Source organism: Pristiophorus japonicus, chromosome 23, assembly GCF_044704955.1.
Source record: "Pristiophorus japonicus isolate sPriJap1 chromosome 23, sPriJap1.hap1, whole genome shotgun sequence".
Classification (NCBI taxonomy): Eukaryota; Metazoa; Chordata; class Chondrichthyes; family Pristiophoridae; genus Pristiophorus; species Pristiophorus japonicus.
Window position 1 is genome coordinate 24,732,780 of NC_091999.1, and position 72,089 is coordinate 24,804,868.

The 72,089-nt window shown below is 49.3% G+C and overlaps 1 protein-coding gene across 2 annotated transcripts; it reads right to left on the reverse strand.

The window, feature by feature from the left end:
- Nucleotides 1-14,101: 14,101 nt before the first annotated feature.
- Nucleotides 14,102-58,283, reverse strand: LOC139235325 (histone-lysine N-methyltransferase PRDM9-like). 2 transcript variants are annotated; one of them, XM_070866472.1, is made up of 3 exons: nucleotides 58,209-58,283; nucleotides 55,552-55,740; nucleotides 14,102-15,748 (listed from the first exon to the last, which is right to left on the reverse strand). In XM_070866472.1, exon 3 carries the CDS (start codon nucleotides 15,444-15,446, stop codon nucleotides 14,520-14,522), a length of 927 nt encoding a protein of 308 aa, XP_070722573.1. In that variant the 5' UTR covers nucleotides 15,447-15,748; nucleotides 55,552-55,740; nucleotides 58,209-58,283; the 3' UTR covers nucleotides 14,102-14,519. The 2 variants fall into 2 exon arrangements, with proteins under 2 accessions (XP_070722573.1, XP_070722572.1); XM_070866471.1 differs by lacking the exon at nucleotides 58,209-58,283 and adding an exon at nucleotides 58,028-58,153.
- Nucleotides 58,284-72,089: the final 13,806 nt, after the last annotated feature.

A 72,089-nucleotide genomic window follows, 5' to 3' on the forward strand; every position in this document is an offset into this window, starting at 1 on the left:
GATTAATCAGGATCACCTTATCATCAGCCTTTGTAAAAACACCAATCACAGCGGGGAGAACAGGACACATGTTGTGTGTGTGGATGTACCTGAAACAATCGTTCAGCCTGTGAGACTCGTGCGCCCACCTGACTCAACACTGCAAATGTGGGGACAGTGGGAATGGATGCTGTTGCACGTGGACAGTGATTCAGTCGCTCATCTCACCAATTGACATTCGAGGCATTAGATAACAGACTTTCTCCTGTGAATATAGAGCTAGGTTATTAGGCTGTGATGTGTTTACTTATTCATCTAGTTGATTCTAAACCTTTGCCAATTATTTGATGTGATTGGTTTAGAGAGAGATGCTGTGAGGTGTTTTGGAAAAATATTTCCGAGATTGTATAATATATAAAGAGAGGTTTATTAAATCGGAGACAAAGCTTTGGGAGAAGTGTTAGATACCCCTGTCTCTGAACCAGCTTCTCAATTTGATATCTCCAGTGAGGTTCTTTTATCTTACAAATTACGTCACTTTACATCACGTGCTTTAGCACTAGTCCTTAAGTCCAATCATCGCATTACAAGGTTTACAAAGCTTTTCATACAATTGCTGTCCAAGGCTGAGCTCTTGATATAAACCAGCCTCGCATTGTGACAGGAATTATATACATCCAAGAGGATTAGTTCCCCTTTTAGCAACAAAAAAACAAGTGGCAGGCTTTTTGGCACCGGTATAGACAAACATACCCCCACTTATCTCTCCAGTCGTTCATTATCTCACTTTCCGGTCAGCATATCTTGAAGTCTAACTGTGTGTTTTTGTATAAAGCATATTGCATCAGTATTGTCCCTTACAAAATTCATTCAAGGGGAAAATAAAAACAAATGTTTGGTCCCGTATACTAGTCAAGTATATGTCCAAAAATCCGCTCCAACAATATTCCCCCTTTTGGTCCTGGAGGATGTTCACAAAATCCAGATGATCACAATGATAGTAGCATGGTGTCATATATTCGTCCTTTGGGGTATGTTACTTCCCTGATGTTCCGTATGTCCACCTTGCCTGTAGCTCCAGGCTACCCTTCAAAGATAGTGGTCGGTGTCAACGTCGTATGTTTCTTCATCCTTGGTGTTTTCATGTATTTCCATCAGGTGTGCTGCTGTATCTTCGGCGATTAGACTGGCTACTGGATCAGTCGGGCCATCATAACTTTACAGCAGATATTAAAACACCCGATAATCAGACAGCAAGTAATTATTATTACAACCAGAATAATTACTCCATGCATAAGATAGGACCCCCAGGATTCCCCTAACAGCCAGTCAAACCAGCCAGATCCTCCTGCTGTCGTGGATAACTTCTTTACCTCCCTTCTTATGTGATCAGCGAGATTGGTTGTTTTCTGAATTATCGGGAATGTAAGTGCAACATTCAGCTCCAATTAAGGCACATGTGCCCCCACTTTGTGCTAGTATCTAGGGCCAAACGGTTCTGGAGTACCATTGTGCGTATGGCTACCATTTCAGCCGTTATGCCCTCCATTGCTTCAGCAGTGTCTTTAACTATCTCTTCCAGTACCCTATCTCGGTTACGTAATTCATGGTACGTCCTATCCTGAATGGGAGCATCATGACCCCAAGTAACCTCTCTACCGGGGTTAGAGCTCGTCTTATTCGACCTGGTGTCTGTACTTCTGCTAAAGTATGTACCCGTCTGACAAAGGGGACCACATATCCCAAATAACAGGACCCCCTCCAGTCCTGTGGCAACCAGGGATAGGCCTTGTGCTCGCACACAAAATAAGTGCCATTGTATGCTGTTAGATTCGATCCCAATCTCTCTCTCTCAGCTCCCGTCGCCACCTAATCTTAGGTCCCATACCTGGCTACTTGTCTGATTCTTCAAAACCTCCATTTCAAGGAACCCCTGGTTTATTGTTTCGCTGTCTGTTATGTTCCAACTGGTGAGGTTAAAGTATTGCGTACAATTGCTATATCCTGCTCAAAACCTGTTTCCTCATCAGTCAGGTTTCGAGTGAAACAAATGTCAGCGGTGGGTCTTCCAACTTCTGAGGTGTTGATCAAAACCAGGAACGGGGGTCGTACCGAACTATTGTATTCTGGCTGGTACCATCCGTCAATGTATCCAAAAGGTAACCCCCCCCCCCCATCTCCATGTTTCTTTATTACCCACTGCGCTACTTCCGAAATGTTAAGGGAGATTAACCTCAAAGGGATGCCTCCTTTGTTATGTATGGGGTTGTGCGAACATACCCAGCAAGTGGAAAAGTTCCCATTTTGCGCATAAACATAAGACATGTACAAAAAGGTATTCACATGTAACTCTCGTTTCGGTCTAGCTAGCAGGCCGGACCAAACACGAACTATGATAATCGCACCGATCGCAATATATAGTTTCATCTTATTACTCTATAATTAATAAATAGTCAAAATGGCCATATGGCTTGCTTGAAGAATCTTTTGCTGTCAATCTGTAAATAGACAAACAACAACAACTAATACGTGTGCTAAACGGCTGGTTCAAAAACCTTAAGCTGGGTCCAATGCTTCCATTGTCCGTTCCCTTTAACATCGATGCAGGCACAAGTGTCCCTGCTGATTGTAACCTCATATAGTCCTATCCATTTTGGGGCAAACCCCAGTTTTCCCAGGAGGACCCTTACCATAACGTGACTTCCCGCCAACGGGACTTCAGGGAGCTTTGTAAGCTCTGCTTCTGCGTCTCTTTCTTCCTGATTGTCCCTAACTAATTTATGCATCCCTTTTAATTGAGTACTTAGTTCCAAAACATACCGTTTTATTTTGTCTTTTAATGGGCCTACATCGGCCCCACCTGTTATGATGTTCTCTGGTAATTGCATCGCCCTTCCTGTCATTAGTTCATAAGGGGTTAATCCGGTTGTCCGGTTTGTCGTGGTTCTTAACTTCATCAAAATAATGGGTAATACTTCCGTCCACGTTTTACCTGACGTTTGCATGGCCTTTTCCAGGGCGTTCTTAAGGGTATGGTTCATGCGCTCTACCATCCCAGAACTCTGCGGGTGGTAGGGGATGTGGAATTTTTGTTTTATGCCCATCAGCTGGCATATTGTTTTTACAATCTTCCTGGTGAAGTGGGTGCCTTGGTCAGAATATCCTTACCACTGTTGAGGCAGTGCAATCACGTGTGGGGACAGCTTCCACCCACCGGGTAAGTTGATCTATAATCACTAGGCAATATCGTTTTTACATGGGATGGGGACAAAGGACCTGTGAAATCAATGTGTACATGTTCCCATGGCCCCCGTGGACGGGGCCGGTGTCCCATTTTAATTTTAATGGGCCGGCCTGGATAATATTGTGCGCACGTAATGCATCGATGGCAATGTTTGGTGATATCTCTCCCCATCCCTTTCCACCACCAATCTCTCACAAGACTCCCGGTCATGGCCTCTCATCCTGAATGAGACAGGCCATGATGCAACTCCAATAAGGTATTCTGTAAGCATTCAGGCGCCATTTCCTTGTCGTTTCGTCTACAAACGTTATCCTTCCCTTGCGTTGCGCTCTGCTTTGTCCACATACCTATTTCCTCTTCAGAAGTGTCCTGGTGTAGTTTCTCAATACTTATCTGTTCGTCTCGGGCCCCAGCAACACTGACTTAATTTTAATAATTTAAAATCATTATCAATGGAGAGTGTTTTTTACCTCTTCAAATAATTTTTTTTCCCCAATTAAACCAATATCTTTTTCACAGCTGATATCAACTGGTATTTAGTAAGTTATGTCTTTATCCATCGCAAACAACTTTATTTTTCCAGCACCTATTTAGTGCATTACGTCTTTTATTTTTAGATCACCTTTCTTCAAATTAGGTTTTGTATTTAAAATCATCAGACAATCGAAGACACTTGTTCTTTCCAATTGTTCAATTTGTTTATTTTCAAAGTTGCGTCTTTATCTTTTTCTTTTCTAAACTGCTAAAGTTTACTGTTTTAGTCTTTTGCAAAGTCCATTTTACACCTTCACAGATAGCTCACCACTCGCCCAGGAGTTTGACCTGATCCCTGAAGGTATTTCTAGATTGAAAACTTTTTTTTTTTTACTGATCTAGAAGCTTTTGTGTCAAGGGTTTACACAAAGGAAAATGCGAGCGTTTTAAAAGGCATTCTTTATCTCATTCCTCGACTAAATTTATGTCTTTCAACCCAATTGCATGTTTTCTTTCGACAAGTAAGTGAGCGTGACAAATAAATTCTTTATTTTTTTACTACCAGGACCATGAATTTTTATATTTTATTCAACAAACCTATCCTTTGTGCATTTCCTAGCTCTGTAACTTATTATCCGTATATATCCACACCTGCGTTTCTAACTTAAAATGTAATACCAGAAGGTTCACACTTTCTTAAACTTCCCACATACAGGACAACACTACGAAGAGTTAAATAAACTTTCACTCTGTTTGGAAAAAGTGGGTGGAGCTAAAACAGGCAGCCACTCCATACCTTACCAAACAGGCTTTTCATTCATTCCGCTGCCAAAATCACACAAGTATTCTCATTCAAAATAGGCATCACAAAAGTCTCTCTTCATTCAACAAAGCTTAAGTCTGGCCAGTTCTATTTTTGGATCCATATGTCACTTAAGATAGTCACTATCAGCTTTCTTATGGCATTATGTAATTATGCAAGTTACAATTAATGTTAGGAATTAATTAATGACTCGGGCAGCCCGCGTTTTACATTCCCTTCCTTACCTTCCATGTTCGTCAGTCTCGGACGTTTCCCTTTGTTTCTGTAATACTCGCGGCCACGACTACTCTGTGGAGACCCTTTGTCTTCGCAACAAAGCTAGCGTGCTTCCTTACCACCGGAGTTTCACCTCAAGGTTGGAGTGATCAGCTCCCTTCTGCACCGACCTTATTTACTAAAGGGACAACTCAAACTGGTTAGTCAGCCTCCTCCTGCTATCTACTTACTCGTATCTTATGCACTATCCCGTCGTGCTCATACACCTCTCTCTCAGTCTCTAACACCAGATTCCAGATACTGTCTTAAGTGATCACGTCTGATCGGACAGTATCCTGTTTGTGACGCCATTTTGTTGTGGAAAAATATTTCCGAGACTGTATAATATATAAAGAGAGGTTTATTAAATCGGAGACAAAGCTTTGGGAGAAGTGTTAGAGACCCCTGAACCAGCTTCTCAATTTGATATCTCCAGTGAGGTTTTTCATCTTACAAATTACGTCACTTTACATCACGTGCTTTAGCACTCGTCCTTAAGTCCATTCATCGCATTACAAGGTTTACAAAGCTTTTCATACAATTACTGTCCAAGACTGAGCTCTTGATATAAACCAGCATCGCATTGTGACAGGAATTATATACATCCAAGAGGATTAGTTCCCCTTTTATCAACAAAAAAAACAAGTGGCAGTCTTTTTGGCATCGGTAAAGACAAACATACCCCTGCTTATCTCTCCAGTCGTTCATTATCTCACTTTCCTATCTCCATAACTCAAGGCCAGCATACCTTGAAGTCTAACTGTGTTTTTTTGTATAAAGCACAATGCATCAGTATTGTCCCTTACAAAATACATTCAAGGGGAAAATAAAAACAAATGTTTGGTCCCGTATACTAGTCAAGTATATGTCCAAAAATCCGCTCCAACAGGGGCACACACTCAGTCCAGTATCTGAAAGTGATTAAGAGACTGGGTTTTGTGTTTAGTGATCCCAGGCATGTTTCTGACACCTTTGCTCGATACCAAGGCAAGGAGAGGTACTCTGGAAGGTAAGAGGAACTGGGACTTGTCCCTGAGAGTAACCAAAGATATGAGACTAAAATAATGTAGAATTAGAAAGTAGAAAATGCACAAAATGGTGCAGTCGGTAACAGGAAATAACTTAGTCCTCTCTTATCTTGGAGACATCAAATATCGACACACTCTGTTATTTAAAATATCAAATTATTAAAATCCAGCCCAGTTATAGGGATTATTCTCATCAGCAGAAACAAATTCCAACCAACACAAGAAACAAGATTCAGTCAGGAAGCCATTAACACCAGCAATAACAGCAGAATCTAACCCCTGCAGTCACTTGTGAACTCGCTGGTGTGTCAGCAGGTTGGATGACTGAGTGAATCACTTCCCACACTCAGAGCAGGTGAACGTCCTCTCCCCAATGTGACTGTGATGATGCATTTCCAGTTTACAACATTGGGTTCAGTTCTGCACCCGCTGTGCACAGAGTGAGAATAAAATCAATGAGCTGCTGATTCTCTCTGCTGGACACTGCATCTTTTGTGCTGGTCCAATAGGGTGAGCCCATGCTGCCCCAATAAGGTGAGCCCGGGCTGGCCAGCAGGCTGAGCCTGGGCTGGCCCAAAAGAGTGCAATTGAGTGGCCCAATAGGGTGAGCCCGTGCTTGCCCAATAGGGTCAGCCCATGCTTGCCCAATTGGATGAGCCCATGCTGGCCCAATAGTGAGATCCTGGGCTGGACCAATAGGGTGAGCCCAGGCTGGCCCAATGGCGTGAGTCCGGCTGGCCCAGAGTCACCAGGCAACAATCAGCACAAGAAGACTCCCTTTCAGGGGCCACTGACCTGGTCACAAACATGTGGTCCAATCAAACTGACAGACAACCTGAAGCCCCGCCCATCCATTGTCCCTGCTGAAAAAGTCACGCATGCGCCACGAGATCCGCCCAGACCAAGATGGCGGCCGCTCAGCACGATCTCCCACGCCCCACCCTGACCAAGATGGCGAACGCTGAGCCCGCTCCCGCCACCTGACCAGTATGGCGGCCGCTGAGCCTGCTCGCCCCGCCCTGACCAAGATGATGGCCGCTGAGCCCGCTCCCCCGGACGCTCATTGACCGTGTCTGTAACCGGTGGGTAAATACGGGGTCTGCAGGCTGTGATTCGGGGCCTGGGGACGAGCCCGGGTGTGGGTGAAGCGGATGGTGCGGAGTGTTGTCTCTCGGGCCTGGGCCCACACTTGGGCTGTGTGACCCCTCTCACTCCCCGGGTTTATTAACCCAGGGAACTATTGGTTCTGCACTTTGTGATTGACAAGCGGCAAGCCCCGCCCCCTCCTGGCCCGAATCATTCCATGCAGGTGGTGCAGGGAAATAGGACTTGGAGAAGGCACTTCGGCTAGGGGAGACATGTACTGGTACTGGGGGAGGGATACATTGGGACTGGGGTAAGGCACTTCAACTGGGGGAGGGATACAGTGGGACTGGAACAATGCACTTCAACTGGGCGAGGGATACACTTGGACTGGTGTAAGGCACTTCGGCTGGGGAGGGATACACTGGGACTGGAACAATGCACTTCAACTGGGGGAGGCATGCACTGGGACTGGGGGTAGGCACTTCAACTGGGCGAGGGATACACTTGGACTGGGGTAAGGCACTTCGGCTGGGGAGGGATACACTGGGACTGGGGTAAGGCACTTCAAATGTTGGAGGGATACATTGGGACAGGAACAAGTTACTTCAACTGGGGGAGGCATACACTGGGACTGGGGTAAGGCACTTCAACAGAGGGAGGGTTACAGTGGGACTGAGGTAAGGCACTACAGCTGGGGGAGGGATAAACTGGCACTGGGGTAAGGCACTTCAACTGGGGGAGGCATACATTGGGACTGGAGTAAGACACTTTGGCTGGGGAGCGATACACTGTAACTGAAGGAAAGGCACTTCAACTGTGGGAGGGATACACTGGGTCTGGAATAAGGCACTTCAACTGCGGGAGGCTTACACCGGGACTGGGCTAAGTCACTTCAGCTGGGGAGGGATACCCTGGGACTGCGGTAAGGCACTAAGGCTGGGGGCGCATATACTGGGACTGGGGTAAGGCACTTCAACTGGGGCAGGGATACACTGGACCAGGGTAAGGCACTTCAACTAAGGGAGGGTTACACTGGCACTGGGGTAAGGCACTTCAACTGGGGGAGGGATTCCCTGGGACTGGAGGAAAGGCACTTCAACTGTGGGAGGGCTACACTGGGTCTGGAATAAGATACTTCAAATGGGGGAGGCATAAACTGGGACTGGGCTAAGGCACTTCAACTGGGGGAGGCATGCACTGGGAATAGGGTAAGGCACTTCGGCTAGTGGAGAATATACTGGCACTGGGGTAGGGTACTTTGGTTGGGGGAGGTGTGCACTGGGACTGGGGTAAGGCACTTTGGCTGGTTTAAGGCACTTTGGTTGGTGGAGGAATATACTGGGACTGGGACAAGGCATTTTGGCTGCGAGAGGCAAGCACTGGCACGGGTGTAAGGGACTTCGACTGGCAGAGGTGTGCACTCGGACTGGAGTAAGGCACTTTAACTGGGGGAGGCATGCACTGGGACTGGGGGAAGGCACTTCAACTGGGGGAGGGATACACTTGGACTGGGGTAAGGCACTTCTGCTGGGGAGGGATACACTGGGACTGAGGTAAGGCACTTCAAATGTGGGAGGGATACATTGGGACAGAAACAAGGTACTTCAACTGGGGGAGGCACACACTCAGACTGGGGTAAGGCACTTCAACAGAGGGAGGGTTACACTACGACTGAGGTAAGGCACTACAGCTGGGGGAGGGATATACTGGGATTGGGGTAGGGCACTTTGGCTGAGGAGGAATGCACTGGGACTGGGGTTAGGCACTACGGCTGGGGGAGGCATATACTGGGACTGGGGTAAGGCACTTCGGCTGGGGGAGGGATACACTGGGATTAGGGTAACGCACTTCAACGGGGGGAGGGATACCTGGAACTTGTGTAAGGTACTTCAACTGGGGGAGGCATGCACTGGGACTGCGGTAAGGCACTTCAACTGGTGGAGGGATACACTGGGACTGGTTTAAGGCACTTTGGCTGGGGGAGGCATTCACTGGGACTGGGGTAGGGTACTTTGGTTGACGGAGGCATGCATTTGCACTGAAAAACGCTACTTCGGCTGGGGGAGGCATATATTGTGAATTGGGTAAGGCACTTCAACTGGGGAGGGATACAGTGGGACTGGGGTAAGGCACATCGGCTCGGGGAGGGATACATTGCGACAGGGGTAATGCACTTCAACGGGTGGAGGGATACACTGGGACTGTGGTAAGGCACTTCAACTGGGGGACGCTAACACTGGGACTGGGGTAAGGCACTTCAACTGGGGGAGGGATACACTGGGACTGTGATGAAGCACTACAACTGGGGGACGCTAACACTGGGACTGGGGTAAGGCACTTCAACTGGGGGAAGGAGATACTGGGACTGGGCTAAGGCACTTCACCTGGGGGAGGCATGCACTGGGACTGGGGTAAGGCACTTCAACTGAGGGAAGGATAAACTGGGACTGGGGTAAGATACGTCGGCTGGGGGAGGCATTCACTTGGACTGCATTAAGGCACTTCGGCTGGGGGAGGCATGCACTGTGACTGGGATCAGGCTCTTCGGCTGCGGGAGGCATATGTTGTGACTGGGGTAAGACACTTCGGCTGGGGGAGGCATGCACTCTAACTAGGGTAAGGCACTTCGGTTGGGGGACGCATGCAATGGGACTGGGGTAAGGCACTTTGGCTGGGGGAGGCACATACTGTGACTGGGGTAAGGCACCACAGCTGGGGGTGGCATGCACTTGAACTTTGGTAAGGCGCTTCGGCTGGGGGGGCGCTTGTGCTGGGACTGGGATAAGGTGCTTCAACTGGGGGATGCTAACACTGGGACTGGAGTAAGACACTTCAACTGGGGGAGGCATAAACTGTGACTGGGCTAAGGCACTTCAACTGGGGGAGGGATACACTGGGACTGGGATAAGGCACTTCAGCTGGGGGATGCATATACTGGGATTAGGGTGAGGCACTTCGGCTGGGCAAGGCATGCACTGCGACTGGGGTAAAATACTTTGGCTGGGGGAGGCATGCACTCACACTGTGGCAAGGCACTTCGGCTGGGGGAGGTGTGCACTGGGACTGGGGTAAGGCACTTAGGCTGAGATAGGCATAAACTGCGACTGGTTTAAGGCACTTCGGTTGGTGGAGGCATATACTGGTACTGGGACTGGGACAAGGTACTTTGGCTGGGAGAGGCATGCACTGGCACTGGTGTAAGGGACTTCGGCTGGCAGAGGTGTGCACTCGAACTGGAGTAAGGCACTTCAACTGGTGGAGGCATACACTGGGACTGCGGTTAGGCATTTCAACTGGGAGAGGCATGCACTGGGACTGGGGTAAAGCACTTCATCTGGGGAGGGACACAGTGGGATTGGGGTAAGGTACTTCAACTGAAGGAGGGATACCTGGGACTTGTGTAAGGTACTTCAACTGGGGGATGCTAACACTGGGACTGCGGTAAGGCACTTCAACTGAGGGAGGGATAAACTGGGACTGGGGTAAGGCACTTCAGCTGGGGGAGGCATATACTGGGACTGGGGTCAGACAATTCGGATGAGCGAGAAATGCAATGGGACTGGATTAAGCCACTTCGAGTTGGGGAGGCCTGCACTGGGACTGGGGTAAGGCACTTTGGCTGGGGGAGGCATATACTGTGACTGGGGTAAGGCACTTTGGCTGGGGGAGGCATATACTGGGACTGGGGTAAGGCACTTTGCCTGGGGGAGGCATATACTGGGACAGTGGTAAGACACTTCGGCAGGGAGAGAAATGCAATGGGACGAGGGTAGGGCACTTTGGCTGGGGGAGGCCTGCACTCGGACTTGGGCAAGGCACGTTGGCTGGGGGCAGGTGCACTAGGACTGGGCGAAGGCACTTCAGCTGGGGGAGGCATGCACTGGGACTGGGGTAAGGCACTTCAGCTGGGGGAGGGTTGCACTGGGACTGGGGGGAGGCATGCACTGGGACTGGGATAAGGCACTTCAGCTGGGGGAGGGTTGCACTGGGACTGGGGTAAGGCACTTCAGCTGGAGGAGGCATGCACTTGAACTTTGGTAAGGCCCTTCGGCTGGGGGAGGCAAATACTGGGACTGGGGTAAGACACTTTGGCTGGGGGAGGCATGCACTGTGACTGGGGTAAGGCACTTAGGCTGGGGAGGCATGCACTTGAACTTTGGTAAGGCACTTCAGCTGGGGGAGTGATACATTGTGACTGGGGTAAGGCACTTCAGCAGTGGGAGGCATATATTGGGATGGTGGTAAGACACTTCGGATGAGGGAGAAATGCAATAGGACTAGGGTAAGGCACTTTGGCTGGGGGAGGCCTGCACTGGGACTGGGGTAAGGTATTTTGGCTGGGGGAGGCATGCACTCTGACTGGGGTAAGGCACTTCGGCTGGGGGAGGCATGCACTTGAACTTTGGTAAGGCCCTTCGGCTGGGGGAGGCATATACTGGGACTGGGGTAAGGCACTTTGCCTGGGGGAGGCATTGACTAGGACTGGGGTAAGGCACTTCAACTGGGGGAGGCTTATACTGGTACTGGGGTAAGGCACTTTGGCTGTGGGAGGCATATACTTGGACGGTGGTAAGATACTTTGGCGGGAGGAGAAATGCAATGGGACTAGAGTCGGGCACTACTGCTGGGTGAGGCATGCACTGGTACTGGGGTAAGACATTCAGCTGGGGGAGGCATATCTTGGGACTGGGGTAAAGCCCTTCTGCTGGGGGAGGCATGTATTGGGACTGGGGTAAAGTACTTCGGCTGGGGGAGGCATGCACTGGGATGGCGGTAATGCATTTTGACTGGGGGCGCCATGCACTGGGACTGGGGTAATGTACTTCGGCTGGGGGAGGCATGTATTGGGACTGGGGTAAAGCTCTTCAGCTGGGGGAGACAGATCTTGGGACTGGAGTAATGTACTTCGGCTGGGGGAGGCATGCATTGGGATGGGGCAAGGTACTTTGGCTGGCCCTTGCTATCTTATGGGGAGCTCTGTCCTCTGTCACTTCAGGAATTCAAAGTGGATCAAGTTACAATTTGCAAAGTCAGTGAGACCTTGGGATGGGCGGTTCCACTTACACATTCCAGTGAAATCTCAGGGTGTGGCTTATCCTCCAAGGGACCAATCATAGACAAATAGTGCAGCGTGGCGGCCATTTTGGAAGTACAAATAAGCGCGTTCTTTATTAACCCGCTCCCTCCCTCCGCCCATCTCTCACCTGCTGACTCACCCACTGTGCATGCTCAGCTCACACTGCCTGGCTGATTGACAGCAGCTCCCGACCAATAGGGAGAGTGGGGGCGGGGCTGGAGGACCAGGCAGGCGGTTGATCCTCCAACCAATCACAGTGTACGAGAGGTGGGGCTTGCAGCCCCGCAGTGGGCGGGGCTGGGTCTGGATCTCGCTCATTGGCTGAAACTCTGCCCCATTGTTAAAGCTGATGTCCCTCAAACTCCAGGAGGAAATGGGACATTTCTGTCGTGGCTTTAAACAGATGGAACTCTGTGGGGTGGAGGAAACATTGCAGCATTTGGTAGTGACATGGATTCATTCAGGCCAGACAGCGGGGATTATTTCAGGAAGTAACACAGTGTAGTTGTTTCTGTTGAAACAGATGAAACCCTGTCGTTGTGGAGCAACCACACTTCTCGTGTCCTGGTCAATCACGTGTGCAACAAGTGTCGTCATGGAAGTAAAGGATGGTATCAAATTGGAAAAAATGGCAGATAATGTTGTGAAGGACAGTGGAAGGCCAGAGGATTGGGAATTTTTAGAAACCTGCAAAGGACAACTAAAAAATGAAAAAGACAGAGAAGATAGCAGATGAGAGCAAACTAGCAAGAAATATAAAAACAGACAGTAAGAGCTTCTACAGGGATATAAAAAGGAAACGAGTATCTAAAGTAAACATTGCTCGCTTAGAGGATGACATTGGAGAATTACCAATGGGAAACACGGAAATGGCAGAGATTTTGAACGAATATTTTGTATTAGGCTTCACGGTAGAGGACACTAAAAACATACCAACAGTTGCTAACCAAGGAGCTATTGCGGAGGGGGAGTTGGGGGGGATGACTTAAAACAATCACTATCACGACAGATAAAGTGCTAATCAAACTAATGTGACTAAAGGTGTACAAGTCCTCTGGACCTGATGGCATGCATCCTCGGGTCTTAAAATAATTAGCTGCAGAGATAGTGCATGCATTGGTTGTAATCCACCAAAATTCCCTGAATTCTGGAGAGGTCCCAGTGGACTGGAAAACTGCAAATGTAACACGCTTATTCAAGTAAGGAGGGAGACAGAGAGCAGGAAACTATACATCAGTTAGCTTACCATCTGTCAGTGGGAAATACTCGAGTTCATCATTAAGGAAGTACTAGCAGGACATTTAGAAAACCATACTGCAGTTAGGCAGAGTTAGCATGGTTTTATGAAAGGGAAATCATGTTTGACAAATTTGCTGTAGTTGTTTGAGGATGTAACTAGCAGAGAGGATAAGGGAGAACCACTTGATGTTGTATATTTTGATTTCCAGAAAGCATTCAATAAGGTGCCACACAAAATATTACTGCACATGCTAAGAGCTCACGGGGTTGGGGATAATATATCAGCATGGATAGAGGATTGTTGAACTAACAGAAAACAGAGAGTCCGGATAAATGGGTCATTTTCAGGTTGGCAAACAGTAACTTGTGGGGTGCCGCAGTGATAAGTACTGGGGTCTCAACTAATTACAATTTATATTAATGACTTGGATGAAGGGACCGAGTGTAACATAGCCAAATTTGCCGATGGTACAAAGATAGGTGGGAAAGCAAGTTGTGAGGAGGACGCAAAGAATCTACAAAGGGATATAGATAGGTTCAATGAGTGGGCAAAAATCTGGCAGATGGACTATAATGTGGTAAAATATCAGGTGATTTCATTTGGTAGGAAAAAAAAAGCAAATTATTATTTAGATGTGGACGATTATAAAATGCTGTTATACAGAGAGATCTGGGGATTCTTGTACATGAAACTCAAAATGTTTGCATGCAGGTACAGCTGGCCTTTATTGCAAAGGGAATGGAGTCTAAAAGTAAGGAAGTCCTGCTACAACTGTAAGACCACACCTGGGCTACTGCGCACAGTTTTGGTCTGGACTTGTCTCCATTCTCGTGCCGAGAGGATTGACACACCCAGATGGGAAGGACAACATTTGGGTACACTGATTCCCCACCAATTCCTATTCCCCTTCTTTCTGGTGGATATGGAGGGGCCACTGTGTGTAATGAGCAAGTCATTAAGAATTGTCAGCAAGCTCATTCCAATTGGAGATTTTATTCACTGGAAACTTTCACACACTATTCTAGATTTTGTACCAAAGATCAATTTAGGATTAAAGTAAAAGTTCATAATTTTATTGCAAACTAAATTTCTGTTGAGAATTGCTGAATTAAGGGGAAAGATAACCAACAGTGTTTCTTAAATGGACACTGCAGCCCCGAGAACACAATCAGCAATATATCCAGAATATTAAAGTCCAGCCCAGTTACAGGGTTATTAACATCAACAGAGACAAACCACAACTGTCAGAATGAACATGGTTCAGTCAGGATGTGATTAACAGCCTCAATAACAGCAGAATCCAACTCCTGCAGTCACTTGTGAACTCGCTGGTGTTTCAGCAGGGTGGATGACTGAGTGAATCCCTTCCCACACTCCGAGCAGGTGAACGGCCTCTCTCCAGTGTGTACTCGCTGGTGTGTCAGCATGTTGGATGACTGTGTGAATCCCTTCCCACATTCAGAGCATGTGAATGGCCTCTCCCCAGTGTGAACTCCCTGGTGTGTCAGCAGGTGGGATGAACAAGTGAATCCCTTCCCACACTCATAGCAGGTGAACGGCCTCTCCCCAGTGTGAACTCGCTGGTGTGCCAGCAGGTTGGATGAACAAGTGAATCCCTTCCCACACTCCGAGCAGGTGAACGGCCTCTCCTCAGTGTGCACTCGCTGGTGTGACTGCAGGTGGGATGACTGAGTGAATCCCTTCCCACACTCAGAGCAAGTGAACGGCCTCTCCCCAGTGTGAATTCGCTGGTGTGTCAGCAGGATGGATGGCTGAGTGAATCCCTTCCCACACTCCGAGCAGGTGAACGGCCTCACCCCAGTGTGAACTCGCTGGTGTGTCAGCAGGTTGGATGAACAAGTGAATCCCTTCCCACACTCTGAGCAGGTGAACGGCCTCTCCCCAGTGTGAACTCGCTGGTGTTTCAGCAGGTTGGATGAACAAGTGAATCCCTTCCCACACTCTGAGCAGGTGAACGGCCTCTCCCCAGTGTGAACTCGCTGGTGTTTCAGCAGGTCAGATGATGCAGTGAATCCCTTCCCACACTCCGAGCAGGTGAATGGCCTCTCCCCAGTGTGAACTCGCTGGTGTTTCAGCAGGTCGGATGACTGAGTGAATCGCTTCCCACACTCAGGGCAGGTGAACGGCCTCACCCCAGTGTGACTGTGTTGATGAATTTCCAGGACAGATGGTGATCTGAATCCCTTCCCACAGTCCACACATTTCCACGGTTTCTCCATGGTGCGGGTATCCTTGTGACTCTCCAGGTTGGACGATCAGTTGAAGCCTCGCCCACACACACAACACGTTTACAGTTTCTCCCCGCTGTGAATGGTGCGATGTTTCTTCAGGCTGTGTAACTGGTTAAAGCTCTTTCCACAGATATTTGAAATCTTTTCGCACAGACAGAACAGACAAACATTTCTCCTTCCACTTTCAAAGGCCGATGATATTCAGGTCCTGATGAATCGATTGACTCCATCAGATCTTGACACGATGTTTGATTTGTGTTTCCTGTCTGAAAATCTCCCCTTCTAATACGCTGTAAAAGGAGATAACAAAACTCATCATTGTCAGTACAAGACACAAATTCAGGATAGACACATCTAGTTTCCATTGAACATTCTTTCCTCTCTTGTTCTTCCAAAGCTGTAAATCCCTGTTCCACACATTGTCCCTCCTGCAGCGCTGAAATCCAAATAAACACACATTTCTAGCCTGTTTCTCCTCCACTCCCAGTTTTCACCACCAATTCTGGTTGGGTTCAGTTCTGTAGTCACTGGTTCCCGTCCCGCTCCTCCCCTGAATGTTCTGACTGTGGCTGGGTTCAGGTCGACACTCACTGGTTCCCCACTTCCCCTGAAGATGCTGAGTCTGGCTGTGCTCAGTTCCGCACTCACTGGTTCCCCTACATCTGCTCCCCTGATGGGGCGGTCTCTGGCTGGGGTCATTTCTATAATCACTGGGTCCTCTCCGTCCCTCCACCACTGAAGATGCTGACTCTGGCTGGGTTCAGTTCTACACTCACTGGTTCCTCTCCCTTGAAGGTACTGACTCTGGCTGGGTTTAGTTCTACATTCACTGGTTCCCCTCCCCTGAAGGTACTGACTCTGGCTGGGTTCAGTTCTACACTCACTCGTTCCCCTCCCCTGAAGGTACTGACTCTGGCTGAGTTCAGTTCCAGACACTGACATCATTAACTTTGTTCCTGCACCAAGATGGCCGCCGTTAGCCTGGGCCTGTGACCGGGAGAAAGCCCCAAAGCTGCAACGGCCGATATTCCGGTTATTATTCCGGGCTTGCGGCGAGCACCGATTGTTTATGAAGCCTCCCCAGCTCCCCGCTGGTCCATTACTCTGCTCCGTCCCACTGAAAAAGACACTTCTTTGGAGCCTGTACAAAACGTGTCTCCTCCGCCATTACATGCACCGTGCATGCTCCAAACACAGCCAGGACCCGCGCCTGCACACTGAGCTCCTGTAGTCTGGGTGCAGCACATTCTCCCCTGCGGGGCATGCTGGGTACATATGACCATGAGAAATAGGAGCAGGAGTGGGCCACCCAGACCCCCGAGCCTGCTCCCCATTCAATAAGCTCATGGCTGGTCTGATCATAGGCTCAGCTCCATTCCCTGCCCACTCCCCAGAACCCTTTACTCCCTTATCGCTCAAAAATCTGGCTATCTCCACCTTAAATATATACGATGATCCAGACTCCACTGCTCTCTGGTGCAGAGAATTCCAGAGATTTACAACCCTCTGAGAGAAGAAATTCCTCCTCATCTCAGTTTTAAATAGGTTGAGGAGAAAGATTGCATTTGTGACTAGAACACGATGTACTGTGATTGCATTGGGCACTGAACCATGTTCATTCTGGCAGCTCTTGTTTGTTTCTGGTTATCTTAATAACCTCTATACCTGAACATAAGAACATAAGAAATAGCAACAGGAGTAGGCCATACGGCCCCTCGAGCCTGCTCCGCCATTCAATAAGATCATGGCTGATCTGATCATGGACTCAGCTCCACTTCCCCGCCCGCTCCCCATGCCCCCATATTCCCATATCTTTTAAGAAACTGTCTATTTCTGTCTTAAATTTATTCAATGGCCCAACTTCCACAGCTCTCTGAGGCAGTGAAGTCCATAGATTTACAACCCTCTGAGAAGAAATTGCTCCTCATCTCTCTTTTAAATGGCGGCCCCTTATTCTAAGATCATGCAATCTAATTCTAGACTCCCCATTATTAGTGGAAACATCCTCTCTGCATCCACCTTATCAAGCCCCCTCATAATCTTATACGTTTTGATAAGATCACCTTTCATTCTTCTGAATTCCAGTCAGTAGAGGCCCAAACTACTTAATCGTTCCTCATAAGTCAAACCCCTCATGCCCAGAATCAACCGAGTGAACCTTCTCTGAGCTGCCTCCAAAGCAAGTATATCCTTTCATAAATATGGAAACCAAAACTACACGCAGTATTCCAGGTGTGGCCTCACATATAGCTGTAGCAAGATTTTCCTGCTTTTATACCCTATTCCTTTTGCAATAAAGGCCAAGATACCATTGGCCTTCCTGATCACTTGCTGTACCTGCATACTATCCTGTTGCATTTCATGCACAGGTATCCCCAGGTCCTGCTGTACTGCAGTACTTTGCAATCTTTCGCCATTTTTTTCTGCCAAAGTGCATGACCTCACACTTTCCCACATTAGAGTCCATCTGCCAAATTTTTGCTCACTCACTTAGCCTGTCTATGTCCTTTTTCAGATTTGTTCAGTCCTCCTCACACATTGCTTTTCCTTCGATCTTTGTATCATCAGCAAACTTGGCTATGTTACACTCAGTCCCTTTTTCCAAGTCGTTAATATAGATTGTAAAGCTGGAGATTAATACCCTCTATAAATGTTGAATAAATTATCTTTGTTTCAAATAGAGTTTGTTGAATATTTGATTCCTCCATGATCAGAGGAGATTAATTGATGTTCTGTTATGGACTGTTCCCTTTTAGGGCTTTTTCTTAATCTAACTTATATCACTTCTCACCTAGTTCGCTTTCTAGCATATCAAACCCCAAAACTTGTTCCATTTGCATACATGAGTTGTGGTTGTAGTAGACTTAACTGCAGTGTCTCACTTTAAACTCAGCTGAAATCTTTTGAACCACCCCTTTATTGAAATGTCTTGCATAAGATTTGAAATCCGTTAATTTCTAGATCAGTTAACCTGTTTTTGAAACCAATTGAATATTAAAAACTCATCCACACATTTTGCACGTGATAGCCTGTGAAATATTCTGATATTTGTAATCATCATTACCACAAGCTCCGTTCCCGAGTGACCGACTCCATCCCTCTCCCCAACTTCTGTCTGAGCCTGAACCAGACTGTTCGCAACCTTGGTGACATACTTAACCCTGAAATAAGTTTTTGACCACATATCCACAAAATAACTAAGAATGCCTATTTCCACCTCTGTAAAATCGCCCATCACCGCTCATGCCTCAACTCATCCACTGCTGAAGCCCTCATCCATGCCTTTTTTACTTCTGGACTTGACTATTCCAATGCACTCCTCCCACATTCTGACCTACATAAACTAGTGTTGATCCAAAACTCGGCTGCCCATGTCCTAACTCGCACCAAGTCCAGCTCACCCATCACCCCTGTGCTCGCTCACCTACATTGGCTTCCAGTGAAGCAACGCCTTGATTTCAAAATTCCCGCTCACACTGCCTCCACAACACGCCCACGCCCGCCGCTCCCGCCCTTGAGATATCAGTCTTACTGAGTATCCCTGATTATAATTGTTCAACCATTGGTGGCTTTTGTGGCTGTGCCTTCTGTTGCCCAGCCCTCAATTCTGGAACATCCAGCCTAAACATTTCTGTCTAACCCCTGCTGTACCTGCCCTGGCAGTTTTTGATGGGATAGTGTAGAGCACATTTTTCTCTGTATCTACTCTGTGCTGTATCTTCGCTCAGAGTGTTTGATGGGACAGTGTAGAGTGATTTTTACTCAATATGTAACCCGTGTTGTTCCTGCCCTGGGTGTGTTTGATGGGAAAGTGTAGAGGGAGATTTACTCTGTATCTAACCTGTGCTTTATCTACCCTGGGAATGGTTAATGGGACAATGTAGAGGGATATTTACTTTGCATTATAACCCTTTCTGCACCTGCCGTGGAGTGGCTGATAGGACAGTGTATAGGGAATTTTCTCTGTATCTATCATTTGTGTACTTGCCCTGGGAATGTTTTCTGGGACAGTGTAGAGGGAATGTTACTCTGTTTGTACCCAGTGCTGTACGTGCCCAAGGAGTGTTTGATGGACAGTGTAGAGGGAGTTTTACTCTGTATCTAACCCGTGCTGTACCTGTGATGGGAGTGTTTGATAGATCAGTGTAGAGGGAACTTTACTCTGTATCTAACCTGTGTTGTACCTGCCCTGGGAATGTCTGGTTGAACATTATAGAGGGAGATCTCCTCAATATCTAATAAATGCTGTATCTGCCCTGGAATGCCTGGGACGTTAGAGGGAGATGTACTCTGTGTCTAACCTGTACTGTACTTGCCCTGGGAACTGTATAGCGGAAGCTTTGGTCTGTATTTAATCCATGTTGTACCTGCCCTGAGAGAGTTTGATGGGACAGTGTATTGGGATCCTTACTATGTATCTACTCATATCCGTTATACCCCTTGGAGGACGAAATGTGCACTGTGACTCCGGGAGGAGCTCCTCAGCCGGAGTGACTGGAGTGCATCATCACCCCCAGCAACCAAATTTTAATTTGATTTAAGTTTACTGTCCAAAGTTTAATTGGTTTATTTTGTTGGTTATAGTGCCCCCCCACCCCCCCACCCTCCCACCCTCCCGCCCCAGCTTCAATCAGGGGGCACTTGATTTACAGATCAACAACAAAATAGTTGTGCTTTACCTGCCTTGGGATTTTTTTATTGGAACAGTGCAGAGGGAGTAATTATCCCGTGCTGTTCCTGCCTGGAGTGTTTGTGGGACATGTACTCCATATGTGCTGTACCAGCCCTCGTCTGTTTGTTGCGACAATGTTGAGGGAGCTTTATTCTGGATATAACCCATGCTGTACCTGCCCTGGGACTGTTTAATGGGACTGTGTAGAGAGATTTACTCTCTGTTTAAACCGTGCTGTACTTCACCTGAGAGTATTTAATGTGGCAAAGTAGAGTAGCCGGAGCTCTACACACTGTATCTAACCCATGTATCACATCATGGGCCACCCCAACCTGCGAGAGAACATCTCCACAGGTTGGGGCTATAAAAAGAGATCGACCAATGGGCTCTAGGATATCGTGGGCCACCTCAACCTGCGAGAGAACATCTCCACAGGTTGGGCTATAAAAAGAGATCGACCAATGGGCTCTAGGATATCGTGGGCCACCCCAACCTGCGAGAGAACATCTCCACAGGTTGGGGCTATAAAAAAGAGCAGGAGCGAGCCACTGCAGCTTCAGTGTGAGCAGACACAAATGTGTGACGGCTTCGAGGTAGACGACTGGGTGACATCATCAGGGCCCAGATTGCCACTTGGAGCGTGGGCAGGAGCATCGGCAGGGCCCTGGTACAGCAGAGGAACATGGAAGGTTGTGCTGGACTTGCGACGAGTGATCGGGGCAGAGAAGTGATGAGGGAGCATGCCTGAGATTTGGTGGGTGATCGTGATGGAGGTTCAGTGAATGTTTGGTGCAGAGATGGGGCAGGAGATCGTGGCGGAGGTGCGGCGAGTGTTTTTTTGGAGGGAGAGCGGAGAGGGATCGTGGCGGAGGTGCAGTGAATGTTTGTGGTGGAGGAGTGGCGAGAGATCGTGGCGGAGGTGCGGCGAATGAGGGTACCGGGTGCAAAAGAGGCGAGAGCCCAGGGGCAGCACGGACCAGCCCACACTGTTATATTTGTGCACACTAGCTCCGTACAGCAAAACAGGTCTCCAGTAATCCTGATTAACCTTTGCCACTGGACCAATCCTAGCTCTGTCATGCCCGTGTCGTGGCTGGTGTGCAACGGTCACCACACGTTAAAAACAATCCACCCATCGGCATCTTCCACCTCCTCAATTGGAGGTCAGGACTGGAACATTGGGTCCTTCATTGAAACATCTGTGAACTCATGTGGAAGCAAATCATCCTCGTTCGAGGGGCCAGCTATGATCATCTAACCCGTGCTTTACCTGCCCTGGGATTGTTCAGAACAGTGTAGAGCGAGCTTTATTCTGTATCTATCCCATGCTGTAGTTTCCTCTGGCACTGACTCTCTCTGGGGTACAGTTCCTTTGGCACAGATTTACTGTATATTTAATTCGTGCTGTACCTATCCTGGGAGTGTTTGATAGGATAGTGTAGAGTGAGCTTTATTCATTATCTAACCAATGCAGTATCCACTCTGGAAAGCATGGGACAGGTTGAGGGAGATATACTCCATATCTCCCCTTGGAATGTCTTGTGGGATAGTGTTGAGGAAGCTTTACTCTGTATCTAAGCAAGGCAAGGATATCCTTCCTGAGAGAAGGAGACCAAAACAGTGCACAGGACTCCAGGTGTGGTAAGGGAGTGAAGGGTTCTGGGGAGCGGGCAGGGAAGTGGAGCTGAGCCGATGATCAGACCAGCCAAGACCTTATTGAATGGGGAGCAGGCTCAGGGGTCTGGGTGGCCCACTCCTGCTCCTATTTCTCATGGTCTTATGTACCCAGCATGCCCCGCAGGGGAGAATGTGCCGCACCCAGACTACAGGAGCTCAGTGCGCAGGCGCGGGCCCAGGCTGTGTTTGGAGCATGCGTGGTGCGTGTAATGGTGGCGGCAACACGTTTTGTACAGGCTCCTCAGAAGTGTCCTTTTCAGTGGGAAAGAGCGGAGTAATGGACCAGCGGGGAGCCGGGGAGGCTTCATAAACAACCGGTGCCCGCTGCAAGCCTGGAATAATAACCGGAATATCGGTGGTTGCAGCTTCGAGGCGTTCTCCCGGTCACAGGCCCAGGCTAACGGCGGCCATCTTCGTGCAGGAAGGCAGGTTCAGCGCTCCGCTATTTTGATTCAGTGATTAGCAGAGCGCATGTGTGGCCATCTTGGTGCAGGAACAAAGTGAATGATGTCAATGTCTGGAACTGAACCCAGCCAGAGTCAGTACCTTCAGGGAAGGGGAACCAGTGAGTGTAGAACTGAACCCAGCCAGAGTCAGTACCTTCAGGGAAGGGGAACCAGTGAGTGTAGAACTGAACCCAGCCAGAGTCAGTACCTTCAGGGGAGGGGAACCAGTGAGTGTAGAACGTAACCCAGCCAGAGTCAGTACCTTCAGGGGAGGGGAACCAGTGAGTGTAGAACTGAACCCAGCCAGAGTCAGTACCTTCAGGGGAGGGGAACCAGTGAGTGCAGAACTGAACCCAGCCAGAATCAGTACCTTCAGGGGAGGGGAACCAGTGAGTGTAGAACTGAACCCAGCCAGAGTCAGTACCTTCAGGGGAGGGGAACCAGTGAGTGTAGAACTGAACCCAGCCAGAGTCAGTACCTTCAGGGGAGGGGAACCAGTGAGTGTAGAACTGAACCCAGCCAGAGTCAGTACCTTCAGGGGAGGGGAACCAGTGAGTGTAGAACTGAACCTAGCCAGAGTCAGTACCTTCAAGCGAGGAAAACCAGTGAGTGTAGAACTGAACCCAGCCAGAATCAGTACCTTCAGCGGGGACAGGACAGGGAGGGGATAATAGTTCATGGGGTTGGGGGTAATATATTAGCATGGATGGAGGATTGGCTGACTAACAGAAAACAGAGAGTCAGGATAAATGGTTGCTTCTCGGGTTGACAATCAGTAACTAGTGTAACGAAGCCAAGTTTGCTGATGATACAATGATGGAAGGAAAAGCAATGTGTGAGGCGGGGACACAAATTCTGCAAAAGGACATAGGCAGGCTGAGTGAGTGAGCATAAATTTGGCAGATGGAGTATAATGTTGGAAAGTGTGAGGTGATGAACTTCGGCAGAAAAAAAATTAAACAGCAAGTTATTATTTAAATGTTGAAAGGTTGCAAAGTGCTGCAGTACAGCGAGACCTGGAGGTACTTGTGCATGAAACATAAAAGGATAGTATGCAGGTACAGCAAGTGATCAGGAAGGCCAATGGAATCTTGGCCCTTATTGCAAAGGGGATGGAGTATAAAAGCAGGGAAGTCTTGCTACAGTTGTACAGGGTATTGGTGAGGCCACACCTGGAATATTGCGTGTAGTTTTGGTTTCCATATTTCCAAAAGGATATACTTGTTTTGGAGGCAGTTCAGAGAATTTTCACAAGGTTGATTCCAGGGATGAGGGGGTTGACTTATGAGAAAAGGTTGAGGTTGGGCCTCTACTCATTGGAATTCAGAAGAATGAGCGGTGGTCTTAACGAAATGTGTAAGATTATGAGGAGGGTTTGACAAGGTGAAGAAGAGAGGAATTTCCACTGATAATGGGGAGACTAGAACTACGGGGCATAATCTTAGAATAAGGGGCCGCCCAATTAAAAGAAGACATTTCTTCTCGCAGAGGGTTGTGGATCTGTGGAATTCACTGCCTGAGAGAGCTGTGCAAGCCGGGACATTGAATAAATTTAAGACAGAAACAAAGATTCATAAACGCTTAGGGAATAAATGGTTATGGGGAGCGGACAGGGGAGTGGACTCTAGTCCATGATCGGATCAGCCATGATCGTATTAAATAGAGGAGCAGGCTCGAGGAGCCGTATGGGCTATGCCTTCTCCTATTTCTTATGTTCTTATGTTAACTCGTGAGTGCAGAACAGAAACCAGACAGATTCAGCATCTGCATTGGATGAGAGGGGAGCCAGTGAGTTTGGAACAGATTCCAGCCAAAGTCAGCACCTTCAGGGGAGGGGACCAGTGATTGTAGAACTTGTTCCAGCCAGAGCTGACACCTTTAGGGGAGGAGAGGGAGGGGAACCAGTAAGTGTGGAACTGAACCCAGACAAAGTCAGTACCTACAGGGGAGGAACGAGTGAATGCAGAACTGAACCCAGCCAGAGTCAGTACCTACAGGGGAGGAGAGGGAGGGGAAGGAGTTTGTAGAACTGAACGCAGCCAGAGTCAGCACCTTCAGGGGAGGGGAACCAGTGAGTGTAGAACTGAACCCAGCCAGAGTCAGTACCTTCAGGGGAGGGGAACCAGTGAGTGTAGAACTCAACCCAGCCAGAGTAAGCACCTTCAGGTGAGGAGATGGATGGGAACCAGTGAGTTTCGAACTGAAGCCAGACAGAGTCAGCATCTTCAGGGGAGGGGAACCAGTGAGTGTAGAACTGAAGCCAGACAGAGTCAGTACCTTCAGGGGAGGAGAGGGATGGGAACCAGTGAGTTTAGAACTGAAGCCAGACAGAGTCAGCATCTTCAGTGGAGGAGAGAGGAGGCAGTTCAGAGAAGGTTCACAAGGTTCATTCTGTAAATGAGGGGGTTGACTTATGAGGAAATGTTGAGGAGGTTAGGGGCAATATATTAGCAGGTACAAAGGATTGGCCAACTAACAGAAAACAGAGTATTGGGATAAATGGTTAATTCTCAGGTTGGCAACCAGTAACTAGTGGGGTGCTGCAGGGATCAGTGCTGGGACCCCAACTATTTACAATCTATATTAACAACTTGGAAGAAGGGGCCGAGTGTAATGCAGCCAAGTTTGCTGATGATACAAAGATTGGAGGAAAAGCAATGTGTGAGGAGGACACAAAAAATCTGCAAAAGGGCATAGACAGGATAAGTGAGTGGGCAAAAATTTGGCAGATGGTATATAATGTTGGAAAGTGTGAGGTCATGCACTTTGGCAGAAAAAATGAAAGAGCAAGTTATTATTTAATGGAAAAAAATTGCAAACTGCTGCAGTACACGGGACCTGGGGGAACTTGTGCCTGACACGCTAAATGTTAGGTAAAGCAAGTGATCAGGAAGGCCAATGGACTCTTGGCCTTTATTACAAAGGGGATGGAGTATAAAAGCAGGAAAGTCTTGCTACAGTTATACAGGGTATTGGTGAGGCCACACCTGGAATACTGCATGCAGTTTTGGGTTCCATATTTACGAAAGGATATACTTGCTTTGGAGGCAGTTGAGAGAAGTTTCAGTAGGTTGATCTGGAGATGAGGGGTTGGCTTATGAGGAAAGGTTGAGGAGGTTGGGGTTCAGAAGAATGAGAGGTGATCACATCGAAACGTTAAAGCACATGGGATTGGGGGTAGTGTGCTGACATGGATTGAGAACTGGTTGTCAGACAGGAAGCAAAGAGTAGGAGTAAATGGGGACTTTTCAGAATGGCAGGCAGTGACTAGTGGGGTACCGCAAGGTTCTGTGCTGGGGCCCCAGCTGTTTACACTGTACATTAATGATTTAGACGAGGGGATAAATGTAGTATCTCCAAATTTGCGGATGACACTAAGTTGGGTGGCAGTGTGAGCTGCAAGGAGGATTCTATGAGGCTACAGAGTGACTTGGATAGGTAAGGTGAGTGGCCAAATGCATGGCAGATGAAGTATAATGTGGATAAATGTGAGGTTATCCACTTTGGTGGTAAAAACAGAGAGACAGACTATTATCTGAATGGTGACAGATTAGGAAAAGGGGAGGTGCAAAGAGACCTGTGTGTCATGGTACATCAGTCATTGAAGGTTGGCATGCAGGTACAGCAGGCGGTTAAGAAAGCAAATGGCATGTTGGCCTTCATAGCAAGGGGATTTGAGTACAAGGGCAGGGAGGTGTTGCTACAATTGTACAGGGCCTTGGTGAGGCCACACCTGGAGTATTGTGTACAGTTTTGGTCTCCTAACCTGAGGAAGGACATTCTTGCTATTGAGGGAGTGCAGCGAAGGTTCACCAGACTGATTCCCGGGATGCATTAAGACGGATTGCAAAAGTTTCTATAGATATGTAAAGAGAAAAAGGTTAGTAAAGACAAACGTAGGTCCTCTGCAGTCAGAATCAGGGGAAGTCATAACGGGGAACAAATAAATGGCGGACCAATTGAACAAGTACTTTGGTTCGGTATTCACGAAGGAGGACACGAACAACCTTCCGGTTATAAAAGGGGTCTGGGGGTCTAGTAAGGAGGAGGAACTGAGGGAAATCCTTATTAGCCGGGAAATTGTGTTGGGGAAATTGATGGGATTGAAGGCCGATCAATCCCCAGGGCCTGATGGACTGCATCCCAGATTACTTAAGGAGGTGGCCTTGGAAATAGTGGATGCGTTGACAGTCATTTTCCAACATTCCATTGACTCTGGATCAGTTCCTATGGAGTGGAGGGTAGCCAATGTAACCCCACTTTTTAAAAAAGGAGGGAGAGAGAAAACAGGGAATTATAGACCGGTCAGCCTGACATCGGTAGTGGGTAAAATGATGGAATCAATTATTAAGGATGTCATAGCAGTGCATTTGGAAAGAGGTGACATGATAGGTCCAAGTCAGCATGGATTTGTGAAAGGGAAATCATGCTTGACAAATCTTCTGGAATTTTTTGAGGATGTTTCCAGTAGAGTGGATAAGGGAGAACCAGTTGATGTGGTATATTTGGACTTTCAGAAGGCGTTCGACAAGGTCCCACACAAGAGATTGATGTGCAAAGTTAGAGCACATGGGATTGGGGGTAGTGTACTGACATGGATTGAGAACTGGTTGTCAGACAGGAAGCAAAGAGTAGGAGTAAATGGGTACTTTTCAGAATGGCAGGCAGTGACTAGTGGGGTACCGCAAGGTTCTGTGCTGGGGCCCCAGCTGTTTACACTGTGCATTAATGATTTAGATGAGGGGGTTAAATGTAGTATCTCCAAATTTGCGGATGACACTAAGTTGGGTGGCAGTGTGAGCTGCGAGGAGGATGCTGTGAGGCTGCAGAGCGACTTGGATAGGTTAGGTGAGTGGGCAAATGCATGGCAGATGAAGTATAATGTGGATAAATGTGAGGTTATCCACTTTGTTGGTAAAAACAGAGAGACAGACTATTATCTGAATGGTGACAGATTAGGAAAAGGGGAGGTGCAAAGAGACCTGGGTGTCATGGTACATCAGTCATTGAAGGTTGGCATGCAGGTGCAGCAGGAGGTTAAGAAAGCAAATGGCATGTTGGCCTTCATAGCAAGGGGATTTGTGTACAGGGGCAGGGAGGTGTTGCTACAGTTGTACAGGGCATTGGTGAGGCCACACCTGGAGTATTGTGTACAGTTTTGGTCTCCTAACCTGAGGAAGGACATTCTTGCTATTGAGGGAGTGCAGCGAAGGTTCACCAGACTGATTCCCGGGATGGCGGGACTGACCTATCAAGAAAGACTGGATCAACTGGGCTTGTATTCACTGGAGTTTAGAAGAATGAGAGGGGACCTCATAGAAACGTTTAAAATTCTGACGGGGTTAGACAGGTTAGATGCAGGAAGAATGTTCCCAATGTTGGGGAAGTCCAGAACCAGGGGACACAGTCTAAGGATAAGGGGGAAGCCATTTAGGACCGAGATGAGGAGGAATTTCTTCACCCAGAGAGTGGTGAACCTGTGGAATTCTCTACCACAGAAAGTTGTTGAGGCCAATTCACTAAATATATTCAAAAAGGAGTTAGATGAAGTCCTTACTACTCGGGGGATCAAGGGGTATGGTGAGAAAGCAGGAATGGGGTACTGAAGTTGCATGTTCAGCTATGAACTCATTGAATGGCGGTGCAGGCTAGAACGGCCGAATGGCCTACTCCTGCACCTATTTTCTATGTTTCTATAAGATTATGAGGGGGCTTGACAAGGTGGATGCAGAGAGAATGTTTCCACTGATGGGGGAGACCAGAACGAGAGGGAATAATCTTAGAATAAAGGGCCGCCCATTTAAAACTGAGATGAGGAGGAATTTCTTCTCAGTTGTAAATCTGTGGAATTCACTGCCTCAGAGAGCTGTGGAAGCTGGGTCATTGAATAAATTTAAGACAGAAATAGACAGTTTATCAACCAATAAGGGAATAAGGTGTTATGGAGAGCGGGCAGGAAAGTGGACCCGAGTCCATGATCAGATCAGCCATGATCGTATTAAATGGCGCAGTAGGCTCGAGGGACCGTATGGCCTACTCCTACTCCTATTTATGTTCTTATGAGTTTGGAACTGAACCCAGCCAGAGTTAGCACCTTCAGGGGAGGGGAACCAGTGAGTGTCGAAATGAACCCAGCCACAGTCAGCACCTTTAGGGGAGGGGAACCAGTGAGTGTAGAACTGAACCCAGCCAGAGTCAGTACCTTTAGGGGAGGGGAACCAGTGAGTGTAGAACTGAACCCAGCCAGAGTCAGTACCTTCAGGGGAGGGGAACCAGTGAGTGTAGAACTGAACCCAGCCAGAGTCAGTACCTTCAGGGGAGGGGAACCAGTGAGTGTAGAACTGAACGCAGCCAGAGTCAGCACCTTCAGTGGAGGGGAACCAGTGAGTGTCGAAATGAACCCAGCCAGAGTCAGCACCTTCAGGGGAGGGGAACCAGTGAGTGTAGAACTGAACCCAGCCAGAGTCAGCACCTTCAGGGGAGGGGACAGAGGGCAACCAGTGATTGTCGATGAAATTGGATTTTAGAATCTCACTGTCGAAAGACCCTGGCAATAGTCAAAGTAGGACAGCAGCAAAACCCGGTTGCCTGAGCAACAGGAGGATGGAGCTGTAATAATAAAGTACATCACAGACAATGTTCCAAGAAATCGCATGGGACAGGATGTTCGGCTGCTAGAATGTAAACCAGTCAGCTGAGACCGCGAGGTGTGCACTTCTCTGGAAATGTCACAGACATTGTGGTTGAGATGTACAAACCACACAATTCGAGCAAAGTTGTATGAATGCATTATCAACACCATGTTTTAGAAGCAATGTTAAATGTCATGAAAGCTTGCGTCAGGCCGAGCAGGTGTGTCTCTGACCAAAATAGGTCAATGTCGCTGTAAAACTGAACCCAGCCAGAGTCAGCACCTTCAGGGGAGGGGAGAGATGGGAGGGAGAGGGAGAGATGGGAGGGAGGGGAAGCATGGAGTACAGAACTGAACCCAGCCACAGAAGGTACCTTCAGGTTCACTCCCTGGTTGCCCTCCCGTCTGTTGTAGCAATCCCCTCAGCACGGGAATGGAGACAAGTCCAGACCAAAACTGTACGCAGTACTCCAGGTGTGGTCTTACCAACGCTCTGTCCAGTTGTAGCAGGACTTCCCGACTTTTATGCTCCGTCCCCCTTGCAATAAAGGCCAGCATTGCATTTGCCTTCCTGATTACTTGCTGAACCTGCATACTAACTTTTTGAGTTCCATGTACAAGAAACCCCAGATCCCTCTGTATAACAGTATTTTGTAATCGTCCATTTAAATAATAATTTGCTTTTTTATTTTTCCTACCAAAGGAGATAACCTGACATTTACCACATTATAGTCCATCTGCCAGATTTTTCCCCACTCACTGAGCCGGTCTATATCCATTTGTAGATTTGTTGCGTCCTCCTCACAACTTGCTTTCCCACCTGTCTTTGTATCATCAGCAAATTTGGCTGCGTAACACTGGGTCTCTTCATCCAAGTCATTGATATAAATTATAAATAGTTGAGGTCCCAGCGGCACCCCACTAGTTAGTTTGCCAACCTGAAAATGACCCATTTATCCCGACTCTGTGTTTTGTGTTACCCAATCCTCGATCCATGCTGAAATAGTATCGACAACCCCGTGAGCTCTTAGACTGTGCAGTAACCTTTTGTGTGGCACCTTATCGAATACTTTCTGGAAATCCAAATATACAGCATCAACAGGTTGTCCTTTATCCACCCTGCTCGTTACATCTTCAAACAACTCCAGCAATTTGTCCAACATAATTTCCCTTTCATAAAACCATGTTGACTCTGCTTGACTGCAATATGATTTTCTAAATGCCCTGCTACTACTTCCTGAAGGATGGACTCCAGTATTTTCCCATTGACAGATGGTCGGCTAACTGGTCTTTAGTTTACTGCTTTCTGTCTCCCTCCTTTTTTCAACAAGGATGTTACATTTGCAGTTTCAAGTCCACTGGGACCGCTCCAGAATTCAGGGAATTTTGGTAGATTACAACCAGTGCATCCACTATCTCTGCAGCCACTTCTCTTAAGACCCTGGGATGCATGCCATCATGTCCAGGGGACTTGTCCACCTTTAGTCCCATTAGTTTGCTGAGTACTTTATCTCCAGTGACAGTAATAGTGATTCTTCTAAGGTCCCCGCCCCCAGCAATAACTCTTAACTATTGGGATGTTTTTAGTGTCCTCTATCGTGAAGACCGATAGAAAATATTTGTTCAAAGTCTCTGCCATTTCCGTGTTTCCCATAATTAATTCTCCAGTCCCATCCTCTAAGGGACCAATGTTTCCTTTAGCTACTCTCTGCAGAAGCTCTTACTGCCTGTTTTTATATTTCTTGCTAGTTTGATCTCGTATGCTATCATCTCTGTCTTTAGCATTATTTTTAGTCATCCTTTGCTGGTTTCTAAACATTTCCCAATCCTCTGGCTTTCCACTGTCCTTGGCAACATTGTATGCCTTTTTTTTCAAATTGATACCATCCTTTGCATCCTTAGTTAGCCAGGGATGGTTCATCCTTCTCTTAGCATCTTTATTTCTCTGCTGAGATTATGAAATATCTCCTTAAATGTTTCACAATGCATTTCTACAGTCTTACCCTTTTACATATTTTCCCAGTCCACTTGGTGTCAGTGACAAGGATTGGTTTATATCACATGGGAGGAGATTGGTGTCAGTGACTGTGGGGTTGGGTCAACCTTCTTTGACCTGACCAAGGCCTTTGACACTGTTAAACATGAGGGATTATGGGGTGTACTTTTCAAATTCGGCTGTCCTCAAATGTGTCACCATCCTCCACTTGCTTGGTGATAACATGCAAGCTGTGATCCTGAGCAATGGATCCACCACAGACCCAATTCATGTACGGACCGGGGTGAAACAAGGCTGTGTCACAACACCCACGCTCTTCTCCATCTTCCTTGCTGCATTGCTACATCTCACCGTCAGTAAGCTTCCCGCTGGAGTGGAGATAATCTACAGAATACATGGGAAACTGTTCAACCTCCATCACCTTCAGACCAGATCCAAGGTCGTGCCATCCTCCGTCATCGAATTACAATATGCAGATGATGCTTGTGTCTGCACTCGCTCAGAGGACGAGCTCCAAACCATCATCAGCACATTCACCGTAGTGTCTGAGAGTATAGGCCTTACACTAAACATCTCCGTAAAAGAAAGGTGCTCTATCAACCTATCCCCACCACACAGCACTGCCCTTCACCCCCACCCCACCCCGGATGATCAAAATCCATGATGAGGCCTTTGGCAAAATGGTCCATTTTTCATAACTCGGGAGCCTACTGCCAACAAGGGCACATATCAATGACTAGGTCCAACACCACCTTCTGTGTGTCAGCACAGCCTTTGGTCGCCTGAGGCATAAAGTGTTTGAAGACCAAAACCGTAAAACCAGCACAAAGCTCATGGTCTACCGAGCAGTAGTGATACCTGCCCTCAGACATGGACTATGTACAGCAGGCACATCGAAGCACTGGAGAAATATCATCACTGCCTCCGGAAGATCCTGCAAATCCATTGGCAGGATAGACACACCAACGTCTGTTCTCTCACAGACCAACATCCTCAGCATTGAAGCATTGACCTCGCTCGATCAGCTACGATGGATGGGACACATCGTCCACATGCCCGATACGAGACTCCCAAAGCAAAGTCTCTACCTGGAGCTTCAACATGGCAAGCGAGCCCCGGGGGCAGAGGAAACACTTCAAGGACACCTTCAAGGCCTCCTTGAAGTTCAACATCTCTGCCGACACCTGGGAATCCCTGGCACAAGATCGCTCAAAGTGGAAGAGAATAATCTGTGAGGGCGTCGAACACTTCGAATCTCTCCACCTGGAGCAAGCGGAGACCAAGTGCTGACGGCGGAAGGAGCACACGACAACCCAAGCACTTCAACAAACCGGCACTTCAACCAACGTACTTTCAACCACCGTCTGTCCAATCTGCGACAGAGACTGTAGCTCCCGCATTGGACTTAACAGACATCTGAGACCTCATTTGTAATGTGGAAGCAAGTCATCCTCGACTCCAAGGGACTGCCTATGATGATGGTTGGTTTATATCAGACAGGAGGGGATTGGTGTCAGTGACTGTGGGGTGGGTTTATATCAGACAGGAGGGGATTGGTGTCAGTGACTGTGGGTGGGTTTATTATCAGACAGGAGGGAATTGGTGTCAGTGACTGTGGGGTGGGTTTATATCAGACAGGAGGGGATTGGTGTCAGCGACTGTGGGGTGGGTTTATATCAGACAGGAGGGGATTGGTGTCAGTGACTGTGGGGTGGGTTTATATCAGACAGGAGGGGATTGGTGTCAGTGACTGTGGGGTGGGTTTATATCAGACAGGAGGGGATTGGTGACATGGAATCATAGCAGTTTACCACACAGAAGGAAGCCATTTGGTCCACTGTGTCTGTGTGGCTGAAAAAGAGCTATCCAGCCAAATCCAACTTTCCAGCTCTTGGTTCAGAGCCCTGTAGGTTATGGCACTTCCAGTGCGTATCCAAGTACTTCGGTAAATGCGATGAGGGTTTCTGCCTCTATTGTTCTTTCAGGCAGTAAGTTCCAGACTCTGGAGGTTATGCTAGGACTGTGTAAAACACTAGTTAGACCACAGCTAGAGTATTCGCACAGTTCTGGTTACCACAGTGCAGGAAATATGTCTTTGCACTGGAGAGGGTACAGATGAGATTTACAAGGATGTTGCCTGGATTGAAGAATTTTAGCTGAAGAATTTTAGATGGGCTGGTGTTATTTTCTTTGGAATAGAGGAGGCTGAGGATAGAATTGCATACAAAATTATGGAGGGTCCCAGATGGAGTGGATAGGAAGGACATAAGAACATAAGGACAAATAAATAGGAGTAGGCCATCGGACCCCTCGAGCCCACTCCGCCATTCAATAAGATCATGGCATATCTGATCTGATCTTGGTCCCAACTCCACTTCCCTGCCCACTCGCATAAACCGTTGACTTCTTTGTCTATCAAAAATCTGTCTATCTCCACCTTAAATATGTTCAATGACCAGCCTCCACAGTTCTCTGGGACAGAGAATTCCAAAGATTCACGACCCTCTGGGAGAGAAATTCTTCCTCATTTCCATTTTAAATGGACAACCCCTTATTCTGTAACTATGCACCCTAGTTCTAGTTACCCTCACGAGGGGAAACATCCTCTCTGCATCGACCCTGTCAAGCCCCCTCAGCATCTTATACATTTCAATATCACCTCAGTCTTCTAAACTCCAATGAGTACAGGCTCAACCTATCTTCATATGACAACCCCTTCACATCAGGAATCAACCTTGTGAACCTTCTCTGAACTGCCTTGTGAACCTTCTCTGAACTGACCTTTTTCCCTTCACAGAGAGGTCAATAACCAGGGGGCACAGATTTAAAGTAATTGGTAGAAGGATTAGAGGGGAGTTGAGCAGACACTTTTCACCCAGAGGGTGGTGGGGGTCTGGAACTCACTGCCTGAAAGGGTGGTAGAGGCAGAAACCCTCACCACATTTGAAACATACTTGGATATGCACTGGAAGTGTCATAACCCACAAGGCTGTGGAGCAAGAGCTGGAAAGTGGGATTAGGCCGGATAGCTCTTTTTCGACCGGTACAGACACAGTGGGCCGAATGGCCTCCTTCTGTGCTGTAAATGTCGATGATTCTGTGGTCGTTGAAATCCCCGACTATTGCTGCCCTATTGGTTTTGGACTTCTCAGAAACCTTCCTCCATATTTGCTTTTCTATCTCCCTCTGACTGTTTATAGTACACTCCCAACATTGTGATTGCCCCGCTTTTGTTCATCAGTTCAACACATATGGCCTCATTTGATGATCCTTCCAACATCTCATCCCTCCTCACTGCTGTAACAACACCTCAGCTTATCTGCCTTATTCCCTAGACTTCTTGCATTGAAGTATAAACCATTAAGCGCGGCCAAACTCCTTTGTCATCGATTTTCTAGCCTTTGTTTCCTCTGCCTTCCAAACTCATTTACGAATTTTCTGCTCCCATTTCCAAGCTTTGCTTCTCTCCCTCCTGAATCTACGCTCAGCTTCCCATCCCACTGCCAAGCAAGTTTAAACCCTCCCCAACAGCATTAGCAAACCCCCGGGAGGATAATGGTCGGGGCCCTGTTGAGGTGTGACCTTATCCGGCTTGTACAGTCCCCAGCCCCTCAGGAATCTGTCTGTTCACCCTCACCCCTCAGAATGTCCTGCAGTCTCTCAATGATATCCTTGACCCTGGCACCAGAAAGACAACCTACCATCCTGGAGTTATGTCGGTGGCCGCAGAAAGACCTGTCTGTTCCTGTAACTATTGAAATCCCTTTCACTATTGCCTACCTGACCTTGCCCTTACCCCCGTTCCGTACAGTTGAGCCACCCATGATGCCTTGGACTTGGCTCTGGCTGTACTCCCTGAGGAACCACCAGTACAGAGAGTGAGATGCACTGAGAGGTGTCCTGCACTACCTGCCTGGTACTCCATGTCTGTCTGGGCAGTCACCCATTCCCTCTCTGCCTGCACACTCATATGCTGCGAGGTGACGACCCCCTGAAAGGTGCTATCCACGTAGCTCTCAGCCTCGCGGATGCAGTGACACTCGCTGCTGCTCAAGCTCCGAAACCCGGAGATCGTGCTCCTCCAGATGACGACACTTATTGCACATGTACTTGACCAGGACACGAGAAGCGTGGTTGTTCCACAATGACAGGGTTTCATCTGTTTAAACAAAAACAACTCCACTGTTATTCCCTGAAATAATCCCCGCTGCCCGGCCTGAATGAATCCATGTCATTCCCAAACGCTGCAATGTTTGCTGCACCTCACAGGGTTCCATCTCTTGACATGCATGATTCCCCAGCCAAAGTGCCTTACGCCAGTCCCAGTGCATTCCTCCCCCAGCCGAAGTGCCTTACCCCAGTCCCAGTACATGCCTCCCCCAGTCCTGTTTCTCAGCACCACCTACATGGAATGATTCGGAGGGGTGGGGGAGGCTAGACAGTGGGCGGGGCTTGTCGCCTGTCGGTCACAAAGTGCAGAACTAATAGTTCCCTTGGGTTAAATAAACCCGGGGGGGGGGCGGGGGGCGGAAGGCGGAAGGGGGGGTCACACAGCCCGAGTGCGGGCCCAGGCCGGAGTGACAACACTCCGCACCATCCGCTTCACACACTCCCGGGCTCGGGCCCAGGCCACGACTCACAGCACGCAGGCCCCGTATTCACCCCCCAGTTCCAGGCCTGGCACACACTATTGGGCCAGCCTGGACTCACCCTATTGGGCCAGCACAAAAGACCCAATATAAACAGAGACAGGGTCTAGTGCAATATAAACAGAGACCGGGTCTAGTGTAATATAAACAGAGACCGGGTCTAGTGTAATATAAACAGAGACCGGGTCTAGTGTAATATAAACAGAGACCGGGTCTAGTGTAATATAAACAGAGACCGGGTCTAGTGTAATATAAACAGAGACCGGGTCTAGTGTAATATAAACAGAGACCGGGGTCTAGTGTAATATAAACAGAGACAGGGCCCAGTGTAATATAAACAGAGACCGGGTCTAGTGTAATATAAACAGTGACAGGGCCCAGTGTAATATAAACAGAGACAGGGCCCAGTGTAATATAAACAGGGACAGGGTGTAGTGTAATATAAACAGAGACAGGGTCCAGTGTAATATAAACAGAGACAGGGTATGGTGCATTAATAACTGGCACAAAGCCTAGTTTTACACTAAAAACAAGTCTTTAATATTGAAATAATTTTTTGGCAATAATAATTGAAAGAGGTGATAGTGTCACACTAAAAGAAGCCTTTAACACTTTAACAATACTAGAAACATACTCTATAGAATATAACAGAGACACAATCTACAGTTATAATAATAGAGGTGTGCACTAGAACTGGAACTACAGGGGCAGGTTATTTTCAGGTCTCGTGTAACAATTCCAGAGACAGGGTCCGGAGTAATAACAGCAAATGCATGGCCCACTGAGAGTAACAAAGACAGTGTTTGATCCAATAATAACAGAGGCAGACTCTAGTGTAATACTGAACACAATGCTGGATCGAGTGTGATGGTCACACAGGCAGTGTCTAGTGCAACAAAACAAAGATTGGGTCTCCTCTAATAGTGTGTGCAAGTCAGGGCCTATTGCTATAACCTCATTCACCCATCCCCCTGTGCTCACTGACCTACATGGCTCCTGGTTAAGCAACGCCTCGATTTTAAAATTCTAATCTTTGGTTTCAAAACTCTCCATGGCCTCGCCCCTCCCTATCTCTGTAAACTCTTACAGCCCCACCACCCTCCGAGTTTCCTGTACTCCTCCAAATCTGTCCTTGCCCATCCCTGATTTTAATCGCCCCACCATTGGTGGCCGTGTCTTCAGCTGCCGAAGCTCTAAGCTCTGGAATTCCCCCTAAACCTCCACCTCCTCTTTCAAGGTTCTTTTTAAAAACTACCTCTTCAATCAACCTTTTGGGAATCTGTCCTGATATCTTTCTCTGTGGCTCTGTGTCAAAAATGTTTTCTTATTGATATCGATCGTGTTAAGCGCCGTGAGATGTTTCATTGCATTAAAGGCGCTATATTAATGTAAGTTCTGGTTGTAACAAATGCTTTGCCGAATGTCTGATAACAGAGTCAAGGCCCACTGCAGTATGAATGTGTGGGTCAGTGTAATAACACCGGCACGGTCTAGTGTAACGGGAACAGGGAACAGACCCTGTCAGCCTTGGCTCAATGGTAGCACTCTCGGCCGAGTGAGGGTTCAATTCCCAATCCAGAGCCCGAGCACATCATCTAGGCCCAGACTCCAGGTGTCAGTACAGAGGGAGTGCTGCACTGTCAGAGGTGCCGTCTTTCAGATGAGACATTAAACCGATGCCCTGTCTAGATTTTAAGATGGATGTAAAAGATCCCACGGCCACGATTCAGAGGAAGAACAGGCGGTGACCTGGGTAATGTGTATCCCTCAACTTACATCACTGAGAACGGATTCTCTTGTCATCATTACATGGCTGTTTGTGGGATCCTGCTGTGCACAAATTGGCTGTGGCATTTCCTACATTACATCTCCTCCCCAAAACCCCCTCACCCCAACCCCTCCTTCACCCCGACTCTCCAACCCCCCTCACCCCAACCCCTCCTTCACCCCTACTCTCCAACCCCCCTCACCCCAACCCCTTCTTCACCCCTACTCCCCAACCCTCCTCACCCCAACCCCTCCTTCACCCCTACTCCCGGCCCCTCTTGTATCTTGAATTGCCTTCACTTTAATGGAAACTGACAATTGGAACCGGTCAGGATTTGAACGATATTTACAACAGATTCGAGATGTTCTGAGAGTCAGTATCTTTCTCTATTCTGCCAACTTGAGGAGTTAGATGACCAACTTTCTCCTGTGAATATAGAGCTGGAGTATTGGGTCGTGATGTATTCACTAGTTCATCCTGTTGACTCTAAATATTGAGTCTTGTGGTTTCAGACACCAGATAATCAAGCTCAGAACACCAGATTGACTTTTACTGATGTTATTAACAGCACTGCAAACATACAGACAGTATAGTTACCGGATCCAGAGAACAGGGATAATGGAGTGGGTTCCCAGGGCTCCTCTCCCCAGGTGTGTCTAACAAGCTGTGGTTACACTGGCGATATTTATACTGAACTGGTTTGCTACATTCCAGATCTGACGCTGCTCAAACCATAACCACAAGGATATCGGTGCATGGTTCTGCCTGTGACCACAGGCTGTGTCACTGTCACACACAGATACCGTTTCCTTGTTTCACATCTCCATACAAACACCATCACTTCACACATCCCCTTTCTACACAATTACAGCCGACATGAGCAATGACATGAGCCACATTAAAATACACACACATTTCCTAATAGCAAAGGTTAAACTGGGATAAATGTTCAGTTATTTTCTGTTCAGGCAAAATGCAGAACAATCCAGCAGCTCACCAGCACCTTTACAGCGTCTCATCGGCCGACAGGCTTTCATTAAGTACATTTGCTGAGTGCATTTAAATTTAAAACCAGGTTTGTAGGCGTGATGCTCCATTCACACATCGAAGGTGAGAGAGATGCTGTGGGACACACACTAAGTCCACTATCTGAAAGTGATTAACAGACTGGGTTTTGTTTTTTTTTTTAAATTCGTAGCCAATCGTTCCAATTCTTTGTCAAATCACAAACGCCAGAGGTCACCTTGCACACGCCAAGGATCACTCTGCGCCAATGCTCTTAGCCAAAAGGCCGAGAGCCACTGCACCGTTCCTGGAAGTACTGCAATACCAGGTTCGTGCCATGGAGGTGGATGGGTCAAGCCACCCCACCCACCTCCTGGGTTTTGTTTTTAGTGATCCCGGGTGTGTTGCAGACACCTTCCCTTGATACCAAAGCTCGGAGAGGGACTCTGGAAGGTATGGGGAACTGGCACTTGTCCCTGAGAGTAACCGAAGGTATGAGAACTGAAATAATCCAGAGTTAGAAAGGAGAAAAGGTCCCAAAATTGAACAGTCGGTAACAGGACATCAATTAGAAACAAATACTCAACTGTGCGTTTGAAACAAAGCTGACCTGTTTTTTTTTAAATGGGAAATGGGATATGGGTGTCACTGGCAAGGCCAGCTCTGGGCCAATAGGAAGAGCGAGGGGCGGGGCTGGAGGACCGAGCGGGCAGTTGGTCCTCCAACCAATCGGAGTGAGCGAGGGGCGGGGCTTGCCCCCCAGTGGGCGGGGCTGGGCCCGGATCTCCCGCACTGAGCATGCATGGGCTGCGGCGGCCACAGTTGGTGGAGCCCGGATGATGTCGGACAGGAGACAGTCGACTGTCGGTGCGGGGCAGGAATTGGAGCCACGAGTGGGCGGGTGAACGTCAAACACCTGCTGTAGGCCCCAGGCCCCAATCACAGCCCAGAGGCCCCGGGTTTGCCTCGTGGTGACAGGCCCAGGTCAGCGGGGTCACTGGCCGACATCTTGGACGGGTTAGAACATCAGAACATCAGAAATAGGAGCAACAGTGGGCCATCCGGCCCCTTGAGCCTGCTCCGCCATTTAACACCATCATGGCTGATCCAATCATGGATTCAGTTCCACTTCCCTGCCCACTCCCCATAATCCCTTATCCACTCATCATTTAATAAACTGTCTATTTCAGTCTTAAATGTATTCAATGTCCCAGCTTCCACAGCTCTCCGAGGCAGTGAATTCCACAGATTTACAACCCCGAGAGAGATTCCTTCTCATCTCAGTTTTAAATGGGCTGCCCCTTATTCTAAGATTATGTCCCCTAGTTCTAGTCTCCCCCATCAGTGGAAACATCCTCTCTGCATCCACCTTGTCAAGCCCCCTCATAATCTTATACGTTTCGATATCATCTCCCATTCTTCTGAATTCCAATGAGTAGAGGCCCAACCTACTCAACCTTTCCTCATAAGTCAACCCCCTCGTCCCTGGAATCAACCGAGTGAACCTTCTCTGAACTGCCCCCAAAGCAAGTATATCCTTTCGTAAATATGGAAACCAAAACTGCACGCAGTATTCCAGGTGTGGCCTCACCAATTCCTTATATAGCTGTAGCAAGACTTCCCTGCTTTTATACTCCATCCCCTTTGCAATAAATGCCAAGATACCATTGGCCTTCCTGATCACTTGCTGTACGTGCATACTATCCTTGTTTCATGCACAAGTACCCCCAGATCCCGTTGTACTGTGGCACTTTGCAATCTTTCTCCATTTAAATAATAACTTGCTCTTCAATTTTTTCTGCCAAATTCCAGGACCTCACACTTTCCAACATTATACACCATCTGCCAAATGTTTGCTCACTCACTTAGCCTGTCTGTGTCCTTTTGCAGATTTTGTGTGTCCTCCTCACACATTGCTTTTCCTCCGATCTTTGTATCATCAGCAAACTTGGCAATGTTACACTCGGTCCCTTCTTCCAAGTCGTTAATAGATTGCAAATAGTTGGGGTCCCAGCACTGATCCCTGCGGCACCCCATTAGTTACTGGTTGCCAACCAGAGATTGAACCATTTATCCCGACTCTCGGTTTTCTGTTCGTTAGCCAATCCTCTATCCATGCTAAATTATTACCCCCAACCCCGTGAACTTTTATCTTGTGCAGTAACCTTTTACGTGGCACATTGTCAAATGCCTTCTGGAAATTCAAATACACCACATCCACTGGTTCCCCTTTATCCATCCTGTTTGTTACATCCTCAAACAACTCCAGCAAATTTGTCAAACATGACTTCCCTTCATAAATCCATGCTGACTCTGCCTGACCGAATTTTGATTTTCCAAATGTCCTACTACTGCTATTTTAATAATGGACTCCAACATTTTCCCAACCACAGATGTTAGACTAACTGGTCTATAGTTCCCTGCTTTTTGTCTGCCTTCTTTTTTAAAAAGGGGCGTTACATTTGCAATTTTCCAATCTGCTGGGATCTCCCCAGAATCCAGGGAATTTTGGTAAATTACAACCAATGCATCCACAATCCCCGCCGCTACTTCTCTTAATACCCGAGAATGTAATCCATCAGGTCCTGGGGATTTATCTGTCTTCAGTCCCATTATCTTACTGAGTACCACCACCTTAGTGATTGTAATTGTGTTAAGTTCCTCCCCCACCCTACAGCCTCTTGACTATCCACTAATCGGAATATTGTTAGTTTCCTCTACCCATGTCATTGGTCCCGATGTGGACCACAACCTCTGGCTGTTTACCCTCTCCCCCCAGAATGCCCTGCAGCTGCTCAGTGACATCCTTGACTCTGGCACCAGGGAGGCAACATACCATCCTGGAGTCACGTCTGTGGCCGCAGAAACACCTGTCTGCTCCCCTGACTATTGTATCCCCTACCACTATAGATCTTCCATTCTTCTTCCTCCCCCCCGTGCAGCTGAGACACCCGTGGTGCCGTGGATTTGGCTCTGGCTGCACTCCCCAGAGCCACCATCGCCCTCACCGGTGCTCAGAACAGAGAACCAGTTGGAGAGTGAGATGGACTCAGGGGGACTCCTGCACTACCTGCCTAGTCCTCCTCTTCTGTCCAGGGGTCACCCAATCCCTCTCTGCCTGCACATTCTTAAGCTGCGGGGTGACCACCTCTAGAAACGTGATATCCCCGTAGCTCTCAGTCTCGCGGATGCACCGCAGTGACTCCAGCCGCCGCTCAAGCTCCAAAACGCGGAGCTGGAGTTGGTGCAGCTGGAGACACCTCCTGCACATGTGGTCGTCCCGGCTGTGTGAAGCTTCCGGGATTTCCCACATGCCACAGGATGTGTAATGCACGGGACTGAGCTGTCCTGTCATCCCTCTAGTTACACTCACAACTATCAAGTCGAACTAAACTCTAAACCTTAGAGAAATACACCCAGCAACTACTCAGCAATCCGCTGATTTAATTAACTGGCTCTCCTTAGATAATAAAGTTCACATATATTTACTGGCAGATCCGACTTACAACAATGCCAAAGGTTTCCTACTGAAAAGCAAAAGAAAAAGATTTACCAATCCACCAGCCAACCACTTACTCGCTGGGCTGTGACCCTGCACCAACCAGTTCCTCCCGGACCGCCCCTCCTCCACTATCCTCCGCCCCCCCCCCCTCCACTCTCCTCTCCCCCACCCCCCCTCCACTCCCTCCTCCCTCTAACCCGCCCCTCCACTCCCTCCTCCCCCCCCTCCACTCTCTCCTCCCCCCCCCTTCACTCTCTCCTCCCCCCCCTCCACTCTCTCCTCTCCTCCCCCCCCTCCACTCTCTCCTCTCCTCCCCCCCCTCCACTCTCTCCTCTCCTCCCCCCCCTCCACTCTCTCCTCTCCTCCCCCCCCTCCACTCTCTCCTCTCCTCCCCCCCCCCTCCACTCCCTCCTCCCTCTAACCCGCCCCTCCACTCCCTCCTCCCCCCCTCCACTCTCTCCTCCCCCCCCTTCACTCTCTCCTCTCCTCCCCCCCCCTCTCTCCTCTCCTCCCCCCCCTCCACTCTCTCCTCTCCTCCCCCCCTCCACTCTCTCCTCTCCTCCCCCCCCTCCACTCTCTCCTCTCCTCCCCCCCTCCACTCTCTCCTCCCCCCCCTCCACTCTCTCCTCTCCTCCCCCCCCCTCCACTCTCTCCTCTCCTCCCCCCCCCTCCACTCTCTCCTCTCCTCCCCCCCCCTCCACTCTCTCCTCTCCTCCCCCCCCTCCACTCTCTCCTCTCCTCCCCCCCTCCACTCCCTCCTCCCTCTAACCCCCCCTCCACTCCCTCCTCCCCCCCTCCACTCTCTCCTCCCCCCCCTTCACTCTCTCCTCCCCCCCCTCCACTCTCTCCTCTCCTCCCCCCCCCTCTCTCCTCTCCTCCCCCCCCTCCACTCTCTCCTCTCCTCCCCCCCTCCACTCTCTCCTCTCCTCCCCCCCCTCCACTCTCTCCTCTCCTCCCCCCCCCCCTCCACTCTCTCCTCTCCTCCCCCCCCCCCTCCACTCTCTCCTCTCCTCCCCCCCTCCACTCTCTCCTCCCCCCCTCCACTCTCTCCTCCCCCCCTCCACTCTCTCCTCTCCTCCCCCCCCTTCACTCTCTCCTCCCCCCCCCTCCACTCTCTCCTCCCCCCCCCTCCACTCTCTCCTCCCCCCCCCTCCACTCTCTCCTCTCCTCCCCCCCCTCCACTCTCTCCTCTCCTCCCCCCCCCTCCACTCTCTCCTCCCCCCCCCTCCACTCCCTCCTCCCTCTAACCCGCCCCTCCACTCCCTCCTCCCCCCCTCCACTCTCTCCTCCCCCCCCTTCACTCTCTCCTCCCCCCTCCACTCTCTCCTCTCCTCCCCCCCTCTCTCCTCTCCTCCCCCCCCCTCCACTCTCTCCTCTCCTCCCCCCCCCTCCACTCTCTCCTCTCCTCCCCCCCCTCCACTCTCTCCTCTCCTCCCCCCCCCCTCCACTCTCTCCTCTCCTCCCCCCCCCCTCCACTCTCTCCTCCCCCCCCTCCACTCTCTCCTCTCCTCCCCCCCTCCACTCTCTCCTCTCCTCCCCCCCCTCCACTCTCTCCTCTCCTCCCCCCCCTCCACTCTCTCCTCTCCTCCCCCCCTCCACTCTCTCCTCCCCCCCCTCCACTCTCTCCTCTCCCCCCTCCACTCTCTCCTCCCCCCCCTCCACTCTCTCCTCTCCTCCCCCCCCCTCCACTCTCTCCTCTCCTCCCCCCCTCCACTCTCTCCTCTCCTCCCCCCCCTCCACTCTCTCCTCTCCTCCCCCCCCTCCACTCTCTCCTCTCCACCCCCCCCTCCACTCTCTCCTCCCCCCCCCTCCACTCTCTCCTCTCCTCCCCCCCCCTCCACTCTCTCCTCTCCTCTCCTCCCCCCCCCCTCCACTCTCTCCTCTCCTCTCCTCCCCCCTTCCCACTCTCTCCTCCCCCCCCTCCACTCTCTCCTCTCCCCCCCCCCCTCCACTCTCTCCTCTCCCCCCTCCACTCTCTCCACTCTCTCCTCTCCTCCCCCCCCTCCACTCTCTCCTCTCCTCCCCCCCCTCCACTCTCTCCTCTCCCCCCCCTCCACGCTCCTCCTCCTCCTCCTCCCCCCCTCCACTCTCCTCCTCTCCCCCCCTCCACTCTCCTCCTCCCCCCCCTCCACGCTCCTCCTCCTCCTCCTCCCCCCCCCTCCACTCTCTCCTCCCCCCCCCTCCACTCTCTCCTTTCCCCCCCCCTCTCCACTCTCTCCTTTCTCCCCCCCCCTCCACTCTCTCCTTTCTCCCCCCCCTCCACTCTCTCTCCTCCCCCCCCCTACTCCTCCTCCCCCCCCACTCTCTCCTCCCCACCCCTACTCTCTCCTCCCCACCCCTCCACTCTCTCCTCCCCCCCCCTCTCCACTCTCTCCTTTCCCCCCCCCTCTCCACTCTCTCCTTTCCCCCCCCCTCTCCACTCTCTCCTTTCTCCCCCCCCCTCCACTCTCTCCTTTCTCCCCCCCCTCCACTCTCTCCTTTCTCCCCCCCCCTCCACTCTCTCCTTTCTCCCCCCCCCTCCACTCTCTCCTTTCTCCCCCCCCTCCACTCTCCTCCCCACCCCTACTCTCTCCTCCCCACCCCTCCACTCTCTCCTCCCCACCCCTCCACTCTCTCCTCCCCACCCCTCCACTCTCTCCTCCCCACCCCTCCACTCTCTCCTCCCCACCCCTCCACTCTCTCCTCCCCACCCCTCCACTCCCTCCTCCCCACCCCTCCACTCCCTCCTCCCCACCCCCCCTCCACTCCTCCCTCTCTCCCCCCCCCGCTCCACTCCCTCCTCCCCCCCCTTCCACCCCCCCTCCAGTCCCCACCCCACTCCACTCCACTCCCTCCTCCCCCCTCCACTCCCCCCCCCCCCATAGACGACCCCGCCCAAGGCAGCCCCCACGCCCCCCAGACAGCCCCCCCCCAACTTAATGAAAGCCTGTAGGCTGATGAGATGCTGTTAAGGTGCCGGTGAGCTGCTGGATTGTTCTGCATTTTGCCTGAACAGAAAATAACAACATTTATCCCAGTTTAACCTTTGCTATTATGAAATGTTTGTGCATTTGTTACAACAAGAAAACAACCAGAACTTACATTAATATAGCGCCTTTAATGCAATGAAACATCTCACGGTGCTCACGGTGCTTAACACGATCGATATCAATAAGAAAACATTTTTGACACAGAGCCACAGAGAAAGATATCAGGACAGATTCCCAAAAGGTTGATTGAAGAGGTAGTTTTTAAAAAGAACCTTGAAAGAGGAGGTGGAGGTTTAGGGGGAATTCCAGAGCTTAGAGCTTCGGCAGCTGAAGACACGGCCACCAATGGTGGGGCGATTAAAATCAGGGATGGGCAAGGACAGATTTGGAGGAGTGCAGAAACTCGGAGGGTGGTGGGGCTGTAAGAGTTTACAGAGATAGGGAGGGGCGAGGCCAGGGAGAGTTTTGAAACCAAAGATTAGAATTTTAAAATCGAGGCGTTGCTTAACCGGGAGCCATGTAGGTCAGTGAGCACAGGGGGATGGGTGAATGAGGTTATAGCAATAGGCCCTGACTTGCACACACTATTAGAGGAGACCCAATCTTTGTTTTGTTGCACTAGACACTGCCTGTGTGACCATCACACTCGATCCAGCATTGTGTTCAGTATTACACTCGAGTCTGCCTCTGTTATTATTGGATCAAACACTATCTTTGTTACTCTCACAGTGGGCCATGCATTTGCTGTTATTACTCCGGACCCTGTCTCTGGAATTGTTACACTAGACCTGAAAATAACCTGCCCCTGTAGTTCCAGTTCTAGTGCACACCTCTATTATTATAACTGTAGATTGTGTCTCTGCTGTATTCTATAGAGTATGTTTCTGGTATTGTTAAAGTGTTAAAGGCTTCTGTTAGAGGTGATAGTGTCACACTTTGTTATTATTGCAAAAACACTGTTTCAATTATTAAATACTTGTTTACAGTGTAAAACTAGGCCTTGTCTTTGTTTGTATTACGCTGGACCCTGTCTCCATTTGTATTACGCTGGACCCTGTCTCCGTTTGTATTACGCTGGACCCTGTCTCCGTTTGTATTACGCTGGACCCTGTCTCCGTTTGTATTACGCTGGACCCTGTCTCCGTTTGTATTACGCTGGACCCTGTCTCCGTTTGTATTACGCTGGACCCTGTCTCCGTTTGTATTACGCTGGACCCTGTCTCCGTTTGTATTACGCTGGACCCTGTCTCCATTTGTATTACGCTGGACCCCGTCTCCGTTTGTATTACGCTGGACCCTGTCTCCGTTTGTATTACGCTGGACCCCGTCTCCGTTTGTATTACGCTGGACCCCGTCTCCGTTTGTATTACGCTGGACCCCGTCTCCGTTTGTATTACGCTGGACCCCGTCTCCATTTGTATTACGCCGGACCCTGTCTCCATTTGTATTACGCCGGACCCTGTCTCCATTTGTATTAGGCCGGACCCTATCTCCGTTTGTATTACGCTGGACCCTGGGTCTTTTGTGATGCCCAATAGCGTGAGCCCAGGCTGGCCCAATAGCGTGTGCCCGGGCTGGAACCGGGGTGCAAACACGGGGCCTGCGGGCTGTGATTCAGGGCCTGGGACCGAGCCCGGGTGTGTGTGTAACGGACCGAGCCCGGGTGTGTGTGTAGCGGATGGTGCGGAGTGTTGTCTCTCGAGCCTGGGCCCGCGCTCGGGCTGCGTGACCCCCCCGGGGTTTATTAACGCAGGGAACTATTTGTTCTGCACTTTTCTGATGGACAGGCGACAAGCCCCACCCCGTGTCATGGCCCATCCCCTCTAAGCCCAAATCATTCCATGCAGGTGGTGCCGAGAAACAGGACTGGGACAAGACATATACTGGGACTGGGGTAAGGCACTTCAGCTGGGGGAGGCATGCACTGGGAGTGGGGTAAGGCACTTCAGCTGGGGGAGTCATGCACTGCGAGTAGGGTAAGGAATGCTTGAGCATGGGGTTTCAGAGCTTGAGCAGCAGCGAGTGTCGCTGCATCCGCGAGGCTGAGAGCTACGTGGATAGCACCTTTCAGGGAGTCGTCACCTCGCAGCAGAAGAGTGTGCAGGCAGAGAGGGAATGGGTGACTGCCCAGACAGACATGGAGGACCAGGCAGGTAGTGCAGGACACCTCTCAGTGCATCTCACTCTCTGTACTGGTGGTTCCTCAGGGAGTACAGCCAGAGCCAAGTCCAAGGCATCATGGGTGGCTCAACTGTAAAGGGGGGGGGGGCAGTGGGAAGGGGAAGGTCAGAGATACAGAGGGGTGTCGGGCTGGAGGAGGTTAGAGAGATAGAGAGGTGTGTAGGTGCTGGAGGAGGTTAGAGGGATAGGGAGGGTGTAAAAGCTGGAAGAGATTACAGAGGGGGAGGGGTCTAGTGCTGGAGAAGGTTACAGAGGGGGAGGATTGTAATGCTGGAGGGGGTTACAGAGATAGAGAGAGGTGTAGGACCTGCAGGAGGTTAGAGATAGGGCGGGGTTTAGGGCTGGAGGAGATTAGTGAGGGAGGGATGTAGGGGATGGAGGTTACAGAGATAGGGAGGGGTTTAGGGCTGGAGGAGGTTTTCGAGAACAGGATGAGTGTAAGGGCTGGAGGAGGTTAGAGAGAGAGATGTTTGTAGGGTCTGGAGGAGATTACAGAGATAGGGAGGGTTGTAGGGCTGCAGCTGGTTACAGAGATAGGGAGGTGTGCAGTGCTGGATGAGGTTACAGAGATAGGAAGGGGCTGGAGGAGATTGCAGAGATAGGGAAGGTTCTGGTATTGGAGGTGGTTATGGAGATAGGGAGGGGTGGTGGGCTGAAGGAGATTACAGAGATAGGGAAGGGTGTAGGGGCTGTAGGTTACAGAGATAGGGAAGGGTGTAGGGGTTGTAGGTTACAGAGAGGGGACAGGGTGTAGGGGCTGGAGTAGGTTGCAGAGATTGGGAGGGTTGGAGGGGCTCGAGGAGGTTAGAGATAGGAAGAACATAGAAACATAGAAAATAGGTGCAGGAGTAGGCCATTCGGCCCTTCTAGCCTGCACCGCCATTCAATGAGTTCATGGCTGAACATGCAACTTCAGTACCCCATTCCTGCTTTCTCACCATACCCCTTGATTCCCCTAGTAGTAAGGACTTCATCTAACTCCTTTTTGAATATATTTAGTGAATTGGCCTCAACAACTTTCTGTGGTAGAGAATTCCACAGGTTCGCCACTCTCTGGGTGAAGAAATTCCTCCTCATCTCGGTCCTAAATGGCTTCCCCCTTATCCTTAGACTGTGTCCCCTGGTTCTGGACTTCCCCAACATTGGGAACATTCTTCCTGCATCTAACCTGTCTAACCCCGTCAGAATTTTAAACGTTTCTATGAGGTCCCCTCTCATTCTTCTGAACTCCAGTGAATACAAGCCCAGTTGATCCAGTCTTTCTTGATAGGTCAGTCCCGCCATCCCGGGAATCAGTCTGGTGAACCTTCGCTGCACTCCCTCAATAGCAAGAATGTCCTTCCTCAGGTTAGGAGACCAAAACTGCACACAATACTCCAGGTGTGGCCTCACCAAGGCCCTATACAATTGTAGCAACACCTCCCTGCCCCTGTACTCAAATCCCCTCACTATGAAGGCCAACATGCCATTTGCTTTCTTAACCGCCTGCTGTACCTGCATGATGTACCATGACACCCAGGTCTCTTTCCACGTCCCCTTTTCCTAATCTGTCACCATTCAGATAATAGTCTGTCTCTCTGTGTTTACCACCAAAGTGGATAACCTCACATTTATCCACATTATACTTCATCTGCCATACATTTGCCCACTCACCTAACATATCCAAGTCGCTCTGCAGTCTCATAGCATCCTCCTCGCAGCCCACACTGCCACCCAACTTAGTGTCATCCGCAAATTTGGAGATACTACATTTAACCCCCTCGTCTAAATCATTAATGTACAGTGTAAACAGCTGGGGCCCCAGAACAGAACCTTGCGGTACCCCACTAGTCACTGCCTGCCATTCTGAAAAATCCCCATTTACTCCTACTCTTTGCTTCCTGTCTGACAACCAGTTCTCAATCCATGTCAGCACACTACCCCCAATCCCATGTGCTTTAACTTTGCACATTAATCTCTTGTGTGGGACCTGGTCGAAAGCCTTCTGAAAGTCCAAATACACCACATCAACTGGTTCTCCCTTGTCCACTCTACTGGAAACATCCTCAAAAAATTCCAGACGATTTGTCAAGCATGATTTCCCTTTCACAAATCCATGCTGACTTGGACCTATCATATTACCTCTTTCCAAATGCACTGCTATGACATCCTTAATAATTGATTCCATCTTTTTACCCACTACCGATGTCAGGCTGACCGGTCTACAATTCCCTGTTTTCTCTCTCCCTCCTTTTTTAAAAAGTGGGGTTACATTGGCTACCCTCCACTCCATAGGAACTGATCCAGAGTCAATGGAATGTTGGAAAATGACTGTCAATGCATCCACTATTTCCAAGGCCACCTTCTTAAGTACTCTGGGATGCAGTCCATCAGGCCCTGGGGTTTTATCGGCCTTCAATCCCATCAATTTCCCCAACACAGTTTCCCGACTAAAAAGGATTTCCCTCAGTTCCTCCTCCTTACTAGACCCTCCGACCCCTTTTATATCCGGAAGGTTGTTTGTGTCCTCCTCAGTGAATACCGAACCAAAGTACTTGTTCAATTGGTCCGCCATTTCTTTGTTCCCCGTTATGACTTCCCCTGATTCTGACTGCAGGGGACCTACGTTTGTCTTTACTACCCTTTTTCTCTTTACATATCTATAGAAACTTTTGCAATCCATCTTAATGTTCCCTGCAAGCTTCTTCTCGTACTCCATTTTCCCTGCCCTAATCAAACCCTTTGTCCTCCTCTGCTGAGTTCTAAATTTCTCCCAGTCCCCGGGTTCGCTGCTATTCCTGGCCAATTTGTATGCCACTTCCTTGGCTTTAATGCTATCCCCGATTTCCCTTGATAGCCACGGTTGAGCCACCTTCCCTTTTTTATTTTTACGCCAGACAGGAATGTACAATTGTTGCAGTTCATCCATGCGGTCTCTAAATGTCTGCCATTGCCCATCCACAGTCAACCCCTTCAGCATCATTCGCCAATCTATCCTAGCCAATTCACGCCTCATACCTTCAAAGTTAGCCTTCTTTAAGTTCTGGACCATGGTCTCTGAATTAACTGTTTCATTCTCCATCCTAATGCAGAATTCCACCATATTATGGTCACTCTTCCCCAAGGGGCCTCGCACAACGAGATTGCTAATTAATCCTCTCTCATTACACAACACCCAGTCTAAGATGGCCTCCCCCCTAGTTGGTTCCTCGACATATTGGTCTAAAAAACCATCCCTTATGCACGCCAGGAAATCCTCCTCCACCGTATTGCTTCCAGTTTGGTTAACCCAAGGGGTATAGGGCTGGAGGAGGTTACACAGATAGGGAGTGGTATAGGGTTGGAGGAAGTTACAGATATAGGGAGAGGTGTAGGGCTGGAGGAGGTTACAGAGAAAGGGAGGGTTGTCGGGCTGGAGGTGGTTACGGAGATAGGGAGGGGTGTAGGGCCAGGAGGAAATTAGAGATAGGGAAGGTGTCAGGGCTGGAGGCGGTTCAAGATAAGGAGGGGTGTAGGTTTGGAGGAGGTTACAGAAATAAGCAGGTGCTGGAAGAGGTTGCAGAGATATCGAGGGGTGTAGGGGTAGGAGGAAGTTAGAGATAGGGAAGGGTTCAGGGCTGGAGGAGGTTGCAGAGATAGGGATGGGTGTAGGGGCTGGTGGAGGTTACAGACATAGGGATGGGTGTAGGGGCCGGAGGAGGTTAGAGATATGGAGGAGTGTAGGGCGGGAGGTGGTTAGAGGGATATGGAGGAGCTTACAGAGATAGGGAGGGTTGTAGGGGCTGGAGGTTGTTACAAGCGATAGGGAGGGTTGTCAGGCTGGAAGTGGTTGCAGAGATTGGAACGTTGTCGGGGCTCGAGGAGGTTAGAGATAGGGAGTGGTGTAGGGGCTGGAGGAGGTTAGAGATAAGGAGGGGTGTAGGGTTGGAGGAGGTTACAGAGATAGGGAGGGGTTTAGGACTGGAGTAGGTTAGAGAGTTCGGGACGGGTGTAGAGACCGGAGGACGTTAGAGATAGGGAGGGTTGTAGGGGCTAGGGGAGGTTAGAGAAAGGGAGGGGTGTAGGGTTGGAGGATGTTGCAGAGATAGGGAGGGGTGTACGGCTGGAGGATGTTGCAGAGATAGGGAGGGGTGAACGGCTGGAGGAGGTTACAGAGATCGGTAGAGGCGTAAGGCAGGAGGTGGTGAGAGATAGGGAGGGGTGCAGGGGCTGGAGGAGGTTTGAGAGATAGTGAGGGGTGCAGGGGCTGGAGGAGGTTAGTGAGATAGGGAGGTATGTCGGGGCTGGAGGAAGTTAGAGACAGCGAGGGGTGTCGGTCTGGAGGAAGTTAGAGATAGGGAGGGGTTTAGGGCTGGAGGAGGTTACAGAAAGAGGGAGGGGTGTAAGGGCTGGAGGAGACTGCAGAGATAGGGAGGGTTGTAAGAACCGGAGGTGGTTACAGAGAGAGGGAGGGATGTAGGCGCTGGAGGGGATTACAGACAAAAGGAGAGGTGTAGGGTCTGGTGGAGGTTAGAGATAGTGAGTGGTGTAGGGACTGGAGGTTGCAGAGATATGGAGGGCTGTCGGGGCTGGAGGACATTACAGAGATCGGGAGGGGTGTATGGCAGGAGGAGGTTATAGAGATAGCGAAGGGTGTAGCACCTGGAGGAGGTTAAAGAGATAGGGAGGGGTGTATGGGCTGGAAGAGGATATAGAGGGGGAGGCTTGTAGTGCTGGAGGACGTTACAGATAAAGGGAGGGGTGTAGGGGCTGGAGGAGGTTACAGATAGGGGATGGTGTAGGGGTTGGAGGAGACTACAGAGATAGGGAGGGATGTAGGGGCTGAAGGAGGTTCCATAGATACGGAGGGCTGTCGGGATGGAGGAGGTTACAGAGATAAGGAGGGGTGTAGGGATGGAGGAGGTTAGAGAGATAGCGATGGGTGTTGGGGCTGGAGGTTACAAAGATAGGGAGGGGCTTAGGGCTGGAGGAGGTTACAGAGATAGGGAGGGGTGTAGGGGCTGGAGGAGGTTACAGAGATAGCGATGGGTGTAGTGGCTGGAGATTACAGAGATAGGGAGGGTTGTAGGAACCGGAGGTGGTTACAGAGAGAGGGAGGGATTTAGGCGCTGGAGGGGGTTACAGACAAAAGGAGAGGTGTAGGGTCTGGTGGAGGTTGGAGATAGTGAGTGGTGTAGGGACTGGAGGTTGCAGAGATATGGAGGGCTGTCGGGGCTGGAGGACATTACAGAGATCGGGAGGGGTGTATGGCAGGAGGTTGTTATAGAGATAGCGAAGGGTGTAGCGCCTGGAGGAGGTTAAAGAGATAGGGAGGGGTTTAGGGGCTGGAGTTGCTTACAGAGACAGGGAGGGGTCTAGTGCTGGAGGAGGTTACAGAGATAGGGAGCTGTGTAAGTGCTGAAGGTTACAGCGACAGGGACGGGTGTAGGGGCTGGAGGAGGTTAGAGAGATGTGGAGGTGTGTTGCACTGGAGGAGGTTACTGTTGGGGAGGGGTGTAGGGCTGGAGGAGATTGCAGAGATAGCGAGGGGTATAGGGTCTGGAGGAATTTAGAGATAGGGAGGGGTGTAGGGTCTGGAGGAGGTTACACAGATTGGGAGGGGTGTAGGGGCTGGAGGAGGTGAGAGATAGGGAGAGGTGTCGGGACTGGAGGAGGTTACAGAAAAAGGGATGGGCCTAGAGTTGGAGGAGGTTACAGATAGGGAGGGATGTAGGGGCAGGGGGAGGTTAGAGAGATAGCAAGGGGTGTAGGGCTGGAGGAGGTTACAGAGAGATAGGGAGGGATGTAGGGCTGGGGCTTTGGCGCTGGAGGAGGTTGAGAGAGATAGGGAGGGGTGCGGGCTGGAGGAGCTGAGAGATAGGGAGGGTTGTAGGGCTGAGGAGGTTACAGAGATAGGGAGGGGTGTAGAGTCTGGAGGAGGTTACAGAGAGATAGGGAGGGATGTAGGGCTGGGGCTTTGGCGCTGGAGGAGGTTTAGAGAGATATGAGGGGTGCAGGGCTGGAGGAGGTTAGAGGGGAGGGGAGGGGAGGGGAGGGGAGGGGAGGGGAGGGGAGGGGAGGGGAGGGGAGGGGAGGGGAGGGGAGGGGAGGGGAGGGGAGGGGAGGATAGGGGAGGGGAGGGGAGGGGAGGGGAGGGGAGGGGAGGGGAGGGGAGGGGAGGGGAGGGGAGGGGAGGGGAGGGGAGGGGAAGGATTTGAACACGAGGCTGAGAATTTTAAAATCAGCGCCTCGCTGGGGGGAGGGGGGGGGGCGCGGAGAAGTGCAGGAACACAACCCCCTCACTACCTACCCTGCACTAACTCCCATCATCTGTTAAATCACCGGGAGTTCCAGCGATACTCCTCCCCCTCTCTCTTGGTATTTATCCACTCACTGCCTCACTCAAAGCTTATCTCCCATTGACAGACCGTGTGAGGGCCCTCATTGTCCCAGAATTGCACCCCGTGGACACCGACTGACCTTCCCCGTGCCTCCGTCGCCCTTCTCATGTTCCGTGACGGCTGACAAATTCAGGTTGTGTTCCAGTCAGCAAGCGAAAGATCGGGAGTGGGGGGTGTATAAATTAAAACACGCGGTGGGCCGGAGGAAGGGGCTTGGGGGGGTCGTGTCCTGCCCACAGGCCGTATGTTTGACACCCCTGAGCTACACTGTCAAGCCCTGTAAGAATTTTCTATGTTTCAATGAGATCACCTCTCATTCTTCTAAACTGTAGAGAATATCGGCCTGGTCTACTCAATCTCTGCTCACAGGACAATCCCCCCATCCCAGGAATCAGTCTGGCGAACCTTCGTTACCATCCTCAATGGTATGTACATCCTTCCTTAGGTAAACAGCCAAACTGTACACAATACTCCAGGTGTAGTCTCACCAGGGCCTGATATAATTTCAGTAAGATGTCTGGGAACAAGTTATTATTTAAATGGAGAAAGATTACAAAATGCTGCAGTACAGTGGCACCTGGGGTCACTTGAGTATGAAACACAAAAGGATAGTATGCAGGTCCAGAAAGTGATCAGGAAGGCCAATGGTATCTTGGCCTTTATTGCAAAGGGGATTGAGTATAAAAGCAGGGAAGTCTTGCTACAGCTATATAAGGTATTAGTGAGGCCACACCTGGAATACTGCATGCAGTTTTGGTTTCCATATTGACGGAAGGATTTACTTGCTTTGGAGCCCGTTCAGAGAAGGTTCACTAGGTTGATTCTGGGGATGAGGGGGTTGACTTATGAGGAAAGGTCAAGTAGTTTGGGCCTCAACTCATTGACATTCAGAAGAATGAGAGGTGATCTTATCAAAATGTATAAGATTATGAGGGTGCTTGACAAGGTGGATGCAGAGAGGATGTTTCCACTGATGTGGGAGACTCGAACTAGAGGGCATGATCTTAGAATAAGGGCCACCCATTTAAAGCAAAGATGAGGAGGAATTTCTTCTGAGGGTTGTAAATCTGTGGAACTCGCTGCCTCAGACGGTTGTGGAAGCTGGGACATGAAATAAATTTAAGACAGAAATAGACAGTTCTTAAAGGATAAGGGAATAAGGGATTATGGGGAGTGGGCAGGTAAGTGGAGCTGAGTACATGATCAGATCAGCCATGATCTTATTGAATGGCGGAGCAGGCTCGAGAGGTCGTATGGCCCACTCCTGTTCCTATTTCTTATGTTCTTATGTTTACTCTTATCCTCAAATCCTCTTGTAATAAAAGGCTGACATACCATTTGGTTTCTTCATTGCTTGCTGTACCTGCATATTAACTTTCAGTGATTCGTGTACAAGGATACCAAGGTCCCTCAGAACACCAACATTTCCCAATCTCTCACCATTTCAAGTAGCTGTTTCCAGTCCACTTTGGCTAAATCACAAATCAGCTCAGTAAAATTGGCTTTTCCCCAATTGAGAACTTTTATTCCTGGTCTATCTTTGTCCTTTTCCATAACTACCCGAAATCTAACTGAATTATGATCACGAGCACCAAAATGCTGTCCCATCGATACCCCTTCCACCTGCCCAGCTTCAGTCCCTAATACTAAGTCCAGAACTTCCCCCTCTCTTGTTGGGCTTGCTATGTACTGACTAAAAAGTTCTGCTGGTTGCTGACCCCTCTGCGAAGGGAAAATAGGTCCTTCCTATCCACTCTATCTCGACCGCTCATAATTTTATACACCTCATTAAGGTCTCCCCTCAGTCTCCTCCGTTCCAAAGAAAACAAACTATTATTAAGAGGGTTGGTGGGCTGGAGGAGGTTACAGAGATAGGGGAAGGGCGAGACCCTGGAGAGATTTGAACAAGAGAATGAGTATTTTAAAGACTGATGGCACCAGCCATCTCGCCCAGCACATAAAGTGACTCACTACTAACAGGAAGGATGTTACTTTAACTGCTAAAGATGCATAATGCGGGGAAATCAATCTCTGTCCCTTTAACTAACAGCAACATGGAAAGAGGGAAATGAATGACCTTTAAACACCTGGTCCACTTGGCACTGAAGTGTCTGAAACTCATAATAGGAACTCCAGGAAAACAAAATACTGACAAAAGTTAAACTGTTTTGTTGACAAAAGAAATCTCGATTTAACTTTAAAAGATGAATTGTTTAACAGGGATTCACACAGACTCACCTGACAGGCTGACTCAGGATCCACCCCTCAAGCACCGTGATTGGTTGCAGAACACGCTGCTCCCTGGGCCCCCCGGCCTCTGACCTCTCTTCCTGTTGGTTCCCAGGGCAATCAATCACCAGTCGCCAACATTACGCTGCCACATTAAGTTGAGGGGCTCGGAGGAAGAAATAAAATGAGGCCGTGAATCTGAGTTAAGAAATAAAATTAGAAAAGCATGATTAAATAAACGGGGAGAGGCAATATAAACTAAAGGGTACAATCCTAAAGGGGGTGCATGAACAGTGAGACCTGCGGGTATATGTGGACAAATCACTGAAGGTGGCAGGACAGGTTGAGAAAGCAGTTAAAAAAACGTACAGGTTGCTGGGCATCAGAGTACAAAAGCAAGGAGGTTATGATGAACCTTTGTAAAACACCGGTTCGGCCTCAACTGGAGCATTGTGTCCAATTCTGGGCACCACACATTAGGATGTGAAGGCCTTAGAGAGGGTGCAGAAAAGATTGACAAGAATGATTCACGAGATGAGGGACTTCAGTTCCGTGGATTGACTGGAGAAGCTGGGGTTGTTCTCCTTGGAGCAGAGAAGGTTAAGAGGAGAATTGCTGGAAGTGTTCAAAATCATGAGGGGTCTGGACAGAGTAGATAGAGAGATACTGTTCCCATTGGTGGAGGGGTCAAGAACCAGAGGAGACGGAAAGGTGAATGGCAAAATAACCAAAGGTGACATCAAAAAAATCTATTTTATGCAGCGAGTGGTTAGGATCCAGAATGCACGGCCTGAAAGGGTGGTGGAGGAAGACTCAATCACAGCTTTCAAAAAAAAACAACAAGTTGGATAAGTATCTGAAAAAAAACATTTTGCAGGGCCGGGGAAAGGGAGTAGGCAAGGGTTCGACGGGCCGAATGGCCTTCCGTGCTGTAACCATTCTCTGATTGTGAGCAGAACCACTCTGTTCCCTGACTCAATCTAAAGCCTTCCTGATTGTGAGCACCTCTGTTAAACCTGCCCTGCACCTTCACTGCTCCAAGGAGAACCACCCCAGATGCTGTAGCCATCATCTTATTGAATGGTAGCAGGCTCGAGGAGCCAAAGGGCCGACTCATCTCCTATTTCTGATGTTCTCATGTGTTCATGTCACTGGTCCCCATCCTGCACCTGCTCCCTGCAGTAAGATGGCCGCCGCACATGCTCCCTGCCTTGCAGCGGGACAATGGAAAGTATGGTGATGTCGAGGAAGCCCCGCCCCTGTTGCTCCCTGCTCCCTGTGGCGGGCGGACCCGTGCTGCCCAAAGCTGGCGGCCGAACTCCCGGCAACCCCCGACAATAACCAAGGCCCGTCCCCGCCCGAAGGTGCCCCGCAGCTGCCACCCAAATCTCACCGCCCGCGCGTGTCCGTCAGTCCTCCGCGGGGGAGGGGGCAAAACGTCGTCCGTCGACAGCTAATCTCCCACAATAGGCTGGCCCCGCGCCTGCGCACAACTCCTCCCCGCCTCACATGGGCCCCGAGCTCAAAGGTTGCGAGCCAATGGAGAGGCGTCGTGGGGCACCAGCCCACCCAGCGTGCTGCTCCGCGCCAATCAGTGGTGGGGGGCGGGGCCGGGGCACCAATCACTGGTCCCTGAAGGTGCTGACTCTGGCCAGATTCAGTTCTACACACACTGGTTCCCCTCCCCTGAAGGTACTGACTCTGGCCAGGTTCAGTTCTACACTCACTGGTTCCCCTCCCCTGAAGGTACTGACTCTGGCTGGGTTCAGTTCTACACTCACTGGTTCCCCTCCCCTGAAGATACTGACTCTGGCTGGGTTCAGTTCTACACTCACTGGTTCCCATCCCCTGAAGGTACTGACTCTGGCTGGGTTCAGTTCTACACTCACTGGTTCCCCTCCCCTGAAGGTACTGACTCTGGCTGGGTTCAGTTCTGCACTCACTGGTTCCCCTCCCCTGAAGGTACTGACTCTGGCTGGGTTCAGTTCTACACTCACTGGTTCCCCTCCCCTGAAGGTGCTGACTCTGGCTGGGTTCAGTTCTACACTCACTGGTTCCCCTCCCCTGAAGGTACTGACTCTGGCTGGGTTCAGTTCTACACTCACTGGTTCCCCTCCCCTGAAGGTACTGACTCTGGCTGGGTTCAGTTCTACACTCACTGGTTCCCCTCCCCTGAAGGTACTGACTCTGGCTGGGTTGAGTTCTACACTCACTGGTTCCCCTCCCCTGAAGGTACTGACTCTGGCTGGGTTCAGTTCTACACTCACTGGCTCCCCTCCCCTGAAGGTACTGACTCTGGCTGGGTTCAGTTCTACACTCACTGGTTCCCCTCCCCTGAAGGTACTGACTCTGGCTGGGTTCAGTTCTACACTCACTGGTTCCCCTCCCCTGAAGGTACTGACTCTGGCTGGGTTCAGTTCCAGACACTGACATCATTCACTTTGTATCTTCAGCAAGATGGCCGCGCATGCGCTGTGCTGCTCACTCAATCAAGATGGCGGAGCGCTGAACCTGACTTCCTGCTCGAAGATGGCCGCCGTTAGCCCGGGCCTGTGACGGGAAGAAAGCCCCGAAACTGCATCCGCCGATATTCCGGTTATTATTGCTGGCTTACGGCGGGCACGGGTTGTTTATGAAGCCTCTCCCGCTCCCCGCTGGTCCCTTACCCCGCTCCGTCCCGCTGATAAAGAGACTCCTTAGGAGCCTGTCCAAAACACATCTTCTCCGCCATTACACGCACTGCGCATGCTCCAAACACATCCACGGCCCGCGCCTGCGCACTGAGCTCCTGTAGTCTGGGTGCGGCACATTTTCCCTCGCAGGGCATGCTGGGTAGATAAGACCATGACAAACAGGAGCAGGAGTGGGCCAGATACTGCAAGGGTTATATACAGAGTGAAGCTCCCTCTGTACTGTCCTAAACAATCCCAGGGCAGGTACAGCACGGGTTAGTTACAATTTAAAGCTTGCTGTACGCTGACTTTCATCAAACACTCCCAGGGCAGGTACAGCACATGTTAAATACACAGTAAGGGTCCCTGCACACTGTCCCACCAGGTATTCCCAGGGCATGTACAGCACGGGTTAGATACAGAATAAAGCTCCCTCTACACAGTCCCAAGAAACAATCCCAGGGCAGGTACAGCGCAACTATTTTGTTGTTAATCTTTAAATCAAATGCCCCTGATTAAAGGGAGGAGGGCACTATAACCAACAAAATAAACTAATTAAACTTTGGATGGTAAACTTAAATCAAATTAAAATTTGGTTGCTCGAGGTGACGATGCATTCCAGTCCCTCCAGTGCCGACCTCTTACAGAAGGCCACAAGCGTACCGGTAGCAGCTACAGCAGGGTTTAGAGACAGAGTGAAGCTCCCTCTACACTGTCCCATCAAACACTGCCAGGGCAAGTACAGCATAATTTAAATGCAGGGTAAACGTCTTTCAAAACAGCCAATCCAAAAATTCACAGGACAAGCACAACACAGGTTAGGTACACATTATCATCATCATAGGCAGTCTCTCGAAATCAAGGAAGACTTGCTTACACTCTAAAGGTGAGTTCTTAGGTGACTAAACATTCCAATACGGGAATTACAGTCTCTGTCACAGGTGAGACAGCCGGTCATTGAAGGAAAGGGTGGGTGGGACTGGTTTTCCACATGCTCCTACGCTTGGTTTCTGCATGCTCTCAGTGATGAGACTTGAGGTGCTCAGCACCCTCCCGGATGCACTTCCACCACTTAGGGCGGAATTTAGCCAAGGAATCAGTGGTGATGCTGCATTTTTATCAAGGAGGCTTTGAAGGTGTCCTTGAAAAGTTTCCTCTGATCACCTTGGGCTCGCTTGCCATGTAGGAGTTCTGAGCAGAATGCTTGCTTTGGGAATCTTTCGTCAGCCATGTGAACAATGTGGCGAGCCAGGGTATCTCCGAAAATGGAGCACGCCGTATCCACAAGAGATGGACACTGCAGAGACTGGAGTGCATAATTTCAAGGGAGAACATAATTTTTATTTAATTAATTTGATTTGATTTGACAAAAGTTCTCTTTATTTTGAATTATTAAGTTGTGTTTTTGGTGCCCTCAAAAAGAAAACAAGGGGGCACTTTAATGAAAGTTTCTGGAGTGTGACCCCCCCCCCACACTTTAATCAGGGGACACTTGATTATTGTTCTACTTAAAATAATTGTGAACAATGTGGCCCACCCAACGCAGCTGGTCGAGTGTGGTCAGTGCTTCGATGCTGAGGATGTTGGCCTGATCGAGGAAACACCGGGAATGTGTTGATGAGAATGACCAGGAGATCCAAGAGCTAATAAATCGCAAGAACAGGGCATTTCTGAACCTAAAACAACAACCCAACTCGGGACCAGCAAAGCAGCATTACAGGTGGCTTCAGGCCGAGGTCCAAGAAAAAATCTGTGACCTAAAGCATAGATGGTTCGTGGAGCAATCACAGGAGATTCAGCAGCTGGCTGACAGCCATGATGTGTGAGGATCCTTCACATCAGTCAACGCCACCTACAGCACAACCACCCAAGGCACCACCCCACTGTTAGCCAAGAATGGGGAAACACTCATCAAGGACATCGAGGCAGCCAGGACCCGCTGGAAGGAGCACTTCGAAGATCTCCTTAACCGACACTCTGCCTTTGACTCGAGTGTTCTCGACTGCAACCCACAGCATGCTACCCGCCACTATCTCAGCAAAACCCCAGCCCTGTACGAGGTGGAAAAGGCTACCCACCAGCTCAAAACCAACAAGGCAATGGGAGTGGACGAAATCCCCACTGAGGCACTAAAGTATGGTGGAGAGGCACTATTGGCACAAATGCATGACCTCATCTCTCTCATCTGGAAGAAGGAGGGCATGCCTGGAGATCTCAGAGATGCAGTAATCGTGACCATCTTTAACAAAGGGGACAAGTCCGACTGCGGCGATTACAGATGAATTGCCCTGGGAAAGAAATCACTTGAATCGTCCTCAACCATCTTCTCCCTGTGGCTGAGGAGCTCCTCCCGGAGTCACAGTGTGGTTTTCATCCTCTGTGGAGTATAACGGACATGAGTAGGTACACAGTAAGGATCTCAATACACTCTCCCACCAGACACTTGCAGGGAAGGTACAGCATGGGTTAGATACAGAGTAAAGCTCCCTCTACACTGTCCCATCAAACATTCCCAGGGCAAGTACAACATGGGTTAAATAAATATTAAAGCTTCCTCTATACTGTTCCATCAGACGTTCCCAGGGCAAGTACAGCAGAGGTTAGACACAGACTACATCTCCCTTTGACTTGTCCAGCCATTCCAGGGCAGATACAGCATCAGTTCGATATAGAGAAAATCTCCCTCTATACTGTTCTGCTGGACATTCCCAGGGCAGGTACAGCACGGGTTAGATACAGAGTAAAGCTCCCCTTACACTGTCCCATCAACCATTCCCAGGGCAGGTATCACCAAGCTCATGGTCTACAGGGCTGTAGTAATACCCACCTTCCTGTATGGCTCAGAGGAATGGACCATGTACAGTCGCCACCTCAAGTCGCTGGAGATATATCACCAATGATGTCTCCGCTAGATCCTACAAATCCCCTGGGAGGACTGGCACAGCAACATCAGCGTCCTTGTCCAGGCTAATATCCCCAGCATTGAAGCACTGACCACACTTGATCAGCTCCGCTGGGCAGGCCACATAGTTCGTATGCCAGACACGAGACTCCCAAAGCAAGTGCTCTATGTGGAGCACCTTCACAGCAAATGAGTCAAAGGCGGGCAGTGGAAACATTACAAGGACATCCTCAAAGCCTCCCTGATAAAGTGCGACATCCCCACTGACACCTGGGAGTCCCTGACCAAAGACTGCCCTAAGCAGAGACAGTGAATCCAGAAATCATCCGCAGGCAGTGGAAGGAGCATACGGCAAAGCAGTCCCACCCATCCGTTCTCTCAATGACTATCTGTCCCACCTGTGACAGAGTCTGTGGCTCTCATATTGGACTGATCAGCCACCAAATAACTCACTTCAGGAGTGGAAGCAATTCTTCTTTCTATTTTTACTCGATTCCGAGGGATTGCCTATGATGATGATGATGATGATGATGATGATGATGACAACACAGGTTAGATGCAGAGTAAAGCTCCCTCTACACTGTCTCACCAGACATTTGCAGGTCGGTACAGCGTGGGTTATTAAAGGTTAAATCTCACTCTAGCCTGTCCCAAACACTCCCAGGGTAGGTACAGCATAGGTTAGATACAGAGTTAATCTCCCTCTATGCCGTCCGATCAAACACTTGCACAACAGACACAGCACGGGTTAGTCAGAGAGTAAAGCTCTCCATAGACTCATCCATCAAACACTCCCATCGCAGGTACAGCACGAGTTAGATACTGAGTAAAGCTCACTCTACACTGTCCCATCAAACAGACCCAGGGCAGGAACAACACAGGTTAGATACAGAGTAAAGCGCACTCTACACTGTCCCATCAAACACTCCGAGGGAAGATACAGCATGGATTAGATAAGAGAGAAAAGCTTGCTCTACACTATCCCATCAAAAACTGCCAGAGCAGGTACAGCATGGGTTCGACAGAAAGGTTTAGGCTCGGTTTACCAGGACTTGGAACCTGGGCAACAGAAGGCACAGTCACCAATTATAATCAGGGATACTCAGGAAGACAGATATCTCATGGGTGGGGGGCAGGATGGTGGTTGTGGGGCTGGAGGAATTTACAGAGCTAGGGAGGGGCGAGGCAATTTAGGGGTTTGAAAATATTAGAATTTTCAAATCAAGGTGTTGCTTAACCATAAGCCAGTGTAGGTCAGTGAGGACAGGGGTGATGGGTGAGCTGGACTTGGTGCGAGTTAGGGCATGGGAAGCCGAATTTTTGATTAACTCTAGTTTATGTACAGTCGAATGTGGGAGGAGTGCATTGGAATAGTCAAGTCCAGAAGTAACAAAAGCATGGATGAGGGCTTCAGCAGTGGATGAGCTGAGGCAAGAGCGGAAACGGATGATGTTACAGAGATGGAAATAGGCAGTCTTAATTATGCCGTGGATATATGGTTAAAAAACCTATTTCAGGTTAAGTATGACACCAAGGTTGCAAAAAGTATGGTTCAGGCTCAGACAGAAGTTGGGGAGAGGGACGGAGTCCGTGGCTAGGGAACGGAGGTTGTGGCAATGACAATTACAAATATCAGAATATTTGACAGGCTATCATGTGCAAAATGTGTGGATGAGTTTGTAAAGTTCAATCGGTTACAAAAACTGGTTACAGAAAGTAAGGGATTTTGAACCTTATGCAAGATGGTTCAATAATGGGGTGGTTCAAAGGATTTCAGTTGAGTTTAAACTGACACACTGCAGTGAAGTCTACTACAACTACAACTCGTACTCAAATGGAACAAGTTTGGGGTTTGATAGAAGGTGAACTAGGTGAGAAATGACAGAAGTTAGATAAAGAAAAAGCACTAAAATGGAACAGTCAGTAACAGAACATCAATTAGTCTCCTCTGATCATGGAGGAATCAAATATTCGACAGACTGTGTTTGAAACAAAGATAATTTATTCAACATTTATACACAATATTAATCTCCAGCTCAGGTATAGGGGTTATTAAGATCATCAGAAACAAAGTAGAGCTGCCAGAGTGAACATGTTTCAGTGCCCAATGCAATCACAGTAATTCCTGTTATATTTACAAATGCAGCCTTTCTCCTCAGCCCATTCAAAACTGAAATAAGGAGAAATGTCTTCTCTCAGAGGGTTGTAAATCTTTGGAATTCTCTGCCCCAGAGAGCAGTGGAGGCTGGGTCATTGAATATATTTAAGGTGGAGATAGCCAGATTTTTGAGCGATAATGGAGTATAGGGTTCTGGGGAGCGGGCAGAGAGGTGGAGCTCAGTCTATGATCAGACCAGCCATGATCTTATTGAATGGGGAGCAGGCTCAGGGGTCCGGCTGGCCCACTCCTGCTCCAATTTCTCATGGTCTTATGAACCCAGCATGCCCCGCGCGGAATAATGTGCCGCATCCAGACTACAGGAGCTCAGTGCGCAGGCGCGGTTCTTGGATGTGTTTGGAGCATGCGCGGTGCGTGTAATGGCGGAGGAGACACGGTTTGCACAGGCTCCTTAGATGTGCCTTTTAAGCGGGACGGAGCGGAATAATGGACTAGCGGGGAGCTGTGGAGGCTTCATAAACATCTGGTGCCCGCCGCAAACCCGGAATAATAACCGGAATATCGGCTGTTGCAGCTTCAGGTCGTTCTCCCGGTCACAGGCCCAGACTAACGGCAGCCATCTTCATACAGGAAGGCAGGGTCATCGCTCCGCCATCTTGGTTCAGTGAGTAGCATAGCGCATGCGCTGCTATCTTGGTGTCGGAACAAAGTGAATGATGTCAGTGTCTGGAACTGCATCCAGCCAGAGTCAGTACCTTCAGGGGAGGGGAACCAGTGAGTGTAGAACTGAACCCAGCCAGAGTCAGTACCTTCAGGGGAGGGGAACCAGTGAGTGTAGAACTGAACCCAGCCAGAGTCAGCACCTTCAGGGGAGGGGAACCAGTGAGTGTAGAACTGAACCCAGCCAGAGTCAGTACCTTCAGGGGAGGGGAACCAGTGAGTGTAGGACTGAACCCAGCCAGATTCAGCACCTTCAGGGGAGGGGAACCAGTGAGTGCAGAACTGAACCCAGCCAGATTCAGCACCTTCAGGGGAGGGGAACCAGTGAGTGCAGGACTGAACCCAGCCAGATTCAGCACCTTCAGGGGAGGGGAACCAGTGAGTGTAGGACTGAACCCAGCCAGATTCAGCACCTTCAGGGGAGGGGAACCAATGAGTGTAGAACTGAACCCAGCCAGAGTCAGTACCTTCAGGGGAGGGGAACCAGTGAGTGTAGAACTGAACCCAGCCAGAGTCAGTACTTTCAGGGAAGGGGAACCATTGAGTGTAGAACTGAACCCAGCCAGAGTCAGTACCTTCAGGGGAGGGGAACCAGTGAGTGTAGAACTGAACCCAGCCAGAGTCAGTACCTTCAGGGGAGGGGAACCAGTGAGTGTAGAACTGAACCCAGCCAGAGTCAGTACCTTCAGGGGAGGGGAAGCAGTGAGTGCAGAACTAAACCCAGCCAGAGTCAGCACCTTCAGGGGAGAAGGGGAACCTGTGAGTGTCGAACTGAACCCAGCCAGAGTCAGTACCTTCAGGGGAGGGGAAGCAGTGAGTGCAGAACTAAACCCAGCCAGAGTCAGCACCTTCAGGGGAGGAGGGGAACCAGTGAGTGTCGAACTGAACCCAGCCAGAGTCAGCACCTTCAGGAGAGGTGAGCTAGGGGAACCAGTGAGTGTGGAACTGAACCCAGCCAGCCAACACCCTCTGGTAATGAGAGGGAGGAGAACAAGTGAGTGTGGAACTGAACCCAGCCAGGGTCAGCACCATCAGCGGAGGTGAGCTAGGGGAACCAGTGAGTGTGGAACTGAACCCAGATAGAACTAGAATCTTCAGTGGAGGAGAGGGGCACCAGTGAGTGTGGAAATGTTCCCAGCCACAGTCAGCATCTTGAAGGAAGTGAGGAGAACCAGTGAGTGTAGAACTGAACCCAGCCAGAGCCAGCACTTTCAGGGAAGCAGATGGAGGGGAGCCAGTGAGTGTCGAACTGAATGCAGCCAGAATTGTTGGTGAAAATTGGGAGTGGAGGGAAAATAGTCTATAACATAAGAAATAGGAGCAGGAGTAGGCCATTTGGCCCCTCGAGCCTGCTTCCCATTCAATAAGATCATGGCTGATCTGATCATGGACTCGGCTCCACTTCCCTGCCCACTACCCATAACCCTTTATTCCCTTATCGTTCAAAAATGTGTCTATCCCCACATTAAATTATTCAATGACTCAGCTTGCACAGCTCTTTGGGGCACAGAATTCCAGGGATTTGCCACCCTCAGAGAGGAAATTCCTCCTCACCTCACTTTTAAATGGGCGGCTCCTTATTCTGAGACTATGTCCCCCTAGTTTTAGTTTCCCCTATGAGTGGAAATATCCTCTCTGCATCCACCTTGGCGAGCCCCCTCATTATCATTAAGTTTCAATACGATCATCTCTCATTCTTCGAAACTCCAATGTGTATAGGCCCAACCTACTCAACCTATCCTCAGAAGTCAACCCCCCCATCTCCGGAATCAACTTCGTGAACCTTCTCTGAACAGCCTTCAATGCAAGTATATCCTTCCTTCGATACGGAGACCAAAACTGTACGCAGTACTCCAGGTGTGGCCTCACCAATACTCTTTACAGTTGCAACAGGACTTCTCTGCTTTTATACTCTATCCCCCTTGCAATACAGGACAACATTCCATTTGCCTTACTGATTACTTGCCGTACCTGCATACTAACTTTTTGTGTTTCATGCACAAGACCCCCAAGTCTCTCTGTAATGCAGCTCTTTGCAATTTTCCTCCATTTAAATTATAATTTGCTTTTCTATTATTTCTGCCAAAGTGGTTAACTTCACATTTTCCCACATTATACTCCATCTGCCAAATGTTTGCCCTCTCACTTAACCTGTCTATATCCCTTTGCATATTTTTTGTGTCCTCCGTACAATTTTTGTAACAACAGCAAACTCGGTCACTTCATCCAAGTCATTAATATGGATTGTAATTAGTTGAAGACCCAGCACCGATCCCTGCGGCATCCCACTAGTCATGTTTGCCAACTGGAATATGACCATTTATCCCGACCCTCTGTTTTCTGTTGGTTTGCCAATCCTCTATCCATGTTAATACATAACCTCCAACCCTGTGAGCTTTTATCTTGTGCAGTAACCTCTTATGTGGCACCTTATCGAATGCCTTCTGGAAATCCAAATACACCACACCCACTGCTTCCCCCTTATCCACCCTGCTCATTACATCCTCAAAGTACTCCAGCGAATTTGTCAAACATGATTTCCCTTTCATAAAACCATGTTGAATCTGCTTAATTGAATCATGCTTTTCCAAATGTCCTGCTACTGCTTCCTTAATAATGGACTCCAGCATTTTCCCAATGACAGATGTTAGACTAACTGGTCTAAATTGTCCTGCTTTTTGTCTGTTTCCTTTTTCAAATAGGCACGTTACATTTGCGGCTTTCCAATCTGTTGGGACCGTCCTCAAATCCAGGGAATTTTGGTAGATTACAACCAATGCATCCACTATCTCTGCAGCCACTTCTCTTAAGACCCTAGGATGCAAGCCATCAGGTCCAGGGGACTTGTCTGCCTTTAGTCCTATTATTTTACCGAGTACTACGTCATTAGTGATAGTGATTGTATTGCGTTCCTCCCTATCGATAGTCCCTCGCTTATCCACTGCTGGGATGTTTTTAGTGTCTTCCACCATGAAGGACTCTTACTATCTGTTTTTATATTTTGTGCTAGTTTTCTTTCATAATCTATCTTCCCTCTCAATCATTTTTTTAGCCGTTCTCTGCTGGCTTTTAAAAATGTCAGAAACCTCTGGCCTCCCACTAGACTTGGCCACACCGTATGCCTTTGTTTTCAATTTGATACCTCCCTTATTTCCTCAGTTAGCCACGGATGGTTATCCCGTCTCTTACAGTCTTTGCTTCTCATTGGAATATATTTTTGTTGCAGGTTATGAAATATTTCCTTAAATGTCTGCCACTGCTCATCAACCATCCCATTCTTTAATCTATTTTCCCAGTCCACTTTAGCCAACTCTGCCCTCATACCATTGTAGTCTCCTTTATTTCAGCTTAGGACCCTGGTTTGAGAACCAACTTTCTCACCAACCATAATATGGTTGAATTTGAAATTCAACCATATTATGGTCACTCATTCTGAGAGGATCTTTTAGTACCAGATCACTTATTAATCCAGCCTCATTACACAGAACTCGATCTAAGATAGCCTGCTCCCTGGTTGGTTCCACAACATACTGTTTAAGGAAACTATCTCGGATACACTCTATGGACTCCTCCTCAAGGCTACCCTGGCCAATTTGCTTTGTCCAATCAATATGAAGTTTAAAATCACCCATAATTATTGCCGTTCCTTTATTACAAGCCTCCATTATTTCTTGATTTATACTCCGTCCAACAGTGCAGCTACTGTTAGGGGCCTATAGACTCTGCCCACCAGTGATTTTCCCTTTATTATTCCTCATCTCCACCCAAACTGATTCAATATATTGATCCTCTGAGCAAATATCGTTTCTCACTGAAGCACTGATCTCATTCTTTATTAACAGAGCTACCCCACCTCCTTTTCCTTTCTGTCTGTCCTTCCGAATTGTCAAATATCCCAAATATTTAGTTCCCAGTCTTGGTCACCTTGCAAACACGTCTCTGTAATTGCTATCAGATCATACCCATTTGGATCCATTTGTGCCGTCAATTCATCTATTTTGTTACAAATGTTATGTGCATTTAGACAAAGAGCTTTTAAATTTGTGTTTTTTCCTGTTTTTCCTGCTTTTTTCCTCTGTCCTTCCAACTCACTTTCTATATTTTTGCTTTCTAATTCCAGCTTTACTTCCCTCCCACTGAATCTATTCTCAGGTTCCCATCCCCTGCTAAGCTAGTTTAAACCCTCCCCAACAGCACTGACAACTCCCTGCCCCCCCACCCCCCCCGCGAGGATATTGGTCCCGGCTCTGTTGAGGTGCATCCCGTCCGGCTTGTACGGGTCCCACCTCCCTCCAGAACCGGTCCCAATGCATCAGGAATCTAAAGCCCTCCCTCCTGCATCATATCTCCAGCCAGGCATTCATCTGCTCTATCCTCCTATTTCTGCACTCACTAGTTCATGGCACCTGGAGTCATTCTAAATATTACCCTAGACCATGTCACTGTTTATAATTACACATGACCCAGTCTCGGTTTATATTACATTCGACCCTGCCTCTGTTTATATTACACTAGACCCTGTCCCTGTTTATACTACACTTGACAGTATCCCTGTTTATAAATAGAAGTATAGAGTACAAACGCATGGATATTATGATGAACTTGTACAAAACAGGAGCAGCTGGGGTTGCAAGGGGGATAGAGTATAAAAGCAGAGAAGTCCTGCTACAACTGTACAGGGTATTGGTGAGGCCACACCTAGAGTACTGCGTACAGTTTTGATCTCTGTATTTAAGGAAGGATATACTTTCATTGGAGGCAGTTCAGAGAAGATTCACTAGGTTGATTCCTGAGATGAGGGCATTGACTTATGAAGAAAGGTTGAGTAGTTTGGACCTATACTCATTGAAGTTCAGAAGAATGAGGGGTGATCTTATTGAAACTTAAAACATACTGGAGGGCTTGACAAGGTGGATGCAGAGAGGATATTTCCACTCATAGGAGAATCCAGAACTAGAGGGCATAGTTTCAGAATAAGGGGTTGCCCATTTAAAACTGAGATGAGGGGGAATTTCTTCTCTCAGAGGGTTCTAATTCTGTGGAATTCTCTGCCTCAGAAAGCTGTGGAGGCTGGATCATTGAATTTTTTTAAGGCGGAGATAGACAGATTTTTTGAGCGATATGAGAGTAAAGGTTTATGGGAGCGAGGGGGAAGTGAAGTGGAGTTGAGTCCATGATCAGATCAGCCATGATTTTATTGAATGATGGAGCAGACTCGAGGGGCCAAATGGCCTACTCCCGCTCTTATTTCTTGTGTTCTCCTTAGAGCAGGGAAGATTGAGAGGAGATTTGATCGAGGTGTTCAAAATCATGAGTGGTCTTGCCAGAGTAGATCGAGAGATACTGTTCCCATTGGCAGAAGGGTCGAGAACCAGAGGACACAGATTTAAGGTGATTGGCAAAAGAACCAAAGGCGACACAAGAAAAAACCTTTTTGCGTAGCGAGTGTTTAATATCCGGATTGCACGGCCTGAAAGGGTGGTGGAGGCAGACTCAATCACGGCTTTCAAAAGGGAGTTGGATAAGTACCTGAAAGAAAAACATTTGCATGGCTGTGGGGTAAGGGCGGGGGAGTGGGATTAGCTGAGGTGCTCTTGCAGAGAGCTGGCACGGGCTCGACGGGCCGAATGGTCTTGTTCCGTGCTGTAACCATTCTCTGATTCTATGGTTCTAACTCTCTCAGCATAAGCCTCTATTCACCTCCCTCATATGCTGATCTTCAGTGCATCGATACTGGAAACACAGAGCGACCAATCCAGAGCCGCTCTGTATCAGGGTGGGTGCTGGATACGGAAGTCGCTCCCTGGACTCCTGTGTGCATCTGTTTGTTACATCAATTTGACCTGGAGTGGAGAGGGGGAGAAGCTGCTGGGTTTAACCCCCAGAACCTCTGGGCCCAGTCGGGACCAACAATTTCCGATGAGAGACCGTCAACAGCGGTGGATTCTAGGGGAGATTAGGTTGTGAAACAGACACTGCCCGCACAATGTAGAAGCGTATTGTTTTAGGAACAAGTATTTCTGTAGGGGCTTTCAATATACAGATTTGTTTTAATCCATTCTTAGGATGTGGTTGTCGCTCGTAGGGCCAGAATATATTTTCAATTTCCATTTGCCCCTTGACAAGGTGATGGTGGGCCTTCTCGAACTGCTGCAGTCCGTGTGGTGAAGGTCCTCCCACAATGCTGTTAGGTGAGGAGTTCCAGGATTTTCACCCAGTGACGATGTAGGAACGGTGATATATGCCCAAGTCAGGATGGTGTGAGACTTGGAGGGGAACTTGGAGGTGATGGATTTCCATGCACCTGCTGCCCTGGTCCATCTAGGCGGGATAGGTTGTGGGTTTGGGAAGTTCTGTCAAAGTTCTGGTCGAGTTGCAGATGTTTAAATTCCCTCCCCTTCACCCCGCCCACCTCTCCCTCCTCCCATAGAAGCCAGAGTCTTGTGTCGGCCCAGACCGGTTGGTGGGTTCCCTTCCCTGCAGGACATTAGTGACCAGTTGGGTTATTACAACAATCCGTCAGCTTTCATGGTCACTTTTCTTCTGCTGATGGCCGCACAAATAGCCAGGTTCATTCAGCTCAATTTCACAACCTGCCTTTGTGTTTTTGTGGGTTCTCTCTCACCCACCCTTTTTCCTGTTTGAAACTCACTTTACAGGGTATTAAAAGGGGAGGATTTGTCAACCAGAGGCCCAAACCAAACATCACATTAAGATCTGACGGAGTCACTCGATTCAGCGGGAACGGAATATCATCGGCCTTTGATCATGGAAGCAAAAAGCACTGTTCACAGCGGGGAGAAACAGTACACGTGCTCTGTGTGTGGACAAGGCTTCAACCGATCATCCAACCTGGAGAAACACAAGTGTAGTCACACTGGGGAGAAACTGTGTAAATGTGCGGACTGTGGGAAATGTTTCAACTACCCATCCCAGCTGGAAACACATCGGCGAGTTCACACTGGGGAGAGGCCATTCAGCTGCTCTGAGTGTGGGAAAGGATTCACTCAATTATCCAACCTGCTGATACACCAGCGAGTTCACACTGGGGCGAGACCGTTAAGCTGCTCCGATTGTGGGAAGGGATTCACTCGGTCAGCCGACCTGCTGAGGCACCAGCGAGTTCACACTGGGGAGAGGCCATTCACCTGCTCAGAGTGTGGGGAAGGATTCACTCAGTCATCCAACCTGCTGATACACCAGCGAGTTCACACTGGGGAGAGGCCGTTCACCTGCTCCGATTGTGGGAAGGGATTCCCTCGGTCCTCCCACCTGCTGGCACACCAGCGAGTTCACACCGGGGAGAGGCCGTTCACCTGCTCCGATTGTGGGAAGGGATTTGCTCGGTCCTCCCACCTGCTGAGGCACCAGCGAATTCACGCTGGGGAGAGGCCATTCACCTGCTCTGAGTGTGGGAAGGGATTCACTACATCATCCCACCTGCTGGCACACCAGCCGGTTCACAATGGGGAGAGGCCAGTCACCTGCTCTGAGTGTGGGAAGGGATTCACTCAGTCATCCCACCTGCTGAGACACCAGCGAGTTCACACTCAGGAGAGGCCGTTCACCTGCTCTGAGTGTGGGAAGGGATTCACTCAGTCATCCCACTTGCTGACACACCAGCGAGTTCACACCGGGGAGAGGCCGTTCATCTGCTCTGAGTGTGGGAGGGGATTCACTCAGTCATCCACCCTGCTGAAACACCAGAGAGTTCACAAGTGACTGCAGGGGTGGGATTCTGCTGTTATTGCTGCTGTTAATCACATCCGGACTGAACCATGTTCATTCTGACAGTTGGGGTTTGTTTCCGCTGATGTCAATAACTCCTGTAACTGGACTGGAGTTTAATATTTGGGAGAAAGACAAATAAATTCTTGTTGCATTCAATACATTGGTGTGGATTTCTTTCTTTCCCACCCGAGAGTTTAGCATCACCTGGCTGGAGCTCAGTGAGGGCAATCTGGGCGGAGGATCGTATGGGGGGAGAACTTCAGCCTGGACACAGTCCTTCAGGGTCAAACTGAGAGGGGCAAATGGCACTTTGGTCTTTCTAATCACTCTTCATTGACAGCAAAGTCGCTATGCAGGTTCACCTTGACATTGTAAGGTACGGATGATATCCACCCAAGGGTGT

What these genes read in the sequence shown, in the direction of transcription:
- LOC139235325 (XM_070866472.1), bottom strand. Translation starts at nt 15,446, where the DNA reads ATGGAGAAACCGTGGAAATGTGTGGACTGTGGGAAGGGATTCAGATCA.